Raw genomic sequence first — 70,728 nt, 5'->3', positions numbered from 1 at the left:
AAGGTATAATCACAAACATTCAATACTAAATAATAGCACACATAAACACAAGGCCTTCAGTATCCCCTATTTCAGGAAATATGTTTTTGGTCCTTGTGAGGAGCCTGCTAAAAGCACTTGTAAATGTGAAGGAAAGAAATCAAAAGAACACTTGGTGTTAAGACATATAAATCATTTCAGTCAGAAATTGTCCCCAGTACAGAAGTAGGGACTATTGTGCAAAGCATTGGCCAGAACACCTGACCCTAACTGCACAAACTTCACTGGCGTTAGGCAGATGCCTCAAAAGTCTCCTTAGAGAAAGTCTTGGTGGCTCATTACTATGTTTCATCAAATGCCATGTATCTGTACTTTTAAGTAAGTGGTCCCTGAATGAATAAACTGTTGTCAAAATATGTAAAATATATTGATTCTCACTGATGTGATAATCACGATGGTGATTCAACTCTGGTATGTGATTTAAAACAAAACAAAGCTTGCAAGGTAACTATACAGAGGACTAAGTATAAAGTTTGTAAGATGTGATGATTAAAATGGTTCACTGTTTGATTATGTAGTGTAAAATATTGTTATTATTACTTTATTTAGTTATATACTTAACCAATGTTCAAATTCTGACTCGCTTTCTCAGTTAACAAAGGAATCAAATGAACACGTCACGCACCATTTCTTTGAATGCCACTGTTTTGTAACTTGCTAAAGGGCAACTTCCAGTTCTTTTCAAATATAAAGGGAATACTGAAATAAACATTCTGTACATAGATTTCAATTTCAATAGCAACCGCTACATTGTATAAAGTGAAGCTATACAGTAAAGGTTTTCCATTCATTCAATTTGAAATCAGACACAACAGGATAATACAAGCTTGAGTAATTTTCTTCTTAAATCCTGTGTGTGTGGTATGTTTTCACATTTATGATTGAGCTTGCCACCTATTGCTACAGTCTACGTTTTTCCATAGTAAAAAAAAAAAAAACACTGGAATAACTCATTACTAGACCCTTCAAGCCAAGGTAACCCCAGGTATACATTACTCAATGATTTTAAACAGTGTTTGCCAGTGACCATTTTTGACCTTTAAATATTTTTTGGGGCAAAACAACATGGTCTTTTCTCTTTGGGATGGACTGCTCCGATGCTCCAATAAGTCTAAATCCTAAAAGCGTTAAAGGCAAATACCAGTTATATGCATTCCTCTAATGTACAGATGTACAATAAAAGTAATTCTGTGCAGAAAAAAAACTGTCATCAAGGTTCATCACGAATATAAGTTTGACAACAAACTAAATGTATGTTTCCTAGACCCAATAAAATTATCAAATCAAGTTTAGGACATGTCTGCACATTCACATTGACATTTCTGAATATAAGCCAAAATCAACAATGCACATCCACATTCTGAGCAATAAAATAACAAAAGCATTGGTTTCCCTTTAATTAACTTTAAGTAACTTTGGTGAAGCAAAAGAATCAACAAAACATCATCTGTAAACCTGAAAATCAAAGATTTGATAATAGCAAGGGTTACATCAGATAACTCAGACATAACAAGGCTGTGATAAGAAGGCAAAGGCAAGAATGCGGGTTAAGGTGTATGAACTGTTGGAAAAGATGGTAAAGAGTAAACTAAAAGGTCTCTTGTGAAAGCACTGTGTACACATTACACTGGTGCAATGGTGGGCCTTCTGGCTGTGGTAAATTTGGATTTGTTTTCAAAAAAACGAAATGATTGGGAAAAACTCAGATAATTAATAATTTGATCTATGACGTATATCTGTTCATGTGGGCAGTGGCATGGAGAGGGAACACAGGAAGTTGGAGATGCAAGACATGAAGAGGGAGAAGAAGTCATGAAGAAGGAGAAGAAAGAGGCGTTTGATTTGTGGGAGAAGGAATAGTGGAGGCAAGGTTGTAGGTCGAGTTGGATGAAGTTGGCTGTGTTGGGGACTGCCGACTAGGAATTGTTGATCTGTTAGTGGGAGAATGGAGACTGGTGTCAGCTGTGGTGGGTGAGTCCAAGCTGACTTCATCCCCTTCCTCAGAGTCCCATACCTCACTTTGAAGGTAATCAGCAAAAAGAGCTTTAGCACGTTGCAGCACCCTTCCGAGATTGTGTCTCCGAACAAGCCGGTCAAAATGCATGGCCAGTTCGTTATAATCTAGGCTGTTCTTAATAATGTGGTCACGGTGCTCTAGCAGAATAGACAGGCACAGAAACAGCATGAAGGGATTGCCTTTGCCAAACTCTTGTGGAGGTGGCAAAGAACAGGGTTTGATGGGTGCACTGTTAGTATTTGGGGAGTTAACCGTGGCTGTGGAGGTTTTGGAGCAAGGGGAAGGAAGATTGCTGGAAAAAGGCTTGGGCAGAGAGGGAGATTTCACAAAAGACAACACAGGAGAGTACAGTAATGAGCGATTTTGAGGGAAGGTCAAAGTCGGGGAGGAAAGAGTAGACTTTCCAAGGGGTGTGGAAGGAGAGTTAGCACCCGTTCCATTAGAGGTTGGAGGAGGTGATGCAAGTCTTCCAGACGTTTCATCTGGAGATGTTGGTCTTCCATTCATTAAAGAAGATGCACTGTAATGGGATGGTGGGCTGTCTGGGGAGGTTCCTCTCCAGTTGGATAGGGAGGGGGAAGTGGTGAGAGACTGGTTGGATCCAGTGTTCCTCGTAGGCAGGTGTGAAGGCAATGGTAACACTGGAGAAGCTTGCCCGTTGGGTGAGCTCCTCTGCTCCATGTCTGGAATTGATGACTCGCGGCTTCTTATCAGAGGCGCCCTCTCTCCAGGGTCATCCTCACTGTCCTCCGTTGACTGGCGAACTGGCAAAGGTGATGAAGGGCTACAGGAATGAAACTCAGGGGTAGCAATAGCGGATTCCTTCTGCGACTCAAAGCTGTCCTCATTCCTGGCACTGTAGTATTTAAATTCACCAAAACTGGGTTGTTTCTCAAATGGAGGAACTGAAGCACTGTTCATCTTGGCTTTATATGCTGAGCAGTAGTCTCCTTCACCATCAGGTCTCGGACCTTCGTCAACCGTTGGCTCATCTTCTAAGGTCATCTTCCTTTCCCCGTCCGCCTCTTCTCGCGAGGGCCGTAACATATGGCGTCTCCGTTGCCTTTCCTTTTGCTGTCCCTCCATCACCTCACCCTCTGCCATTCCGTACCCCTCCTCCAAGGTGCCGTTTTTTTCAGACTCCTGAGTTGAAGCAATTAACTCCACTTCTGTTTCCGGAGGATCAGGTGGAAGGGAACTCCAGGTTACCTCCAGCATCCTAAGAGCATCATCAAATGCAAACTCGCGCTTCAGCTCCAGAAGTAGCCAACGGTAACAGAAGAATAGGTCATCAGCTCCCATAGAAACCAAATAGGCATAGAATTCCGGGTCAGAATACTGGAGCAGCAGCTTCAGGTGCTGGAATTTGACTGACATGAGCTGTCCGTCAGGGCGGAAGTTGCCTTCCAGCCTTTTCATGATTCCACAGAAGCAGATAAATGCATGTGCCTCATTGTCCATCACTGCAAGAATTGGTGATGCAATATCACTCATACCCTGGCAGTAAGACACCTATGAGCAAAGACAGAAACAGATATGATATTTTAAGATAATATTTGTTTACACTCTGTTAATTGTTGAAATTCAAAAACTCCCACTGAAAGATCTTGTAATGTGTGAGACCCCCCCCCCCCCCCCCCCTTTCTTGATCAGTCATTTAGTATGTAAATCATGACTTCAAGATTCAAGAGAGCAAGTTGTGTAGTGTATACAGTACAGCGATCTGACCACTCTGAAAGCCATGTAGTGTCTAACTAGCTGTGCCAATGTAATATGTCTTTGTCAGTAGTAATAACAGCATCACCAAAGATTATTATCATGTAGTTACTGCCCTTCATGAGCTGAGGTTTCTACCTGTGGATGTGTGATGGCATAGGTTGTCAGGAGGTCAGTCAGGGCCGTGAGATGGGGGCTGTCCTCTGAGCCAGCGTAGTAAGGGTGTGCTCTGTCAGTTCTTAACACATCCTTCATCACATTTCCTCTGATGAACTCCAGATCTTCTGAGCTGACCCTGCCAGACCATTCCCTTTTGAGTTGGTCATACTCTCGGGTCTTTCTCTTCATGTAGTCCATCCTCTCTAAACCAGCCAAGCCATCTGGATACACGTTAAGGAGATATCGCCACACAACCTAGAAGACAGATATTGATAATGACAGATAGGAAAAAAAGAATTCAGGGATCTCATGATTGCATTTTCAAATTAGGAATAAACTATATTCTAAAAGAAAATGTAATACAACACATGAAATGATACCCTTTGTGTTTTCAGAGCATTTGGTTACATCCTGAACCATGCCTTTTTACACTACATCACATTCCAAAATCGAAAAAAAGATAGCACAACAACAAATGGCAAAAAATGGAAATGTAATACAACATAGTATCTGTGGTATATACAGACATGCAAGTAGAAAATATAACTGCTACTGCAGTATCATCCCTGATCTGACATCTAGGGTATTTCTCTGATTCATGATGACAGCATTCTCTTCCCCTCACATACTTTGCGCAATGATGGCTCCACCCCTCCGTGGTAGATGCGCAGTCTGAGGTCCTCCGGCCGCGTCAGCTGCCCCAGGCTGTTGAGATAGCTGTGGAACTCAGTGTCACTCAGGGGGGGCTTGAAGGGCTTCACCTCTTCCCCATAAGACCAGCTCAAGGCCTGCTGCACTTTGGACAGTGTTTTACCCATCTGAGGAGAGTGGCAAGAGCGAGAGAGAGAGAGAGAGAGACAGAGAGGTAGATTGACAGATGTTGATTGATCACGACATCACATCAGGGTGGGAGAGCAAGTTTCTGAGAGCCGTGCACTTTTGACCTCGACATGATTGCATTAGGAGTTGAACCTGACTGAAAGCAGAAGAGACTGGCTGGGAAAAGAGCTGGCTGACGGGCTCAGTAACCTGGGACAGGAGGGACTGGGTGAAAGGGAGGGCAGCGGCCGCAAGGGATCGCTTCTCGCCCACTTCAGAGCCGATCACGTCTTTAGGGCTGATGATGTCCCAGTCTTCCAGAACAGGACCTGTAGACCGAGAGCAACACCATTATCCTGACTGTCCCAGACATTTTATACACAGAGGTTGTTTATTATGAACAAGGTGTGCTCACTGTCTTCAGACGGTTTGATGTCCATCTTGAGCTGCAGGAATGGTTTAGCTGCAGAGACAAACGCAGCATCTAAATCCCAATCAGAGAGGAGAGAAAGGTACACTTCCACACCCGAGCGATCTCGGGATAAATAACTTATTCCAAAATTCCTCTTCCTGTGAACAGAACACACAATAGTCACAATAGTGTCCCAATAGTGTTTTAATCCAACATTTTAAGTTTCGTTTGTTAGATGCAACCTGCCTCTTACTGCCAAAACCAACAAAGCAGGGGGATACACAAACACCCAATACATTTTCATTTTACAAATTCAAGACATTCATTAATCATCATCATCATTCTTCCTCTCCTGTACTAACCCGTTGAGTTCAAAGGCCCGGATGAGAATGTGCTGTAGGACTTCCAGTGAGGTTATCTGAGGATCGACAGCAAATGAACGGAACTCCACTGGCAGCATCCCCTCAAACTTCTGCAAGGAAAAGAACAACAGAGAAAAACATGACAAGCTGACATATGCTCACATTAATGGAGGGGACAGGCTTGACTGAATCTACAATAACCAAGAACACGTCACTGATGTGTCCGCTATTTTAACATTAATTCAGCAATTCATATAAGCAGTGCTTTACTAAAAGAAACAACAAGCGCACAAGAGAATATTCATTTCATCAGAGCCAACACTTCCAAATTCTACATGTCAAATTCTACAATTCTAGATGTTTTAAGAATGAGATAATTTTTTCTAAGTGAACAATTAAACCATCCATGTTACAGCTAAACTATCCATTTTAAAGTCAGTCGATCATTATGATAAAACCAGCAACCACAAAATGGCTGTACAATATAATCCCACAAGGCAATGGTTTACAATCAGAATTCTGATTTGATACAATTGCATGCCCCCATTTTGCAGTTGCCAGTTATAGCCTTCTAACTCAGTACTAGACCAATTTCAATTGTTAATTGCACTTAGTAAAGGTTTGGACCCAAAAAGGTTTAAAAATAGGGCCCATGTTGAAAATGTTTCCCTTCCCCAGATGCTTCCTTTAAACCTTTTGTAGGGCCTACACGCTTAACACAAGATTCTTCAATGTAAGCTAGAGTAAAGGTATTATAACATTATACCATTTTGGACTTCAACATATAAGTCCTCTTCACCCACTGATAACTGTTTGATCTGTACTTTAAAAAGTTGCACAAGGTCTGCTTGCGACCCGAGAAAGGACAATTAACGATCAAAATCGGTCCAGTATTGAGTTAGAATGCTATAACCGCAAACCGCAAAACGGCTTTACAATGTAATCCGGTGGGGCAAGTATCTGCATCAAAGTAAACCAGTTTACCGTTATTAAGGTAAATAGACATAGGTCTATCTATGTAGGGATCCTTTCCATGTAGTCAGAGACAATAAACATGAGCGTATAGCCTACTTGGCGCGTACACCACTTTTTAATAGATTTTTTAAATGAAATTAGTGTGTGTGTATTTGTGGAGGGTGGGGGTAATATGTCTTTAGTAGCACGTTTAAGTATTGTTGTTTGACCAGTGGCATCTGAGTTTGCACGTCGATATGGAAATCGAAAGTTCCAAGGACAATGAGACATCATGTAATATGGTGCTAGCACTTGATGAATAACTACTTTTTGAGAAGGAACTGGATGAGTAAGTTTTAATATTTTTAACTATCACACTTGGAGATTTGTGTGTTGTAGTGACTAACATGTTCAGTGTAGGCTAATATATTTGCCAGTGGAGTTATAGTATATAGTAATATGCAGTGGCGGTCCGTGCATTTCACGACTAGGCCTTCAGCGATGTCCTACACGATGTTAAACTGAGTGAATCCACCTCCTAATACCATCATTATGACGCCATGGCCCTCGAACCAGTATATTTTATACAGAAAGGCAGTATAAGTGAGCATTGCATCACCTTAACATAGTCGAGTACAACAGACTTTATTAATATTTCCGGAGCATTTCTAAATCAATACACCCGTATTAACAATACATTAAGAGTAGTAAACTCTAAGTTATATGATCGCTTGGATATTACTGTCACAACTTAAAAATAAAAGGCAATTTTCAGGGATTAGTCTACAAAGTTTTATTAAGTCCACCAAAAGTAGCCTTTGTGACTCAATGTGAGGTTTAACAAGTTTAACAAGTAACATCGCATTGTCCCACCTGCAAAGCAGTTTCATTAAACTTCCCATCCTCACGATATCCAGTTTTTCTTGAAAGTTCCGTCTTGAAAATGGCGTTGTAATTGTATCAAAAACTGGAATTATCAAGTTTGTGTAAACTAATTTATTTGAGTTGGTTAATGTAATTATATTTAGTCTTACCAATTGAAACAACTAGAAGAATAAGCATTGAAACCGATGTACGTCGTTTTAGCCAGCTAAACTGAGCACTGAAGCACTGCACCGGTCTGCCTCAGTATCCAATCAAAGGACGTTTACGTGTCACGTTCAACGCGAGGAAAGACATCTTCCGGGCCTTCTAGAAGGCCCAGTGTCGCCAACTCGAAATCTGATTGGTTGTCACAACTGTCTGTTTCAGTTCATTCAACTTAAATGAACTGAAACAGCAAGTTGTGATAGCCAATCAGATGTACACGGGCCTTCAATGTGAATTCTGAAGGCCTCAGGGAAGATTTCTGTTCTCGGGGAAGATTTCAAGGAGCGTGTGGCAACACATGATAGCGGAAATATGATTGGATGAAAGCTCTAACATAAATGAACAACGCTGGAAGCATGAAATGAAGATAATGGACTATGGGGAATCATTTAATACATATTTATGAAAAGAAAATATTAAAATTAAATTTATTTTATTACATTTATTTTCTGATGATGTTTAGGCCAGCAGAGAAGGCCTTGAAGGCCCTGACGGACCGCCACTGGTAATATGCCACATAGACTACGGCAGGGGTTTTCAACTGGTTTTGTCCCAGGGACCACCATTTGACTAGTAATTTGCGGCCTACTGATGTACCTGCCCACGCATGCGTGTTTGTAACCGAGGCCGCCGTGCCTCCTCTGCCCATAACACTTAAATATGTGAAATTATCACTAACCCTCCCCACCGTTCACATATTCCGCCTTGTTAAAGTCATTTCTTCGCTGAATATGGGGCTGCATCAGTATATTTTAGGCATTGCGACTTGGCTATTCAGATTATTTAGATTAACGTATTGTTCTTAATTTAGTTATTTTTCAAGATATTAAATGTGTTGAAATATCAATGCGAATTATTAAAATAAAAAAATGAAATGGTGAACTGATCAACATAGGCACATGTCGCGGACCCCCTGCTATGCCGTCGCGGACCCCTCGTTGAAAACCCCTGGACTACGGAATAGTTTACTAGTGTAGCCCACCTTGTCTATTGGTTAATACAAAATCTGTCAGTAACATATCATTTTGCAGCCAGCTGATTTGAACACAGTTACAGTATTGTCATTACAGTATTGTATGGCTATTAAACTATCATAACATGTTTGCTTTTGCTATTATCTTACAGAGACATCCAGAATTTAGGCTTTATCAACATTGCTGTCAGCACAGTAAATCAGCAGGCTATCAGTATGATATTGTAAAAACTGGATCATTAAAGTTAGCCTAGCTGTTCATAGCAGTCAGCTAAATACACGCAATCTAATTGAGGATGACTTTTGCAATGAGTGTTTCAAACAAATGCTCTGGTGCATAGTGAATTATGTGGGTGATGTCAGCTCCTCAATAAGCTACGTGGTCCACAACTCAAGTAGCCTACCTAAGATAAAAAAAAATGATAAAATTAGATAAAATGTTTCTCTGAAGTGATATATTTAGAGCATATTTAGAGTAGTCTGCTTTTAGTTCTGCTCTGTTGGTACAGCATTTCATAAAACTTGAGGTACTACTCTAGCCAATAGCCAGGGACCATCAAAATCAGACCAGGCATCAATTTTTAAAAGAGCTAACTTCTTTTTTATTGTAATAAATCCCATTTTATGGACTGACAACTTGTATTGTTCATTTCATATTTGTTCCGAATTCGTTCGTAATATATTTGTTCCAAAAATTCTTCCAGGAATGCAATGTGATTGCATGTATATACAGTATAGATTGATTCACTGCGTGTTTGGCTTTGCACTAGGCTATATCAATTTCAATAAACTGTAAAAAGGTCCCCATTCCCTTTTCTTAACTTATCACACAGTGACATTGAGGGGTCAGAGAGGGCCAGTGGGGAGGGGGGATTTACCTGTGACCAACACCTATCTCATCCATATGCAGGATATAGACCACTGACTTTCCAAAAGAAAAAGTGTTACTGTGTGTAAGTTGAGTAACCAAACTACATGAAACTGATGAATGCTTTAATTACCTCTATGTAGCTAACACTTGTACAACGTTCAGACCTCAGAGGTCTTGGCCACAACCCTAAGTGTGCGCTCAAAGATTATTGTTGCTGAGTTTGTGCCATATAAAGCGCTTTGGTATCAATATTTTTACATGGGGGGTGGGTGGTATGAAAATGTCAAGCCATGTCATACTACCTTAAAGGTGCCTGGCAGGCCTCAGAATCCATCGGGGTTAGGCTAAATGCTTTATGATACTTCTTAAATAAAGGCTACCATAGCGGCCACTTGATCAGATAGCACAAGGTAAATCTTTCCACTAATGAAAAGTCTTGATTTCCATCTCTTGCTGTGGAAAGAAGGTCAAGACAACAGAGGTTCTTTGGAGGAACGAAGTGGTCAGTTTCTCCTAGATCTCACAAAGGTCCATTGCATACAATAAATGGAGACCATACACTAATTTTGAACACTGACTGATTCATATTTTAATAACGCTAATAACGCTATGCTGTCTGCCAGATTGTCAATGAATCATTGCTGGAGAATCTCTGCCCTGTGCCTTCTTAGATGATGCTTATTGTTGTGGTGAAAAAGTCAAGCCTCCCTTTTATAAGGCGAAGTGTTGACATCCACCTTATTGCATAGCTGAATGCTGTGGCGGCGAAATTACATTGTTGTTGATGGTAACATCTGCTACAATGCCAAAACTCGTTAGCTAGAATACTTGAAGTAATCATAGGCTATTTAGTTGTGAGAGAAAACAAGTTCGTTTGCACCTGCTTACCAACTATCTTATTCTTATCTTGAATAACCTCGGACACGACTATAGATTTGACACTTCCCAGTGACGTCAGCGCTGTTTCAATAAATGACTCAAGAAACCCGTGTGCATTCAACACTCTCCCACTGTTGGTTTTCATAATCCTACACTGATGAATTCCTTGGCCATCTATTGTTGACACGAGACGTTTCAAGTGACAGCTGTCAACATCCAAATTTGTCCACAAAAATGCACTTTTACTCTCAGTTTCTAAGTCTAAGGAACACGTTTGTAGATATACATAGCTAGCCGTGTCAACTCGAATACGAATGCAACGATTTCGTCATGATACATTAGCTAAACGTTAATGTTCAGAAACAAATATACTGTAATTTACGATTGTTGCCAATTGGGATAACGTTAGCTAGCCATTTAAAAGGGAAAACACCTGCGACTAGCATCTAATCATCCCGATTAAGTCAACAACATATTATCAACCGTTAACAAGCTTCTGATAACGAAATCATTATTTTTTTTTAATATGTAATATATATAGCTGGTATAATATATAACAGCTGGTAGCACTGTCCAATTCCTGACGCCAGCAGGACACATCACAAGGAAAGGTATCCTGCCAGCTCGCTATCCATATCGCTGGTGGTTTCATAAAATTTCTCACCTTGACTTTGACACGAACAACCCCCCTCTCCTCCTCAGCTGCCATGATGGGGAGTCCACTCGATAATCCAAAGAAATGTGTTATTTCACTAACTGTACAGTATCATGAAAATGACCATGAAAACAAACACCAGCTGTAGACTAGCCGTTTTTCTCTCCACGCAACGCTTTGTCTCATACAGTGAAAACATCGCTATCACAGAGGGTTACTTCCTGTATCACGACAGACTGCTTTCAAAATACAAGCATTTTTCGGTACATTTTATAAGCCTGGGCTAAATCCTCGGCATGATATTTTGTAGCAGGCTTATTCTATGCCTGTAATGTATAGACCCGAAGCATGTTCAAATATATAACCCTTCAAAATGAAGGCTTTTTATTCCAGATGAAATTCCAACGCCACAACAAAATACAGAGCAAGAGCAAAAGCTAAGGGAAATACTGAATAGGGTAAATTTCACGTCAAACTTATACCATTATTGTCACCGGCATGCGCTGACTTTTAATCGTTTTTTGTTGCCGTTGCTATTTCGCTCCTGGTTTTCCATTTCCATTTTGCTTCCCACCCTTTTAGGCAGGATGTGACATCAAATATACATTACATCACTCATAAACTGAGAGTGCAGAATGAAAACACTAAAGGGAGCAGCCACAGGCAGTGGGCAGCAACACACACAAGCAGGACACACTACAAGCTTCAGCTTGTGCATCTATCCACTATCCACTAGCTCTGCTACATTGGTGAAGTTTAAACTCGTGTCGTAATTATTTGAATTGATAGAAATTGATATAACTTTGTCAATATTAGGATATATTTGGAGTTCTCCATATGCACATCTGAACAGTGGGCAGTAAAGTTAAAGAGACGTATCTGCCCGACACTTTGTCTCAAATAAAGACCCAATTAAATCAACAAGGGAAATGCCTTTTTGCTTGAAGGTAATTATAAATGTGGATTAATCTGCCTATTATTATGCTGGTATGATTATTACCATTGCATTAAGGTGATTCGATACCTAACCTTGCTAATAATTGTTGCCAAATAGCTTTTCACAATCACAATAAAATGTTTAAGAACGCGTTCTGCAGTAGATAACGGTACATATAAAGCTTTTGAGGCCTGCAATAAAAACCTCAGCTGACCTGCCGTGACCCGGATTCGAACCGGGGTTGCTGCGGCCACAACGCAGAGTACTAACCACTATACGATCACGGCGAGCTGTCTGTCAGCGATGCCTTCATGCGGAGGACTTTAGATTAAGTACAAAACGTACATTATTGTATCGCCACTATTTGTGTTAATTATAGGCTATAAGCTTTCTGTAAAAGCTATATTTAAGAGGAGACAAACTGAATAGAAGAAAGATTTTAGCAAATTCAAATAATCTCTAGTCGTTCGTGCCAATATAATTTAAGCATAAGAAGCAAGAGCTACGAAGTTGTTATCTAGCCTGCCGAAATGTACATGGAGAATAGTATTTAGGTATATTTGTACATCAATTCGCTTTACCTTTAAGTAGGCAAAACAATACTGTACTTTATCTCTGACAAGAGAGATTTGCCTGGCATGCAATGTAGCAAATATAGAGTTATCGAGTCTTGTGTAGCACACCCAATGTTTCCAAACAGATGATAAGAAAGGGTAGAATAAAGCAAATGAGCACATGAGCAAAACCTTACTAGTAGAGTTGACCTATGGGCACAGATACAGACTGGAGAAAATCACAAGTCAGCTCAGCAGATGACACATTACCAAAGTGTTGATAATAGACTTTAGAGAGAACTGGGTCAGGAGTGATTTTAAAGGTGATTTTAATGAAACTTTACTTGCAACAAAGGGGACAGTTCTGCTTCTGTCTCTTTGTTCTTCTTCCCCATGACAATTCAAGTGTTCCTTTTGTCTTTTATCAAGGATCTGAAAGAGCTTTTTATCTGCCTACTTCTGTATCTGCATTTCGGTTTTTCTTTATCACCAACCTGCATTTTAAGCAGTGGTGAGAGAAGTATTCAGATCCTTTACTCAAACGAAAGTACCAATACAGCGATACTCCAAGTCTTGCACAAAAAAATCCTACTAAAGTTAAAAGGACCTAAATATAAGAAGCAAAATGTAGTTTAAGTAAATAAGTTAAAATACTGGTTTGGTTTCCCTGACTGATTATATATATGACATCATTAGATTATTAATACTGAAACATCAGTGTGTAAGCAGCATGTTACTGTAGTAGCTGTTGGAGGTGGAGCTAGTTTAAACTACTTTATATAGTTTTATATACAGGGACACCAGTTTGATCTGAGGGGTTGTAATGGGAGAATGGGAGAGAAAAAATGGGGGGAAAGTATATTGGATCATTTAAACATTAATTGAAATGAAACCATGCGAGAAGTTTAGTGGGAAAATCACTATTCGCTGGAGCTGTTAACGGCCCATAGACATTGGAAATGTGACACCGACTACACGCTGCTTTTTGGAGACAGGGACACAGACAGAGAGACGCAGAGACGGATACTGAAGTGGGTCAAGCCAGCCTCAAGTTCGAGCATAAAAGGTTATGTTCACAGTTGGCACGCGCAATGACCAATCCGCCAAGCATACTTAACTTAACAGTGTGTTTCAGACCAAGGGTAAATGAAGATGTACAGTATGAGAAAAATAATGTGTTTTTGGAACATTGAAGCAAGTTAATCTATTGTAATAGACCCCCAAAAATTGCATAATAGGTCCTCTCTAAGAAGAGCATATTGTGATGGCTTCTAACCAAGAACTATGAGTTCTTCTAGCACGGTCAAAGCTTGTGCTGCTAATTCAGCTGGATAACCGATAACTTTCTGTGAGCCACAATCTTGGACTTAACTTCAGACAGCAATCATCTAGAATTCAAAACATACAACCCATATCCGCTCGCGGTCATAGATAGGAGGTACAAGCAGGCATATGTGAAAGAAATTATTTAGATGTTTTTCCTGCTAGCTGAGATTATGGAACAATGCAGATAGTAAATGTGGACCCAGCATTATGGTAAGGGTAGCTTTTTCTGGGTTTTGTGCCTGGCCGCCTGATTTTGTAACATTTAAAGGTGCAGTACACGATTCTAATCCAAAACACTTTCAGAAAACAACTCCTCACCATTCTTTAGCCACCCATTCAGTGTAAGCACTCAGAAAAACGCTGGTGTTCCTACATTGTCCTGGCTCTAAAAATTTAAAAATTAAAATAAATCAATCGCTTGGACTGAGCCATTGACAATTCCAGCCCATCAACAATTTGCTTTGGGAGCATGGAAGGAAGAGGTGTAATTTGATTGGCAGTTCAGCCAAAAAAATCAGAATCATGGACTGCATCTGCAGTTTGGATCTAAAATTTTTACTTTGTCTGGACTCACTGTCAAGACATAATATAGACTACCTTATAATGAACCATTTGTGTGATATAACTTTTTCACTCAGATATCCTCAATATGATTGCAACTTTCCACACTATGTAGATGAGTTTCTTTCATCCGTCTTAGGCTTCATAAACTATCAAGTCTTGCATAATATAGTGTGGAAGTGACATGGACAAACATACATTGTACTTTTCCTCAGTCAATGTCACTTCACAGTGACAATGTCCCCTGATACTTTAAACAGTGTATGCACAACACAGTGATACTGAAGCCATTAGCTATTCTAGGGGAACATTTAAAAAATAATATGTTAAATAATAAATGTCAAGATACTATGTAAATATCCTTTTGCAACAGGAGAAGTTCAGTCCGAGACAAAAAGAGTAGTACAAAATATTTTTTTATCATCAGTTTAATCTCCAAAACCACAGGGAAAAACATCAGTGTAAAAATCAGTCATTCAAAAATCATCTTTTAAAGTGTTTTACGTCATGTAACGTTTTTTTGTCTTCATTAAATCTAATGACAATACAATACAATACAATTGGCCATTTAAATGTAACAGTCATATCTAGCAAATAATGCAATAGACTAAGCAGTGGAGACGCTACAAAATTTACAAGAAGAAAACTTGTATCCGGTGGGCTACTATTTGCATGCTCTTGTTCTTTCAAATGCACTATCTCCGTTTGTCCAGAAGATGGCACCACAGTTTGAACAGCCATAACCCACCCAGGCTGCCACGTTTGCACAGCTTTCTTCCTCCTGAAAAACTTTGCACGTGTCCTGTTGCTGCAAACACATTCGGGTTCAGCACTCACCTTGAAACTATTTCAGGTCTTCTACGCCACCAAAGCGATGGAATTAGAAAGGAGTCTATGACTGAAGTCAACGGATGTGGGCCATCTCTTCCAAGAATGGCGTCTTCATGCAGCCAGTGCAGAGTTGGTCCATCCACAGAGGAGCCTCGTGTTGTAGTGGTGTGCGACGTGGGTAGAAGGTGTAGGAGAGATCGTAGTTCAGCAGGCAGCTGATGGAAGCCATGTAGAGGTCAGAGAAGCGACACAGACGCCTGGAGAAATAGGTGGGGTTGTGGCATGTACGGAAAATGCTCCCAAATTGAGGGTTGAACAGATTCTTTGTGACAGCTCTGTTAGGAGGCACACAACAATGGAAAACTCAGATGAGATGACGACAGCAAGCTATTTCTCACCCATTATTCACTACTGGGACATATAAGAGGCATTCAAATAATTCCCTTTTATCCATAAATAAAATGACCCAACACAATCAAAATGAAAAATGTAATCAAAATAATCTTTCCAGCTCCAATTAAACAGCACCTCTTCCAGACCTGTTTGATAGCCTGAAATGGTTTGATGGTGGATTTTAAGACCTAATCTAAGCTGTAAACTAAATCTTTTTTGTCTTTTCATTAGCTGGAAAAAGAGACCAACTCCACTTCTCCAGTCAAGCCTGACTCACCTCAGCTCTTCCCTTTCCTTCAGCCAGTCTTGTAGAACCTTCTTAGACTCCGGCTCTTTGTGCATCTGTGCAAGAGGATTTACAATGGTATTTGATTATTCTCTTTCATCCTTGTTACCTTAACTATGTTACCAGATACATGTGCATTTACTGTGAATAGTTATGTTGAAAAGTGGTAAATGTAGCAGCAAGACACTAGATAATTCACCAAGAAAACATTGCTTGACCAGGCTGTTTGCCTATCATAACAATGACCACAACTGATGAGAAACACATTTGAGGTTTAATTTGTGTAAAGAATCTATGACTAGACAAAAACCTCATGAAAAGTTGAGCATTTTTAATAAGGCTTTGCATTCAGCCTGACAATATTACTGCATCAGGCCAAATTTTGTAAGCGTAGCAGTAAAAAATGAATCTGCCCTGACATGCAACACCTACTGGGAATATCTTTTCTAACCACAACATACGTATGTGCAGCACTGGGGTTAGAAATGTGATTAAGATTTGTCACATTGACATTTTTGTATATGTGAGATGTGTAAGTTACCTTGGTATTTCGTACTGGTATTTTCCATTTTTATATTTTAAGAATGAACCTGCATATTACAGCTTTTCATGAAATTGTTCAAATACTAATCTGTAAAATATGTTGAGCAAACTCTTTAACATGAGTTAAACTATGACTGGACAAAATCATAAAGCAAGTATTTCTGTGAAAAATTATCTGAGCAGGCCAATAGGAACAAGCAGGGTGAGGTCGTCCTGATCAGTTTGTTTTTAATGTAGAGCTTCTTCCATTAGCCTGGCTCTGCTTGCATGTTGTTTCCAGACCAGTTTTCAATGGGATTATAGTTTGGAACCGCTGTTTGCAATGACGTTGAAATGAAGCATCTGTCTGAAATGCAGTTACAACAATAGCGGTTGTGCTAGACCTAGACAAAGAGTTACAAACAGTAGTAGCAATGCTTGCAAACAATCGAAAAATTGAAGCTGGAGTAAGAAGAACGTGAATTTGGGTGTGGTTTTACCAGGCTATGAGCCAGGCAACTAAAACTGGATGTAAATCACAGCTCATGTAAAAACTTGATCCACCCTCCAAGGCTTGCATAGGCTTAACACTGACCTGTAAGCGTTCCAGTAGGCCTGTGAGAGCCTGCAGCCAGGTCAGACTCTGGGCATACTGCTCTGTATTCACCACCCTGGTCTCCACCTCCAGCTCAGGCACGATGGCCCCAGTCCTCCAGCCGTGGCGAAGCATTAGGTCCTGAAAGAAACCATTGAAGAGCATTGGAATGACCAAGCTTACGAGTTGGAATTGCTTTTCATTAGTTCCAGGCCAACAAGGATCTAGTCTGAAGGAGGCAAGTTACTCAGAGTTGGCAGTTTGTTTAATTGGTGGGACACTTCAGACATGCATGAAAACCCACTAGACTTCTCAGTGTTCAGTATTCAGTTATGTTTGTGCATTAATGCTTGAGAACACGATGGCAGTGTTTGGGGATTAAACCTTATTTTTTCAATGTAAGTTTTAAACAGTTAAGAGTGAGAATCTGACAGCTGGGAAACACATGGGGACATGTTGGAAAAACAGGCCCTGGTCACACTCAACGTAAGCAGATATGAGAATGACTCACGGCCAAGTCACTGTAGAGATGGTCTCCAAAATAGAGCACTTTGGAACCCCGCCAACCTGTTAGCTTCAGAAAGTCAACAATGTTTCCCTGAAACAAGAGGCATGCAAAAAAAGCTTTTAGATTAACGGACATACTTTTTCCCCCGTCCTGATAATGGTGAGATTAAAACAGAGGGGAATTCATTTACAGAAACAGTTGTGCAGAAGGTACCATGAAAAGTCTGTTAATCTTGTTATCTAAATGGCATAGCTCACTGACTTGCTTAACAACAATCTCTGTGAATGGAAGCGACAGACTTTTACTGGATTGCCCTGTGACAAATGGACAAATAGTCGATGCCCAGCACAGAGTTTAGAGGAGTGGGAGTGACTGCAAATGCCAAGCTTATGAAGTGAAGAGAAAGAGGGCACAGGCCCCAGAGAGGATGTTGGTTGAAGGTTTTCATTGAACACAGACATTCCTGTAGGTAACTGTGTGAATTATTTGTTTTGGAGGGTAAGATTAATTAGTTTGCATCTGACGATGAAGACGTTTCCATCTCTGGCTACAGTTTTGTTTTTCGAAGGGCATGAACTTAAACAGTCAAGTCTAAGAGCAATAGTTCTCTCCACAGTGCCTGGCACAAATTGGTTTTCTTTTGTCACCGGACTCAATAGAACTAGGCTGACACACATTTATTTTCCACATTAAAAAGAGACCAAAGTCAATGCCTCTTGCTGCTGCTTTTGCCTAGGGGAAATGGTTGGCTGGCCTGTGTTTGTGTTATTTTCACAGCAAATCAATGTTAAAAGAATGAAAACTGGGATAAAGGCTGAGTTGAACTGGATCACTAACACTGAAAGGTTATGACAACATTTGATAGGTAGCAGTATTTCTCATATTGACATGGGCTATGCACTGTTGGAACAATGAGCGTCAGTGTAAAGGCCAAAAAAAAACTGGTGTGTGCTCAACATTAGAAGTACATCAAATAAAAATTGAATTCATGCGTTACCTGTTTATAGATTTGTCCCTTCTCCAAACTGCTGATCTTGTCCCACTGAAGGTCCCCATTACTGTCTAATCTTCTGAATGGTCTGCAAAAAAGTGGTTGATAAATGTATATCTGGCCGTCCAAAAGTGACATGTGAGAGTTGGCAGCAACGAGAAAAACTCAAACATTCTTGGTTGGATGACCGCTACAAATAGAGCAATGTGCAATGTCCTGGTATTGATACATCATGGTGATACTCACTTGACACAGTCATTAAAAAAGTGTGGTTTGTCTGCTTGAACAATGACAACATCAAAGAAGTCCCTCCAGTCCTTCCCAACCATGTACGTCATGCCCTTATCTCTGCAGATTGGGCAATAGAGAACATATCAAACAAAGGAGTTCCTCTCATCTCATACCTCTGAAATCAACGGGTCTAATGTGGATCCTAGATTTCATGCATGTGCAAATTATTCACCACCATAAGATATTGCTGACATTTAATAAATAGTGCACAGGGAGTTTCATTTGACTGGAGTAAAAGAAAGAAGAATGGTCAGTTATACTGTAAAGAGTGAGTTCTGTATATCTTGTCCTTTTTTAGGAGGACAGACTGCATTATGTATTAAAATCATTCGCAAGTTAGTAAGTGTTGTGTGGTGCATTAAAACACTTATTTAAGTACTGAGTACACTCACACAAAGCTGAAAGGGCTGTTGGTGATCAGGAAGAGTTTCTTCCCTTGATTCACCAGACTGTGCAGAACTGCGTAGGTCTCATCTCCGCTGAGGATATACTTCTCTGGGGAGAAACACATCGTTCTCAACTGTCAGCACTATTACATGTCCAGCTGTGTATGTAACCACATAAGACAAAATGTCTCAGACCACACCAATGTGGAAAATGGCCTGCTTGAGTCTCAGGGGTGTGTTTGCCTAACATCATAATTAAAAGATAAAATCAGTTAAATCCCATGGACAGTAAACAGTGGTCTCTGCAAGGAAATGGAAGGCTCTAAGTACGTGATTTCCTGTGAGGCAATGTTGCATAAGGTTCTTCCTCAATTTTGTTTCAGAAACTGACACTTTTGGTCTTGCAAGAAGTCAATATCAGTCACTGCAGCACTTCTAATTCCACAGGTTCTTATTTCTTATGACAACACCATCATGTATTATGACAAGGATATCAAACCCAGCTGGACTGATACTTGATAACTGGTGCTGTAAGGGATGGTTTATTTAACCCTGAATACAGGTCATAAGAAATCACTGTCCTTTGCAAAAGGTAAATTTTTCCTGTTAATGATGAAAGCTAGTAGCTGGGTTCATCTTTCGTGTTCAATGTTAGAAGAACAAAAAATTACATAATATTACATGTATAAACTCCCTATCGCAAAACTGTTATTCCAGATTTCGATCGAATGTACCATTGAAGTGGGTGCAACAAATAGGACTCCGCTCTCACCGAGGTCTTGCATTATCCACTTGTACATGAACCCCTTGATGTACACCATTCCAATAGCCTCCTGCAAATAACAGACATTTCACCCTTCAATGTTTACAACACAGAAATGCACATTAGATCATGACATTCTCGGCCTTCCTTCCGCATACAGGTCAAAATGCTCTCCATCCCTCCCTCTGGCTCGGACTAAAGGAGTACTAACAGGCTTGCAGCTTTGAGCTGCTGCCAGAGGCTCCTCAGAGCAGGCCGCTAGGGACCTATTTGCATAGTTCTGCGAGCCCACTGTATGCTATGTGTCTCTGCACCCCAAAGCCTTTCACAGAGAGAGAAAGAGAAAGAGAGAGAGAGAGAGAGAGAGAGAGAGAGAGAGAGAGAGAAAGAAAGAGAAAGAGAATAAAAGGAAACATTCACCTATTTTTTAACCAAAACAAATCTCATTTGAAACCAGGATGATAATATGGAAAGTGAGAAATGTGACTAACTTTCCTCTCTAGCACTTGCAATTCACTACAATCTCACAAACGCTGAAGCAGCTTGGCAGTGTGTAAGAACCGAGGAAGGGTGCTGCCAGATCCTGCGGTTAAATTGGGTTCTCAACAGCGCTGCCATTTGGAGTTAGTCATTGACAGAGTGAGCTACTCCTTTTCACAGCGCTGTGGTGTGTGGTGCGGGGTGATCGGAATCAAAAGGAAGGACCTCCCCTTGGCACACAGACCAAAAAGTTTGCAAACAAAGTTCCACCACAAGGGCCTTAGCAGTCAACAACTTAAGACCTCAAGGGAAACAAATTACATTGGATCACTGTCCATGAAAATAAACAAGGTCAATTACAATGTTATTATTATGTGTCATAGATAAACCACACCTTCAAAGCTTATGTAAATGGTACAACAGCTGTTATAAATAAGTTATTGTATTATACATTGCACCATTCCTGTAAACTACTGTTTGTACAATATGTTGAGGTTGCACAGAGTACTCAAGCACTTAAATCAATTTGAGTTTCTAAATTAACATTGAGAACTCATTAGCCATGGGATGTTAAGAACTAAAAATAGGTAAGAACTTAAAATAGGTATTGTTCTACATATCATTCATTGTTAGTGTTGACTACATTTCCCATAATGCTTTTTTTGGAGTCGGGGGTGAAGCAGGTTTTGGAGGGAGTTGAGATCAGAGAAGAAGAGTTGATTAGTGTAAGTGTGTTTTGGATGGCACTGGAAAATTAAAGCACAGCATCTCAGCATCTGTAGATCTAGGGGTCTTTTCAAATGAAACAATACACCCATCTGAACGCAAACCCCACCAGGTACTCAAGCACTTAGGAAATTAGTATTCAATTTGCAAAATGATGCACTTTTTCAACTCTTAGCTACATGGGCTGCTTCTTCTAATTCCACAGAACTTTGACATGAGGGTCAAAGATACAAGGCACAGTAGGCACAGATTGCACTCACCGACACGTCCCTGTATAGGTGTACAGGGTCATACTCAATGTCATTGGAGATGAAGAAGTCATTGGCAGCAGCTAGCAGAGTCATTTCTGGGATGGAGAACACATCCATGTATTGTTTCATTTTGGGCCCCTGCCAGATTGGGAGAGAAAGCACACAACAGAGCTGAAGAGTCTCAATTACAGGTTGAGGACACGAGTCTGAAAACAAACTGGCTGTGGATTCACCAAACCAGCTGACAAACCTTTTATACTGCAAGTCACAATGTGATCTACAGCACATTAAAAAAAAATATTCAGATCTTTCACTTTTTTCACATTTTGTATTTTTGCAGCCTTTCACGAAAGTCGTTTAAATTAGTTTTTTTCTGTCATCAATTAACATTCAATACCCCATAATGGCAATATTTTAGACAAATTTTGAAAATGTAACCCAAGGAAAAACTGAAATATCACATTGACGTAAGTATGCAGAACGTTTACTCAATAATTAATCGAAGCACCATTGGCAGCCTGATGCTGCTGACACCACCATGCGTCACGGTTGGAATGGCATTATGCAGGTGATGAGCAATGCCTGGTTTCCTAGACGTGACGCTTAGAATTGAGGACAAAATGTTCCATCCTGGTTTCATCAGAGTTTCTCAATGTGAGAGTCTGACTTTTTATTTTTGCAACTCTGAGAGGATCACTGAGGATAGGCTTCCGTCTTGCCACTCTGCATAAAGCCCACACCAGTGGATTGTTAAGGTGATGGAAGTCTCTCCCATTTCCACACAGGATCTGAGCTAGAGTTACCACCGGGTTCTTGGTCACCTCTCTTAAAAATGCCCTTCAATTGCTCCGATTGGCCAGGCAGCCAGCTCTAGGAAGAGTCCTGGTTGTTCCAAACTTCTAACACTTAATAATTATGGAGGCCACGGTGCTCTTGGGAACCCTGAATGAAGCATATCATTTTCTGTAGCCTTCCCTAGGTCAGTGCCTCAACACAATCGTGTCTCTGAGCTCTGCAGGTAGTTCCTTTGACCTCAAGGCTTGGTTTTTGCAGCTGTGAGACCTTACATAGACATGTATGCCTTCCCAAATCATATTCACCACAGGTGGATTTCAATCAAGGTGTAGACACATTTCAAAGATACATTTCCCAATGTCATAGCAAAGGGTCTTTTGGGGGTTTATAGTGTCAATGTGATTGAGTTAAAAACTGTGTCATTTTCTGTCATTTAAACAATTTTAGCAAAAGGCTGGAACAGAAGAAAATGTAAAAAAAAAAGTTAAGGGTTTTACTTTACTTTTAAAAACAATGTATTATTGCAGAACGGGTATCCTTTCTATGTAAGGGCATCATTACCCACAACAAACCTCCGCTCAAAGCCAACATGCATCAATTCAGCCTTTAACTTGTGTTCAAACACAGACTTCACTGGGTTGCAGTATTTGCATTGGAGTCTGGACCCTTGGCTGTGGCATTATTTCACGGGTTATTAGATAAGGTACAAAGAGAACAGAAGATATTCACGAGCATCTCTGCATCTCTTGTAGATTTGAAAAAAGAAAAACAGACGCAGACTACAGGGGTCTCAACTGCACTATAAAACATGGACCTACCTGACTGCATCCCTGACTCAGAGTACACAAGGGGCTTCTGACTGGAATAAATAGGCATCCTCCACTCACCTTCCCATAAAACCCGCTGTCTTGGTGAAGAGGGACATGATTGGTGCCTCCGTAAAGCTGCATGACCTCTTCATCAGGGACAGGCTTCAGACCCCTGAGGATATTAATAATGTTTAAGTCCATGATATACAGCGGAAGAGGAGTCCACACATCTTGCTTCCGTTTAGTTACAGATGCAAACAGTCAGATTACCTTTATATACATACACTTAACTAAAAAAAAATCCTATGTGGCAATATCCTTCAAAAACACTGCCAAAAAAACAGACTTTGATTATCCAAACAATCCAAGAAGTGTGTCTTAGTTGTTGAGCAAAATGTTGCACATAAACCAATGCACCTGAAACTTGTGCAGGGGTATCTGAGAATAAAAAAACTCACCTATACACGGTCCCCAACTCTATATAATGGAAGGCATCTATTTTCATCAGAAGTCCCTATAAAATGAATCAAAATACAATATTACATATGAAGTAATTGGATATTTGATTGGCTCATCTGCAATATTGTTTGTTTAATTGTGTCAGAGTAAACCACTCTATTCTCTATTTTTTTTTTAACAATGCAAAATACAAATTTGATTCAAACTCAAGTTTTCATGTAATTTTATTATAATGTGAAGTTGCCATGGTGATTGTTGTCAGCAGGGAGAAAAGTGCCCTTCTGCAGCCCTTTACCTTGTGGATGTCATAGTGCAGCCCCCGAGCTGCAAAATTGGGTATGTAGTCATACTTGTTCATTCCTTCTGGATACTGCGGGAGACGAAAACAATAAAGTCAAACAAATAGTTTGAAAGTAATTACACTATGCTAAAGCAGATATCAAATAACAAACAAAACATACATCCAGTGAATTTCACAGATGAACTGCATTCCATTTTCATGCAAGAACATTTTAAGTCAACTCCCTTGCTGGGAAACTCTTGTACTGAGAACTTTGCCACAGTTTTCCCATCTTTTCCAGAGCAAACAAGTTACAAAAACATTCAAAATCGGCCCGTATTGAGTTACACTATAATAGACAACTGCAAAACAGCTATACAGTGTAATCCTGTGGAGCAAGCATGTGCGGTTAAGTAGCTGCTAACACTAGTGAATGACCAATATCAGAAGGTACAGAGTAAATGCTTTGTACTCAGGTTGCTAATTTTTCCATTCCTTCCCTTAGCATTCATGTATCTGTGAAGATTACAATGTCAATAAAAAAAAAATCAACATGTCGCTCTTTATCTAACACCTGTTGGGATATGTCTCTTAAAGTTAACATGAAATAAATAGCCTACATTAACAGGTCAGTTCCAAAGTGGCTCTGTAAACTCAAATTAATATCACCCTCACTGACAAACTGCATCAATTTACTTGTGGTGTTTTGGTAGTGATTTCTGTGGACATTTGCACTACAATGTGTCTAGAGGAAATCCAACAATGGCAACAGCCTGTGATATTAAGGATGTTACACTGATAAATGTGATAAATGATGAATAAACTTGTGCTCTTAAAAATGAAGTGTTCATTTTGTTGTTTGTTTACGCCGTGTTGGGACACAACTCTTACACACAACACAACTCTTAACAAGGTCTGTTGAACGAATTATTTCACGTTGTTGAACCCATGCAAAACCGTTTAATAATGCTCTTCTCCAGTTAGAACAGGTTTGCTTTGTAACACTCACAGTGTCACATTCACATTTCACATTTATCACTGTGATAAGAGAAATAAGTAGTCTGGGAAGTCCCGCCCCACTTCTTCCGGCCAAATTGATTTTGCCTCAGAATGGAATGCAGTGAAGGGGCAGGGAATTCCCAGACAAAGAAATAAGATAAGAAGACCACAAACAGACCTTATAGTGTTCGATGAGGAAGTCCCGTGCTTTGTTGTATATCATGGCATCAAGGGCATTGGAGTACAGTGCCAGCGTGTAATCATAATCAAACCCATAGATATCAACTTTATCTAGATGAACTTCATTATTGGCATAAATTGTGGCTGGGTTAAGCTGATTGCAAACCCCTGGAGGAATTATATCTGTGGATGAAAGGTATAACATGTTTTAATGTCATATTTGAATTACATTTTCATATTCTCAATGTATGCCATACGTGTATTTGTTTGTTTGTTCTTTCTAGACAACAAAACTGAAAATATGGTGTTTGTTTCTGAGCTGCTCTTGGTTTCCCAGACAATGCATTTTGCGTTAGATCGTAATACTTTTGCATTCCCTCGTAATACTTTTGCAATACCTCAAGAACACAAACGTTTTGTGAAGTAAGGCAGAAGTATTGCGAGATAGAACAAAAATATTGCGAAATAATGAAAAAGTATTGCGACGAAAGGCAAACATATTGCAAGAGAATGCAAGAAAAACACCACCATGATCGTTCGGGCGCTCCGTACTCTGTAGGCCTTCAGAGTAAAACCAGAATATTTCTGGTAAGGCTGTTTGATACAAAGTTTTCGCATCGGACAATGGGTTTGTCTATGATAACGGCGTCTGTCTATCATTATGCAACAGTTTTACAAGTGAAAATCATTGCATAATGTGGATATAATGGCGCTTCATGCGTCCATTGTTTGCTTGATGATAACGAAGGAAAGTACAGTACCGTGAACAAGTCGTTTCATTTCATTGTATCTTGCCCAAAGATAAGTCTTGGAATCAACTTTAGGGGCTGTGGAGGAAAAAGCCCTTCCAGATCTTGAAAGCAAATCCTCGCCTCTCTTCTTTCCAGCTTGATGTCTATGGGAAGCAGGCGCTGACTGGCAGCCCGTTGAACCATTCACTTCTGTGTCACAACTTGTATTACTTTTGCAGTCTTTCTGGCCATTAAGGGTCAGGCCACTTGATGCTAAACTGGCACATGCAAATGCAGGAATTTTCGATGAAGCGTTCAACGTTGCTGTCCTGCGACCTTTCCTGCACAATGCACGGCCGAGCGTTCCGATTTTCTGGCAGGACATGACTGTCAACGAAACTGTTTAAACGTGCATTTTATGAACTCCTGCAAAGATAAACTTTTGCCAAAAGATGCCCCCGGGTTTTCCTCAAGCTGGAGCTCTGACCCGTCCAAACAATATAGTGACAAGGAGTGAGGCTCTGAACAGGGAGCGAGGATTAACCAATCGTAGTTGGAAGTGATGTAGTTGCGTTTGCCTGTGACCAATGAGCGATGCGTAGCCCCATGCACCGCTTCCATGTGCTACGTGACAAACGCTAAAGACAAAGTATTTGCTGGAGGGGGGGAATAAGACAAAAGACAAAATATTTGCTGGAGGGGGGGAATGGATGGATTTCGTAAATCACACCGAGACCCATAGGATGTTTTGGTAGTCTATGCATGTTCATTTACACAAACCGTTCAATTAAATTGATACAAACACTGTGCTAAATTCAGGGGCACTGATCAATCGTTCCAAGTACGCTCCAGTGCACAGCATTATTAGAAATGAAAAATAGAAATGAAGCTCAAACAGACAGGCCATTCTGTCTACCCATTGTAACCAACTTCACATTAATGAGATTCTTAATTCCCAAAAATGTGTTTTTTGGTTTTCAGCTATGCTGAAGATCCTCCTGCGGAAGAGTAGCTTCAAGTGACCCTCCTATTAAACTGTTTCACTTTAACCCAACTATGACATTCACAATTCGATTTTTACAGACTAACAATTTCACATATGATTGTATTTCAGTTGATTGCTACATTTCAATTCGTTTCATATGTATGTTTGAAAAATTGCAGAGGCAATCAGCCTTCGGAATTGTGTTTAAAAGTAGATATTAAACAACTCGCCTCAGTCCTACTTTTCCTTCAACCCTTAGCCTATCAAATAGGCTTTTCTAGGAAAACTATTGTCTGCTAATAGATTGCATCAATGTGTTGAACTGAAAATCCTTCAAATCTACCTGTATATCGACATCAATCAGTAAATGTTGTGCAGTTACAAACTGATTGAACCTATCAAAAATTACATTTGCATACCTCAAACAGCTGTGATATATTAATCATATAGAAACAAACTGTCTCGCAAGGAGAAAATATACATCACTGAGCCTCCTGGTGCTTGGGCCACTGTTTAATTATCAGATGGACACATGGAGATGACAAGCAAATGTGTATTTTATGGGCTTTCTGGTATTAAACAGTGAAACAGAGTTCTAGAATTATCTTCCATTTTCACAATTTTGGAAGTGCCTACACTAAGTGGATCTTGGCACAGTCTCGACCTGAATGTTCTTCCCATTGGTAGTCGGCCCTTGAACTGAAGGAGACAGAGTCGATCAACATGAAGGTTACAAAACAAGAATAATAAGCTTTCCCAGTCATTCAAACTCTAGTCTATTCTGCATTTGACCAGTTCCGAGTACAAAGACTGCGTAGAATTAATTGCACCATGAGTCCTCACATTGTACCTTTCCAGTCTGAGGAATTGAGAACTGTCAGCAGACTGTGTGGCAGTTGAGAGCTCTGCGTGTTGACAGTTAAAATGCTAATTACTCAAAAACATATAGATTCAACCAGTACCTACAAAAGGCCCCCATGAAGATTTTTTTAATTTAATTTTTTGCAATCAAGCTAAATCATTATTAATTTGATCAAACTCTGCTGATATTGTTTTATAGCATCTCTTATGTTTTAGTTCTTTATTTTTCCATTCTTGCTGTTAATGAGCCGATTTGATATATTGGGGGGAATCAATGGTCGTAACATATCTTGACAATCAAATGATTACCGTGTGATGTAAAAGCGTTCGTTCTTTATGTATGTAAAAGCGGTCAGGTCTTTCACTCAATGTCATAAACAACTCATTCAAATCGCCAGGATCAAGTTTGTGCCCTTAAAAAAAAAAAAATAACAAAAAAACAAGAACAGTTCTTTCAGTACAAAAAAAATCTCCTTCATGCACAAACTGTGGCCAAAAGCACAGTATGTACAGTATGTGCTTGGACAGGAGAAGCAATGAGGTTGATGAGGGGTGGCTGGTTAAGTGCAGATAGTGAATGCTTCTCTTCTCCTCTCCGCTCCTCTCGAGGCGGTGTCCCCCCGCGGCACACGCCCTCGCAGCGGTCTCACTACTTCGTTTGGCAGCCTTCTCAAAGGGCACTGTGGTGGGTCTCCAAGGAGATCAGGCCTCCTTTATTTTGGCTGCAAGAGTGGAGTTCTCTTGCCGAATGGCCTTGTAGTCTTCCAGAATCTTCTCCAGGTTGGTGATGGTCTTCTTGCTGTTCTCCGTCTCAATCTGCGATGGGGTAGACACATAGATGATGTTAAAACATAAGCTAGGCTGAAATCAGGTCAGTTTACGGATAAAGTCACAGAAAAAAGGCCTGTTCTCAGCTGGTGACACAGAAAAAAGTGCACTGGAGACAAAACCACCCCTCTTGCAGGTGTCTTCATTTTCATTCAAATTCAAATGGAACAGAAATGGATCAATGAACCTATCTGCATAGGTTGCTGTGGTAACGATTTTTTAGCTGTCCAGATTTTCAAAAATCAATCTGGATATGCCAAAAGCAAGGCATTAGACATCTGGGATCAGTTTTAACTTTTGGCATTCACAGCTCACTGGCAGTGAGATCAACTCCAATTCCAAGCAATGCTGCCCCCTGTGGGCTGTCTAAGTCCAATGCATAAAAAAATGTTATTTAATGGTATTCTTCCCTTCCAGTACTTGATTGTTAATGAACTTCTACTGAAAATGAATACGAACTGAAGAGCCTTTACAGAAACCAGCGCCTACATCCCCAGGCACATGCCCATGGCTGACCCCAGAAGTAGATACATGTGAAAGGCACAAGGATGGCCACTAGTATGGCCAGACGAGTGTAGTCCATCACATTTTAGGCAGTGCCTACCTGTTCCTCCAGATCTCTGATCTCTCTCATGATGGTGCCTGTGTCCTCAATCGTCTGGATGAGTTGTGTACAGTTCTGACATTAAAAAAGGACAGTGTGTCAGACACAAGCAAGAGCTTCAACAGTTCTCTTTGGGTGTTCATTTTCAACAGGAAAGGGGAGGCTCTTACCTCATGTAAGGCTGCCAAATATTTGTAAGACTTGCGGACAGATTCATCTTTCTTAGCATCCTTGGGAAAAAACAAAAATATGTAAAGTATAAAAATATAGTGACGTGACACTATGCAATGCAATACACTCAAGGAAAGTGGATATCTACCTTAAAGACCAACTCATCAGTCACAGCAAATGTGCGGTCCAGCTTCCCGGTCAGACTGTTAATCTCTTTCTGCAACTCCTTAGTGTCTGACAAAATCTATAACGACAAACCAAAGGTACCAATCAATTTCCTGTAACAAACAGGGGTACCACTTTACAATAAGACTCCATTGTAAATCGTCTATAAATGGTTTATAAATAGGTTATTAATTAGGTTGTAAACCCTTTGTAAGTCATTAATAAACCATTGTAAATGAGTTATAAACACAGTTTTTATACATCGATGCGGGCTCACTATTTGGGAAGATCCCCATCTTGGCAACCCACTGTCTATCCCTTCACTTGCTCTACTAGCCCAATTGCACACTCCCTACCAAACAGGACTTTTTCATCTATTTCATTAGAAAACATAATGGCCATTTGGTAACCATCACCATGAATAATTCACAGAGTGTACCTTAGTGATCTCCTCTTTTTGTTTCTTAATGTTGCCGACAATCTCCAGAATTCTCATAGTGTATGCGGACCTCGAGACATCTTTTGGCAATTTTTCAAACTCTGTTAACTGAAAGTAGAAGTAACATTTAAACATGATTTATGTGTAGAGAGTCTACCTTCGTTTGTAATAACATTTTATAAGTTTAACTTGATGTAAAAATAAAAAATGTATTCCTCACCAACTGTTTGTAAAGTGCCTCCTTCTTCTTTGCCTCCTCTGCAGACTGACGAATTTTGTCATGAAGCTCCTTGATTTCATCCAACATTCTAGAAGTTTCAACCTGACAGATGAAAAGTTGACATAAGTTGGGTCATGTGAAGCAAAGATGAACACATCTGTGCACATGCAGCTACCATTTGCCTCAAAATCAAAACGCTGTAGGCAAGATTGGGGAATGCTGCTTTTTACAATATATGTTTATATACATATATAGCTGGAGCTGGAATCTTTTGACTAATTAAGCACCCAAATATGTTTCACCGAATCTGTTACCTGCTTGACTTTACCAATGCAGCTGAGGGTTCACTTACTTTTGCGAATACACTAATTCCATGTTTCATGTATTTTTTTGGCTACTGAAACAATTCCCTCTAAACAAGTACATGCGAATGATAAACATAAACCTGACATTTCATCTATGGAAAATTGGTGATGAAAAAAATGAAAAATCATGGTAAAACAACAGAAAACTCTAAAGTGCTCAAGGGGTTTACATACTTTCAAGTGGCACTGTATATTAAAAAAAAAACTTCAATAGATGCCCTATAAATCACAACTACAATTTCAACACATTCCAACTTTATTAAAAAGTCAGGAGACTGGTAAAAGACTGGTATTCCAGCCAGTCAATTATTTTTCCAATCATACAAAGAGGGAGGGCAGGACTACAGTCACGGACACTGGCAAAGGTAAGCAAGCATTGCTTACATTGCTAATAGAAGTTATCATAGTCAAATATGAACACTCATTCCTCATATTTGTGGAAGCAATCAGCTACTCAATGCATAGATGGAGAACAAACATGCCGGAGGTTCCATTTTGAAGACCAGGGCCCATATTTACAAATGTTTAAATAAGGTCAACCAACCTACTCAGTGCTGAAATGTAATGGACTAACATGTGATTGTAAAATGAAACTTCGTTCTGTGTACACAAACGTTACAGTACAGATGCATTTTCAAAACTGCAAAAATACTTTGTGTTTGAGTAGTCTGTTATTATTTCATGTCACTCATCAACCAATCAAGGAGGTCTTTGAAATAAAGCTTGTATGAGCCATAGCAATGGAGCTTTCTCCTAACTTAGGAGTTAAGTTAAAGTTGGTCTCAACAGTTTAGCGAATCGGATTTAGGTGTCTAACTTTTAGTGTGATATAATATGCTTTGAGAGTACGGGCCCAGAACTCGATAATTCCAAAATCTGGGTGGTGTGGGTGTTGGCGGTACCTCTTGATTGCTGCAGAGCTCCTTCAGCCTGTGCTGTTCCTCGAGGAGGGGGGCTTTGTGCTTTTCCCACTGGGCCTTGAGACTGTCCAGCCTCTTAACACTAGCCTCCACAAGGTTCTGGCAGAAATAAACACATACACATGGTCAAGAAATAACAGGTCATGTATGTTCTGTACATATTTGAAGACAAACAAAATCACCTAATTCCATTCCATTAGTATTATGGTGAGAATCCAGAGAGCACCAACCTGCAACTTGTCTAGATTGCACTGACCCTCTGGCAAGAGATCAATCGACTGTTTCTTCACTTTGATTGATTCTTCCTTCTCAGCTTTGCTCTTCTCTAGTTCTTTCAGCTCTTCTGACACCTGAAACACACACACACACACACACACACACACACACACACACACACACACACACACACACACACACACACACACACACACACACACACACACGTTATCTAGTCAGTTAGTGAGGAACACCATCTTGTATGGTAATCTAAAGCCGTTTTGCGTGCATGGATCAGTTGAATGACAATCCAAATCCACGCTTCTGCGATCACACACTCAAGGCACCTGATTGATGGACGTGGTTAACTGCCTCATGTCACCGCCCACTTCCTCCATCTGGACGGAGAGCTGGTGCAGCTGCTGCTGTAGGGTGGAGATCTCCTCCTGCTGCTGCACCCGCAGGTCCTCCTCCGACTGGTGCGAGCTGGGCAAGGAGCTGACCGCTGCTGCCATCTGCTGGGCACTCTTCTCTGGCTCCTGGAAGGGTGGAAGGGGGCATTATTACAACAGCAATGACGTGAGATTACTGTTGGCATCTTCAAATACATCACTGAAGCCAAGTTACAGTACAGTGAGGCTACATTTCTTGTCAGTACTTGTTGTGCTCTCCTTGCAGAGGTATCTATTCTGGGCTATCCTTGAACAGCATACTAACTAAAGGCCTACAGTCATTCTGCATTCTTGGTAAAGTTTGCATTGGAAAATTGAGTCTTTGTAAATTCAAAGTCGGAGCAATAGGCAAAAAAACACATCATAATGTCCTAAATGGAACACAATCATTCCATGAAGTTTACAGAGTTCAACCCGTTTCATCAAAGACTTGACCAGATTAATTCTAGCGAGCACCCTAGAAAGCAATTGCTTATACTTCCCCTGATAGCCACATCAGGGATATCAACATAAAGATCCGGTCATAATTCAGTAATACAGCTGAACCGATCGTATGTGTGTGTGTGAGAATCATGGCAGAGTGTCACTTCCACTTTGACTTCAGCTTTGCTATGGCTATTATGGCTATCCCTTCGACATGCTGAGAATGCTATGGAAACTCATTTAAACAGGACTGGAACTAAACTGTATAGGGATGTGTTGCCTTTTTTTAACTCAAACAGTAGAACAAGACAATGTGACTGATACAGAGAAAAAAAAAATCATCCTTCCTGCCTTTATATCCTTGACAATTTTCCAAACTGACAATGTAGTCTTTGTCTGCATTTACAGAAAGACTCTTGGGCCTCTCTTGGTCTATCTGACAACAAACAAACAAAGGTTGTGCATTGTGCAAGGGCCTCTTCTTCCCCTAGACCTAATGAGGGTACTATTCACAATTAGAAGGATACCTCTCCTTTTTGAAGCAGTCTGGTTGATGTTTACTGTTTGTGAGAGTGGAATAATTGTAGTCTAGTGGAGAACATGAAAGACTGCTTCTGTAAGGAATGACCACCGAGTGACATTCTTTAGGTAGATGGAAACAGTAGTGTGGTGGTTTGTCATTGAATTGATGGAAATGAATGAACTGACATCTGCATGTAGAACGCATTAATCCTCAGATGGAGGTGTAGTCTAACACATACAGTTTGCCATTAAATAAAGGCAGCTAAGAAGTGGAGCAGATGTTCAATCGAAATGTGTGGACCTTGCTCAAAGCTGAATAATGTGTTGCACATGTATTAGCTCTTCAGATGTCTGCTTTTCAGCTTTTGCCTGCTCCCAGAGAGAGAGAGAAAGTGAGTGAGTGAGAGTGTGTGTGCGTGCATAAGCTCTAGGTTCGTGGGAAACACAGAGGCAGAAGTGCAAAAGTTTCTGTCCTAAAATACATCCGCAAGAAGGTCAATTTGTCATTTCTTTCAGCCCTGCCATTGCCAAAACCACATTAACTCTGACCATAGTGGTCTTGCAATGTTATTTTGGTTGGTCCAAGTGATATGGAAAAAGACTGGATCAGCTAGAAGATCAGACCACAAACATGGAGATCACAGCAGGGCAAAGTGAGGGGGGAGTTGACATTGGTAGGATATGCTTGGATGAAAAGTTTGATAGCCACAGTACTGGCCTTCCGATGAGGCACAAATGAATTACTGCCCTCCAATTAACTCCATCGCTACCACGATCCATGTAGGATGCACTTGTTCTACTATTATGAAATGAAACCAATACTTGGACTTTCATTGAGAAACAGACTCCAGTCTGAACTGTTGTGTTTCATGCGTACCTGTGTGAAGGTGAATTTCTCCGTGTGGGTGAAGCGCGTGCCCTTATTGAGAACGTCTCCTCCCGCTGCTGCCCCGCCAAACGACTGCAGCAGCTCAGCGAGGTCAGAGGTCGACCGCTGAGCACCCTGGGAGTCGGGTCGCGGATGTGCGGCCGCTTGGAGCTGCTCCTCAATCCGCCGCTGCAGACGGGATCGCTTCCTAGAGCGATATTCCTACAGATGGAAGGAGAGAAGACATCAAAGCCTGTATGACACACTGCAAAGAAGGAGATTGGACCGGACTGACCTGAAATCCTGAAAGCCTGCTTTTAAGCATTATCATTTTAGCTGCTTTCTTAACACAGGGAGTTTGAGAATTGTCCGAAACTATTAGGATTTCCTTGCAGATTGTATTTAAGCATTCATATTCCATTGAGGGAGAGCTGTTTTGGGAATGCTTCACAAGCGCACTCTTACTATAAGATATGATTTGGAGAGAAATGGAACATTACTTCATCTGAGCTTTCACTGGAAAACTGTTGCTCCAAAAACAAAGGTTCATGTGATTTTTTTGGCAACTACGCAATATGTAATGATTTGCAACTTCTGTCACTGCAGCCCCATAATACAAAACTGAATTAACTTCCCAACCACTCAGCGTGATTTTCATGTTTAAATTTTTTATTTATTTTTTAAAAGAGGCTAGCCCACTCCTCTGCTTTTTGACTGTGAATTGATGGTCCATCAGAAAAGGACAACAAAGAGACATTCAGGTCATGGTGTCAGTCTAACTCTCCCCTGGGTCTGACACAGGAGCTTCTGTGAAAGGTCAGGGGACAGCATGACATGAGACTTTTGAGGAAGCACGCTACATTTCACATGCTATCGCAGTTCTTTTCACAAACCATTTTTCTACTTGTTAGGCTATGTGTTTGTTAACAGCACAAACAAAGGTGATTGAGCAAATGTGAATGAGCCCCATAAAGTCTGCAATGTACAAGTACACTTATGACACTTCCTAAAGGAGACAATTCAAATGATAGATTTTTTTTGACTATTTTGAGCCAAATACTAAAATAGCTTACAAAACTTTCTTTAGTTTTAGATTAGACCATCACATTTTTAGCAGCTCTAAATACATGTCATACCGTCTGTCACTACCCTGAAACAGCCCCATATGTATGTGTGCATAGGCATGCCAATCTGCCCACAATGTATTGCAAGGGAGGGTCCTGTCAACAAAATATTCCCTGACATGAACTTTTTGAAAAGCTTTTCACCTCTGAGCACCTCACGTCCCATGTTGAATTTCACACCAAACTTGCGATTGCTCACTTCCCAGCTTCTCACTCTGTATGTGTGTATGCTGATTGTGTGAGAATATAAACAGACCAAGCTAAACAGTATGCAGTAGTAGAAAGTAAAAATGAAAATGACAAGTCTCCATCACACCAGACTGAGGTAATGCCAGTATGGTCGAATGCCATATTTCACTTTCCAGCTGACCTGAAATTCCTCTCATTTACCTTCGAGGTCAAACTGACCCATGCAGTGAATGTCAGCCCTGTTTCAGAGAGCCAAAGCACACTGGTGCCAACACTCAACCATCCAGGTTCCAAGCTTTATTTAGCCATTGGCTTAGACAATTGTCACCACCAAGATATGCAGAGGTTCCTGGAATACTATATCAAGATATCAAGTAGTCCAACAAGCACGATCATGTTCTCCTGTGTATTTTATGACATTTCTACAATCACCAAATAATTTATGTCAATCTGCTGGGAATGTGCTGAAAGTACAGTCCTAAATCCTGGCAAAAGGTTTGTTGATACTTGAGCTCTACACTAGAGGCTTTTTTCCTCATGAGTGCACACATTAGGCTGACAGCTAGAGGAACGTGAGGAAAATGTAGCTGAATTTGACAAAAAGTGTAATGGATTATAATTAAAGACTGTAAATTTAAATCTTCAACCATTACAAACCCATCACCACAATATTATGTCCCACAAATAATGTGTCAGATACCAGAGATTCAATTTTTTTCCCCTTAAAAGAAAAGAGTACAACCAGTTCAGACTCATTGGCAGCAACACTGCTGACAAAAGTCACTTTCACCTCGCTATACCCTAGGGCTCTGCGATTTGGCAGAAAATCGTTATGAACCATTCTCTTTTTTTCTGTCTACATGAACATGATTCAATAATAGTTTTCTTTATTAAAACTATACGACGTTCCCCAGTAACTAGGGCAATGTGGGGCCTTTCACCAAGGTCAGTAGGTAGCAATGGCACTATCTGACCATAAATACTGTGCCATCACATGTCAAAGAATACAATCTCCATTGTGAACAGTCATAAAGATGGTTTCAGTATTGATTTTGACTGCACTGCCAAACCTTAACATAGCCTTCAAGATGTTACAATCATCGCTTTTCTAAATTATATGTCATAATGGTAATGGGAAACATTATTTAATCACGTAAATCAATAGCTCACAACATTGAAATCAGGCAACTGCTCTAACATGTCCTATGAAGAATCCATTCAACGACAGACCCATGTGATTGACGTAACAGGAAGAAACTTTGTCTACCGTTATTGTCGTAACTCTGTTGTCACTCCAGATAAGTGCTGCCACCGGTGTTTGAGCGACAGCAGAGGAAACACTCATCTTGCGACTATTGCGATGTTGCGGCATTTTTCACATTGTTGAAAAACTAAAACTTGAATAAACTGAATTAATTCGATATACTGCCCAGCCCTACCAGACCCCAAACTACCTTCAGGGAAGGGCACTAACCTTGGGTGTGAGTCGGGACAAGAGGCCTTGGCTGTTCCACTCCGACTCCCACTCCTGGGCGGCACTGAGCTCGGAGGCATGGTGCTCCAACAGGGAGGCAGGCACTGAGATACGCTTGGAAGGCTGGGCAGTCACCACTGGCAAAAAGTCCCTGTAGTACTCCTTGACCTCTGGCAGGTGGTCATGCAGATGTGTATGTGTATGCGCACACAGACACACACACAGACACACAGACACACACACACAATCACACCCAAACACAAACATCTCTGAATTCTGAGGACAAGATCAAACTTGTGATATTAATTGCATAACATGCAACACCTGAGGCAAAACTGCAAATGAGTGCTGTCGCACTCAGGAACAAAATGCAACGCACCTTTGGGCTGCTTGTTCTGTGGTACTTTGAGAGAATAAGGTACACTCAGAGGCTGTGAGGAAAACCTGTGACATGGACCCCGGCTCTGAAATCACAGCAAAGCCAAAAACACGTCAGACACAGAGAAGTGATGGCACTGGCGGGTGAGCGACAGCAGACAAAGATATATATACTAACCATTACTAAAACTACCATAACTTTTTAATGTTTGTCACTGGTGGACAAATATCACTGATAATCAAAGTAATTAATATGCATTAAATGTTAAACCGTAACAAACAAGACATTATGAGGCAAAAAGACCCCTAAAAATACCTGAATGTGTAGAAGAATGAACACAGTTTAAGAAAGAAGATGGTGGGAAACGTAAAGAGGTATTGTGTTGTGCATTGTCTGATCTTTCCTAGTAGTGACTAGCGTACCTGTGTTTTGCGCTGGAGAGGCAGTCGACAGGTAGGGGGGAGCCATGGCACAGCCAGCTGCGCTTTGATCTGATCAGCAATGGCCTTCTGCAAGAGCACTGACTTACCTACACAGTTCAAAGACAAGGAGAGGCAAAGAAAGGTGACGTCATCCATGACTAAGCACATATACAACAACAAAAATCACTTTATGTATTCATGCAGGATTTAGGAAACACATTTCCTGAGGTTGTGAAATACCATAGAGAGGAAAGGTCTGTCCATTCTGTATTTTACCTGCAGGCTGATCGGAGGCCTCTGCACTTTCTCTAGGAAGCTTCTCCACAAGGAACATAAGCAAGGACCGGATCTCTGGTTCATTGCTGTAGAGGAACGTCTGGTAGCCAATCTCCCCCTTATAGCCCAGGTCCTGGACAAGACACAAACCAATATGATGTTTAAAGTGTACCAGCAGCAATTCTGTTAAAGGACTGTGTGGTTTGAAGTATTCTCCTTACATACCCCTTTCAATCTAGTAGTTACTATTGGCTTCCATGGTTGTGCTGCTCAACTCCCATTCAAAAGATTGTAAAAACACTATGCATTATAAGATACAGTGCTACTTGAAAGTATGTGAACCCCTTGAGCACTTAAGCGTTTTCTGTTGTTTTACCATGATTTTTCATTTTTTTATCACCAATTTTCCATAGATGAAATGTCAGGTTTATGTTTATCATTTGCATGTACTTGTTAAGAGGAAATTGTTTGAGTAGCCGAAAAACTACATGAAACATGGAATTAGTCCATTTCAAAAGTAAGTGAACCCCCAGCTGAATTGATAAAGTCAAGCAGGTAACAGATTCAGTGAAACTTATTTGGGTCAATTGAGCAAACCGATCATCTGAGACATCCTTAAGGAAAGGTTTGGGCAACACAGATTAAAAGAGAGAGGAAACCAACCAAACTACTGTAGTGCCAAGGTGTACCCACACAGATCAACAATGCAGAAAGGAAACAAGATATCCGAGAACATCAGGAAGAAGGTTCTGACAGCCCATCAGTCTTGGGAAAGCTATAAGACCATCTCCAAAAGATTCCAGCTCCATCCATCCATCCAAGACAAATAATTTTGAAATGGAGGGCATTCAACATGACCGTATCTCTGCCTAGAAGTGGACGCCCATCAAGACCATCACCAAGAAGCACCAGAAGAAGAATAAATCAGGTAAAAGTCAACCCACACATAACCTCTAAAGAGTTTCGGACCTCTCTGGCAGCATCTGGGGTAAATGTACATGGGTCTACAATCAGACGAAAATTGTTGGTTTTGATCGTGACAAAATAATTCTATCTCGGACTCATCTGTCCAAAGAAGGGACTTCCAGAAGGCCTTTGGTTTATCCAAGTGCTCTCGGGCAAAGTTGAAACTGGCAGTTTTGTTCTTTCTTGAGAGCAGAGGCTTCCTTCTGGCAACCCGATCATGAAAGTCATGTCTATTCAATTTTCGTCTGATTGTAGACCCATGTACATTTACTCCAGATGCTGCCAGAGAGGTCTGAAACTCTTTAGAGGTGATGTGTGGGTTGACTTTTACCTGATTTATTCTTCTTCTGATGCTTCTTGGTGATGGTTTTGATGGGCGTCCACTTCTAGACAGAGATGCGGTCATGTTGAATGCCCTCCATTTCTAAATTATTTGTCTTGGATGGATGGATGGAGCTGGAATCTTTTGGAGATGGTCTTATAGCTTTCCCAAGACTGATGGGCTGTCAGAACCTTCTTCCTGATGTTCTCGGATATCTCATTTCCTTTCGGCATTGTTGATCTGTGTAGGTACACCTTGGCACTACAGTAGTTTGGTTGGTTTCCTCTCTCTTTTAATCTGTGTTGCCCAAACCTTTCCCTAAGGATGTCTCAGATGATCGGTTTGCTTAATTGACTAATTAAGCACCCAAATAAGTTTCACTGAATCTGTTACCTGCTTGACTTTACCAATTCAGCTGGGGGTTCACTTACTTTTGAAATGGACTAATTCCATGTTTCATGTAGTCTTTTGGCTACTCAAACAATTCCCTCTAAAAAAAGTACATGCAAATGATAAACATAAACCTGACATTCCTTCTATGGAAAATTGGTGATGAAAAAAATGAAAAATCATGGTAAAACAACAGAAAACTCCTAAGTGGTCAAGGGGTTCACATACTTTAAAGTGGCACTGTAACTATAAATAACCCATTCAGTATATACTGTATTGGGAGGCTAACTGCTTTAAAACAAACACTGAACTGCTTTTCCTTAGTGTAGGCAATTAGCTGCTTTTTCCCAGTTGAAAGGTAGTTAAACCAAAGAGCAAAAAATGCTTAATGTTACACAATCTGACTACACTTTGAGGACTTCTAAATTGCAACCCGTAAGACACAACTCTTTATGAACATACCAGCAGCAAAGCAAACTGCAAAACCAATGCAGTTGTGAACTGTCTCTGAATTAAGTTTGATGTATCTACCAAGCACTGCTTTTAGTATAGCTAAATCCCCCTTGCAAATTATCTGTTTTGTATGGCCTCATGCTTCACATTCACACAAGTTTGTTAGAGCCACAGTTCAACTGACAAGTATAAAAACAGTGTAATAATTGATTCACACATGCATATTATAACCCCATGCAAATGGTTCCTGCTTCACAGTATTGCCTTACTGTAGGTGAACAAAGCTGTGCATAGATATGTATTTAGGGCAAAAATGCAATGATTATTCCCATGTCCCAGTAGCAGTTCATGCTGGTTCTATTTTAACTACAGTCTGTTTTTGAAAAGCACTTCAAGCAGGTGACCAAAGACAAATGCGAGTACCAATTCACATTCATGAAACAACATGAATGCACATAACTCATGCTGCCATCGATCACACCCCACAGACCAACCCACCCCAGCTCTGTGGGATACCTGACAGGCCTGGGCTAGACTCATGCCCAGACGGAAGCGGGCAGACATCCCAGGGGGCAGCAGATGGGAGAGGCCGCTGCCCAGCGCAGCGTCGATGACACGCAAGCATCGCACCACAGCTTCCACGATCAGCTCGCTGGTGAACTGCTTTACACTCTCCACATCCTCTCCCACATCCCTATGAAGAGAGTTACAGACTACTTTTAAAAGTGACATTTCAAGAGAAAGATATTAACAACATACAAGTTTATGCATTTGCTACCAGTCAGGAGTCTCTTAGGGCAAACTTTATGTTGGCCTACATTATTGCCACTACAGGCAATGCTGACCCTGTAGACAATGTTTTATTTCAAAGGATAAGGCTGACAGCATGCACACCAAGCAGTAGGACAGACAACTGAAGCATGAAAAACCTACAACTGTGTATATGCCAGGTCTCATGGCATGCAAATGGGCAATTTAATGCACAACACATCTCTGAGGTCGAATTTCCCTGCAATATAGAAACGTATTGCTTGAAATGACCCAATCATTCACAACAACTTCATAAGCTAAGTTACACTTAGATCGGAGTGACATTTTGCTACCTAGGTTAGGCCAGCACTGTAAAATGTTGAACACCTGTAAAACAATCAGCCAGTAAAAAGTGCAGTGCCATAGGTGGTAGAAAGGCTGTGCAAGTTTTTCGAGGGTTGTCCCGTGAAAAAAACTGTCAGAAGGTGGTTTTGCTCACAAGAAAGAGCACAGCCAGCCTTAAAAAACAATCTCAGTTAACATCAAGTTACTTACGTGCCAACCTGCCTGAGCGAATGAATCAAAATTCTGTCAACTTCCTCCATCGCTCCAAGAAATGGCCAGCTTCGTGATAACTCTCTTCTGAAACGATAAGCTCCACCACCACTCCCGAAATGGAATTCATATGGTTCTTCTACAAAATCACTTTTAAAGCATCAACTGCACTTCAAATTAGCTTACGCGCTAGCTAGCTACTGCAGGGTGGCTAGCTTCTAGCGACCAGGGGTCTCCAAACGCCAGGGTAACCGAGGAAATTAGCTAAAGGATGCTAGCGATTGAAAATACTCTTTCGTCCCATTTTGTAAGCATGAAGACTCCGTTTATTTTTTATCAGCGCTATACTTTTCATCACACCGCCTGTTTCCAGTAAACTACTCTGCTCCTATGTTTGACAATCGAAGAATGTCTAAAATTCTGCATCTCAAAGTAGACAGGAAGTCATATGCGAGCAGTAGTGTTTCGCATTGCCTTGTGGGACTTTTGGTTTTGATTAATCTACAATCGGAGGGAGCTTGAGGAAGCAATATCGGTAACAAAACTACATTTTCCTAAGTGCATTTCGCATAAGGGTCGCATGACCACGGATGACGCTCAGGCACGTGCGCAACATCGAGTGAATGAGGGTTGTAGAATCTTTTTTGATCATTGGAAATGATACACAGTTGGCTAAAAACTAACTAGTAAAAGGCTAGTAAGACAAAATCTTGTACGAACCAATGATATATTAAATATAAACCACATGGTCGTTTACGTGCCACCATTTTTTCCAGGTTATATCAACCCCCTTCAGGGTAGTTTGAACATGAACCAGGTCGGAAAAATTGGAAAAATTACAAATGACAAATTATAAAAAATAAAAAAAAGTATAGCCTATATATCACAAATATGCAATTTTACATTGTGAATAAAAAATGACAGCACAGATGTAATAGTTTGGATGAAGTTGTCCACATGCAAAAATGTAAACAGAATCACACTGTTTATTTAAAGCTGTGCTTTTTTAGATAACCTAGTCTACTATGACCTGCGTCTACATTCTGATAGATAGATCACAAATAGGCTGCTGAAATGTAAATGCAACCTAGCTGCAATAAGCAATTAGGAAACCTCAAAAGAGATGGACATTTATGCCTGCCAACTATTTTATGAGTGCTGCACACCCAGGGCAAGGGTGAAGTCCTAGAGTAGCCTAGTAGGATCAGGCAAGAACATAACTTTCAGCATATTTCATGTTTCTTGGCAGAAGATGTAATGAGTGATGCAATTTTATTCGAGAAACTGCCTGAGAAAAACAAACGTGATACCTAAATGTAATTTCAAGATGGTAGTTTGCCCATCTGTCAGCACTGTGGCATTCTGTGTTTACGCCAAAACTACTGGACCCTGTAGGTTCCTTCCCCATGAATCTCTGTACATTCCAAATTTGCAGTCATTTAGGCATGCATCCAGAAAGCCCTCTATCCTGGTTTCAGCTGGGACTAGGAGTGACTTATTTGTGTGACATCACAAGAAATTTGAGACAGCCTCCCTTTTAGTGCCTTTCCTCCACATGTTCACCCCCTTCTCCCTTCTCTCACTCCCTCTCTCTCTCCCTCCTTCTCTCTTTCTCTAGATCTATAGTGTCTTCTCTGTTGGCTCTAATTCTAATCTTACTTACAACACTGAGAAAGACTTTACCTTAACCAACTGACTTCAAGACTACAGCAACTGGTTTTGGAAAAGAGACTTCCATTTGCAGCAAAGGTGAGTACTCTGCATTTCTTTTCAGAGCTCCCATACTAGCCACATGGGCCATAAAAAGACGCAACTCTTTTAGACAGGAAGGGTATAGCTGAGGAAACGTCCACCTTCAGGGTGAGAATGGAACCTTTCCTGTTGGCAAAAATCAGTGTACATTCTTTTCTGCACTTTTTTTGGTCTTTCCTTCACATTAATTCTGGTATGTGACAGTCGTGCTGGCCTTCTTTTTTTGCAAAGCTGGGTGTGAATCAAGTATGTGCAGAGTAGCTCTCCATACCATAGCAACAACAGTTGTGGCAAACAAAGAAATACTATGTTAAAAAGGGTTGTTTTTCAATAACAGTAACAATTGCATTGCATTATCCAGTTAACATATTTGTGTTACAAATGCTTTACACTACAGTATTGTGCATTATCATAATGCCTGTGTTCTAGCTGGCATTTGTGAGTTGGAAATGTTGTGATCAAAATGTAACTCACTTCAAAAATATAATAGACTTCTTAAAATATTTGTTAGAATTCTCTGTACCTCTAAGTGAATAAAACCCGATGACTTAAAAATTCATTTCATTTGCCATTGCTCCCTCTTACTCTTTTAAATGCTGAGCTACTTCGAAAAGTATGTAGGATCCCCAGAGGGGAAAGCTCAGCTAACCAAGTGAAGTTTACAGTACAGTATGTTATTCAGCAGCCAGTGTTTAGTTGAGTATGGTAGGTGAATATATGTTGGCTCTAAGCAAAAACATATGTTAACCTCTATAGCTCACTGCAGTTTTATTTGTCTTGTGAATATGGTGAGTACATTGTTAAAGTGTAGGATTACATTTAGTCCAACCCTCTGGATGAAACACCACTTTTTATGTGTTATGTAACATGCAAGCTATACCCTCATAGATGGAGAGAAAATAGGTCAAGAGCAATTGTAGTGTTTTTATTTTAGTTTCATTTGGGAATAATACCAACTTTGTTTGCCGTTTGCCGGCATACCAGCTAGATTGCTGGCAATGAAAGAAAACCTCTTGCAGCATGCTGAAACTAGAATAGTTTATTAAATTAACTTCTACCACTACAATTGACTGCAATTTAAACTTTTATGCAATTTCATCATTAATGTTGTCCTTAGAAGTTGTGAGTATTAAATGAATATTTTGGTCCGTTGTGTTGAATCGTGACTGAAATGGTAAAATGGGTCAAAAGAATCAACAAAGTGAAATTGAGAAATCTGACTCCCCCTCCCCATGTTGGTGACTCCCATGCGGCATTCTGCGTCATGCAGTTGGACTATTCTCATGGAAATTTTTTAAACTCTCTTCCTTTTCTCAAATACCCTCAGTTATGAGAAAACCGTCTGGAGTAGCAACAGCAGAAAGTTATGGGCTACAAATTAATTTGATACATCTAAAACATCCATGCCTCTCCTTACAATCCACCAATGGGCTTTTGCGTTGTGCGCCAAGCATGCATGCTCATGCGTATCCTGCCATTATTTTGGCCTGCAGAGCATGACTGCAAATGTGCCCAGTACATTATATACAATGACTTGTGGAAATAGCCATTATTTCTGAGGCATTGCCATCACAATTGCATACGAATGAGACTGCTGTCATTAGTTTGACCAGCGGATATTTCCTAGCTAAGTCTGCAAAAAAACATGTAACTGAAACAAATACAAAATGTGTAGAATTTGTAAACATACCTTCTTTACAAAGATGTAATGAACTCAAAGACATTGAAACAGTTGGGTGAGGGTGTCAAGTCCCCTGAGAAATTCTGAGATGCAAGTGTAGGCATGTCTCTGTAGTATCTCTATGTGTCTGTCATAAAAAAAGCATTTGTATTCTCCTCCTGGCCCAGTCGTGAATCATGTAGGTGTCAACACCATGAACATCCTTTTTTCACCCTGATTAAAAATCTTAGTAAGCGTTAGTAAGAGTTTGAACTGAGGATAAAGTCACATATAGGTTCTGCCGAGATAAGAGAAGGTGAACAGACAGATAATGGACAGTCGGAATGGATAAGAAAGTTACCACGCTGTTTATTTGATGGAAGCCAACAGATGACCATTGGCTGAGAAATGGACCGTAACAGTAAGCTTGGTTTCAGTTAGAGAAGTATTTCTGTAAGAGAGTTAAATCATAAATATACATTCATAGTTCTGTTGGCTTTGGGCTCAATATTCTGGCACCAGGGAGATGTAATACATTTTTTTTTTTAAAACAACAACACCACTAAAGTCAAACGTTATTCAGACAGGAAAGAGTTAAGAATGGGTGTTACTAGACACTCTTCCCCGCCCCTCTCGTCCAAATGTTTTAACAGAGTGCTAAGAGGGTTAAGCAAATAGCTCATTGACTGGCTGCATATGTACCCACAACGTTCAAAGGGTTCATCTGGGATAGTAAACACTGAAGAATCACAGGGGAGAAGGAGTAGTGTTGCAGGGATCAGTGTTGAGAAGTGATCAGCATACTGTATGCCATTGTGGGTAAGTTTCCTTGGGAAATTGCACCAGTGAGGTAAAATGGCTTGCTATAACATTATGTGTGACTAGTTGACACTCTTGCATCATACTACTAAGAGACTTAATAATATGTCTCTTTCACTTCACGCGCGCATGTGTGTGTGTGTGTGTGTGTGTGTGTGTGTGTGTGTGTGTGTGTGTGTGTGTGTTTGTGTGTGTGTGGGTGGGTGGGTGGGTGGGTGTCTGTCTGTCAAATGTCCTGTGAGGTTAAATAATTTCACGGGTGGGGGGGAGGGCATTTTGCATCTGTCATATAGCTGTCAAGCAAGTTTGTGTCATTTCTCGGGAGAATGTAACAAACCATACTAGATGTTAACACGTTTACTAGATGTTTTAACATTTGAGTTTAGGTTTACATTAAATATTGTACACTTTCTGTTTTTATAACTTACTCATCAGTATTGAGTTCTTGTTTTATGTCTTATATATCAATCGTGAATACTGAAACTGCACAATGTAGAAACAAACAGTAGTCAATGTATGTAATTGTAATCAGAAAACGCATGACATTTCAAAGTGGTGGAATCTTCACTAATGGAAATACATATACTTTTTCAATGCGTGTTTTCAGAACAGTGCATTGGGTAGACGTGCAGTGGTGTTTAAATGACATGAAATATTGCTCTCTTGGTTTTGCATTCCCAGACTTGCTGATGATATGTTATGAGAAAACAAGTATCCTGCCCCTAACAATTATGCTTGACAAAGAATATCTTCTACACAAATCTCTGATTTTATTGACCTCTGGGATCTGTATTTGCTTAAAACAAAGTATGACATTCTCCATTTTGCTTGTCTTTCCTTTCAAACTGGTCTTTCCTTCCAAAAATGACTTTATTTCAAATATAAATCAATGCTAAAGATCGTGAGTGATGTTGTGAGTGAGAAAATAATCTTATCGGTGCCTGGTTATATCATGTAATACAACAAGGCTGCACCAAGTGGTGGGGAGTTGCTTGTAATGTGTGGACTGCATCCAAACTCTTTCGAGCCACGTATCCATCCCCCAAGATACTGGAAAAATACTGGACAGCTAGAGATGCATGGATAGTTCACATCCAGGGCAGTCTCCTTTGTTGGAGTCAGAGTATTATATGCAGGGAGCCTACCACTTCCCTACCTGTTTGAGTATAGTAACACATTTTATGCTTAGAGGTGAGTCCTCTGTATCATTTCACTTCAGTACAATATTCAGTGGACGTTTAGTAAATACTAAATAGTTTTTAACATCACAACATCAGCCCTACAATATTGACTTACTGCTCTTATACTTTTATACTAATTCATGTGTTAGTTTTTTTGTGATGTCATTTATGCTCATTGTGTCATAATTCAATTGAATACGTTTTAAAGGTGTCATTCGAAGGGGATACCAAAGTTTAGGGGTCCAGAGAGATCTCTATAGACTCCTTCTTTCTGATTAAAATAAAGCGTAATCTCCTAAAGGGTCTTCACATTTGAAAAGAAGGGTAGGAAAGGAAGGGAAGGCTGAGTGGAAGTGGAAATCAATCTCCTTTTTCCACATATCAGAAGGCTGTGGGAAGCAGACACATGGTGTGACCCTGTAATCCTATGGGCGACATCTTGACTGGTCTCATGGTTACTCTTTAAACACGGCCTTGCGACCATACGATTTCTTTTGCCACCCTGTTGAAATTGTGTTCCCCAAACATTGGGGGAAGTATACATCGCTCAATGAATCTTTTCTTTTTTCATTGAGATAATATGAATTTGTGTTTGAAATCCTGAGGAATTATTGTTTTATTTTACAGAATTTACCTGAGAGAGCTCAAGAACCGCAACACTCCTATCGTCATCGTAAACTTGTGCCTCTCTATTAAGAAGTATGGAACTGCATAAGATATCAAATGGTCACCACGACTATGTCCCTGTGGAAGACGGGTATGTTTCCTCTTTGACTGAAGTAACTGCTTCCCAACATTACAATATAATATATACAATATATTGATTTGAGTTCAGTTGTGAGAGCACAGTAGAGTTATTCATTTCTGGAGCCTTTTTTGACAATTTGATTACATGCTTTCTCAACATTTTTCTTCTAAATGTGTACTGCATTCACTTGCTCTGTTAGGTTCAATCGTAATATACAAGACATGACTTGTTATATTCACAATCAGTGAACAGAAGGTTTTGTGGCACAGTATTGTTAAGAATATTAGCTTTACCTGTCCACTTTCTCACATCAAAGGTTTGAACCTGAACAAGAGGAGTTTCTGCCCCACAAGGATGATGGCCTAAATAAATCACAGTTTAAAGATGTGAGTATCTTTGGCTGAATGAGGTTGAATGCCACCGTTGCCTTGTGATGTTGTACTCAGGCCATGTTGATTTAGTCAGGTCTAGTCATCTCTCTTGTATTTCTTTCAGTTTGAAGGCAAGACCTCTTTTGGGATGTCTGTTTTCAACCTCAGCAATGCCATCATGGGTAGCGGAATTCTGGGACTGTCATACGCCATGTCCAACACCGGCATCATCGTCTTTGTGTGAGTAGCATTATAAGCAGAAGAAAAGAAAAATAATTACAAAATATATATATAGATGAATATACAACACACACACAGTATTCAATATTCTCTGCATAAATGACCTAATGCACCTAGAAAGAAAGATAAACCATGAATCATTTTTTCTCACGGGTTCGATTGTTCATTGTCCACAGGACTTTGTGGCGCTCTTGGCACACAAAATGGGCACTGCCCACAGAATTCAGTAAAAAGTCACAGTTGATTGTGAGGGTCTTGACCGATCATTGTGGCTGTGTGTGTGTGTGTGTGTGTGTGGGGGGGGGGGGGGGGGGGAGTCCATGAGGTCCCCAAATCGTATTACAGGACTTAAATATAGCCCTGGGCTGACAGATGAAGTATGGCCTTGCCTGTGAAACAAACTGGTGCATGTGGGGTGACTGGAGGGGGAGGAACTCAAACACACGTGAGATGCATTGCTTGCACAGGGACCTGCGCTGCATGTGTCAAGGTGGCAGGAAGATTAAATGTTTGTTAACACTCTGTTGTGCTGGACACTGGGAGGCAGGTCTGAACACGTGCAAGATAGCGTGTCCAGTCTCAGTGTCATTGCCTGATGGGAACTGTCCAAATTGCAATAAAAAAAAAGCAAGCAAGCAAGCAATGGAACTGATTTATGGTACGAACATAGATGTATACCACTCTCAAATCAATAGGCACACTATAATGTGATGCAATAAGGTGAAACTGCTTAGTATTTATTCTGTTTGACTTATTAGTTCAAGTAATAACTGGCTTTTGACACACCACAATGACTAGGAATAAAGAATAATTAAGCTTTGTCTTTGTAACTGTCACATACATTTTTGTGTGAAATTCATGCATCCAAAATGTACAATTGTTTGTGCCCAATGTCTACTGCCTGGTATACATGTGTATCTTTCTGTATTATTTCTAAGGAGGTTAGAAACCATGTGGGTTTGAAATAAAAAATCAGGCTTAATTGGGATTGGGCAACTTATTTTTAGACCAATGTCGTAGAAACATTGCAGCTGTGTGGTGTGATGCGGGCGGCAACCCACATGATTTATGATTGGAAAAGTATGACTTTGGTTAGCTTGTTTACCCAGTTGTCTTGAAATTGCTGTTTTTCTCATCACCAGGATCCTTTTGACTTGCATTGCTGTTCTGTCCTCATACTCTGTCCACCTGCTTCTCAAAAGTGCTGGAGTTGTGGGTAAGGAGTTAACAGTCTCAGTCTCAAAAGCACACTACATTTGTGGCTTTTAACTTGGATTTGAAGAGAAAAGGAGTTTGTTGCAGGTCAATTTATAATGAAACTGAACAAACCATGTCCCTTGGAATTAAAATGTCTAAAATAATGGTTTGTTAAATAAGGAATTACACTTCCTGTCCAATACCTCTTAAATTACATTTCTCAGATCTTTAATATGAACTACTAACTTCAGCATGAAGAGACATGAAGTAAAGTTAAGTTCCGAAGTTCACTCACATTAAGTACATCATTTAGATGATGTAAGTTAAATGATTCATTACCTTTATATGAAACAAGAATGAAAGAAAATAAAAACCTTTGATCATTTCCAGGTATCCGTGCTTACGAGCAGCTTGGCAAGCGTGCGTTTGGCCAACCCGGGAAGATTTTAGCTGCCGTTGTAATCACCATGCACAACATCGGGGGTAAGTCTTGGCTTGGTATCACATCAGTTATTTGTTTCAATTTCTCATTCATCACACATCAAGTATGCCAAATGAGTATGCCAAAGGTCTAGCACTCAATTCAGACCTGTCATACTCATTACCATTATGTCAAACATTCGCTAAATGGTGTTAGCAGGTATTGCATGTTGACATTAGCTCACATAGGTGGGAGAAAACAAGAAAAATGAGGCCACATCTTGTTATACCAGGAACATGTTATTCCACTGTGGTAGGGGCTAATGTTGGATCGGGCACAAGCCAAAAACTGCATGGACACTCTCTGTCATAATCACGTGGAACATTGCTACTGTTACACAACATACCCCTTGTGGCCTATAAAACAAATATTGAATTGTTTGGCACCAGGGTTTTTTGAACATTGCTGCAATGTTTTCCGCCTCTGCTGAACACAGAAGGCCCAGTGCAGCCACTCGTGACTTTGTGTGTTTGTGTGGCGACTGCCTGAGAGAATCTTTTGTGTCTCTCCTCAGCCATGTCCAGCTACCTATTTATTGTGAAGTATGAGCTGCCCCTGGTCATCCAAACATTTTTGGGAAAGCATTCCAACACTGGGTAAGTGACATTCCCATTTTAGTACAGTCTGGTGCTGTCCAAGTCCAGCCTTCTCCCTTACCACATATTCAATGTCAGTTTATGCAAAGGTCCAGGATTAGATCAAACTTCTATCATTCATAGTGGCCACGTTGTAAATAGATCTGCTGCTCTAAATCTGTAACACACTAGTCAAGGGTAAAGAGGAATCTGTATTTATATTTGACACTACAAATTAAACCTGCCATATGGAGAATAAAAGCCTGATCTTGATAGCAATTTAAATATCTTCAAACCCCTCCATAGGGAATGGTTCCTGAATGGCAATTACCTCATCATCGTCGTCACTATCTGCATCATCTTCCCTCTTGCCCTCATGAAACAGCTCGGTATGTCTGCTTTCTCCATTAGGACGCTAAACTGATTGACTAAATTGTCAGCTTGTAAATGCTCTGTACATTGTTGAGACACAAAGGGCGCAACTTGTAATTACTCTATAAATGAATCGTTCATTTATCTGCAGGGTATCTTGGCTACACCAGTGGTTTCTCTCTGACCTGCATGGTGTTCTTCCTAGGTTCGGTAGGTGGACTTTATCAGAACAAATCAATTTAAAACTGAAATGTATTGGTGGTGTGGAAACATTTCATTTCACAAAATAAAGTCCTTACCTCTTCCAAAGGTAAAGGATATGAACAAAACGAATTAAACTGACTTGATCTGTTCTGCTTCTTGATTCACTAATAGATGTCACACAATATAATGCTTACAAAAATAAGGCAATACTAAGAGTTGGCAAATATAACTTATAGCTTACATTTTGAAAAAGGAAATCACTAAAGAATAATTCCAGAATAATAACATAATATAATTATAGCATTTTCAAATGTTCTTTACTCTCTTTACTATCTAAACAATTTGTAGAATGGTTAGCATCCATGAGTGATTGTTCAGTACATTACAACCTCTTTTGCCATAAACACCAGAGGAAGTTTAATATTTGACTATACATGGCCCTGAGCCATGACTTCCTCCAATCAGACACGTATGCAGCAGAGCTCAGAAAGCTGAATGAGTTACCTCACATGGGTTGGATTTCACACCAGTGCTTCTTCTCCACACCCTGTTGTAGTGCCTGTCTGCCTCATTGTCATAATGCCACTTTGCAGGTCATATACAAGAAATTCAACATCCCCTGTCCTTTTGAGGAGTTCGGCAATAGCTCCATAAATGCCACGCTTGAAGCTGATTGTGAGGGGAAGTTCATCACCATTAACCAACAGGTTAGGGCAATTCATTATTTTCCTTCCTGGCTAAAGGTGAAAAAGAAGTGTCTAAAAGTGGCCAAGATTCAAGTGCATATGAATTATATAATGACTATTACTTTTGGGGAGCCCTCGGTGAGGAGCCATCACCACATAAGGTTAGAGGCTATTTATAAAAAAATTGCAGAGGCTATTTATTATGCCATAAGATCGGTGCATCTAAACTGCAGGCTTGTTACCAGGCAGGAACCACGTGCTTGTTATGATATCATAACATCTCAACTTAATCTTTTCTGCAGACATTTGGAATCAGGCCATTTGTGCCTAGTTACCTAGTTAATCTTGTTTTAGAGTTACTACACCATATACATTTTGTATGTGCTAGTTTTGTGATATTAGTAATACTAATATTAAATATGATATGTATAATTTATTAGAATGATTTATAATCTCTGCCATTGTTTTTAGACTGCCTACACAGTTCCCATCCTGGCGTTTGCCTTTGTGTGTCACCCCGAGGTGCTGCCAATCTACACTGAGCTACGCAAGTATGTCGTCTTTAAATGCTAGCTCACAACATAAATAGTACTCAACTGTATGCCAAACATTAAGTTAGACTGTTATTTATGTACACAAGTAGTGCATGTCTGCAGCACGTAGAAAAGTATACCCTTCTAAGAACATCAGCGCTTCCTAGATTAGTTCTGTTGCCCCCAGTCTGCACTCTTGTAGTGAAGCTATCTGCTTAATACGTAGAGATATTAAGGAAGCAATGGCTGTTCTTCTCTTCTGTTAAATAAAAATGATTTATAACTGAGATGTCCATGTTTGTGATAATGTTTTTTTTTTCTTTTTCTTTTTCTTTCTCCGTCAGTCCCACCAAAAGACGCATGCAGTCTGTTGCAAATACATCCATATTGGGCATGTTTGTCATGTACCTCCTTACTGCAATCTTTGGCTACCTCACCTTCTATGGTAAGAGAAGACCCCTGATTTGGTCAAATTCTGCCGCCATTGGACTTTTGATTGGCTGGGTCCCAGAAGGTCTGAACTTAAATTTGATTGGCTGGGTCCCAGAAGGTCTGAAATGACATTTGTAATGAAATAACAATCATGTCTTTGTACTCTGCGTCTTGCCCTGGAATACTTGGAAGTTGTACTTTGGCAGTTTATTGTACATTTGTACTTGAAGTGACATCAATTGCTTTGAACTGACAGGAAATGTGGAGTCTGAGCTGCTTCACACATACAGCAAGGTGGACCCCATGGACACGCTTATCCTGTGCGTGCGATTGGCTGTCCTGGTGGCTGTCACACTCACTGTGCCTGTTGTACTCTTTCCGGTGAGAGCATATCAGAAAAGAAACCTCATACTCATACTCTGAAAAGTACCTAAGCTTGCCTACTCATTCACTGAAGAGTACTCAACTTGCATACATACTGTATTCTCATACTCTTATTAGCACTCAGCTTAAATACTTCAAATACTCTGAAAGGAACTCAACTTGCATACTCATATTCATACTCTGAAAGGTACTCAACTTGCATACTCATACTCATACTCTGATTAGTACTCAGCTTGCATACTTATACTCTGAAAAGCAATCAACTTGCATAGACTTATATATACATCAAGCAAAACCTCAGGTGAGTCACTATGTGATCTTGTGGGGACTCATGTTGAAATGCCTGTGTTCAGATCCGCAGGGCTTTGCTGCAGCTGCTCTTCCCAGAGAAGCCATTCCATTGGGCCCGTCACATCACCATCGCTGTCTGCTTGCTCATCGTGGTCAACATACTGGTCATCTCTGTGCCCAACATCAGAGACATCTTCGGCATCATCGGTAAGATGGGAGAACCGCAGGGCTTGGTATCAACCTGCAGCTCAACCAACTTTAAAAGCACACCTTACCAGCCACATTTCCAGTTTTACTCATAGGGCAATTATGAAATCTCTCGGTATTTTCTAATTCTCATGAGGTGTCCTCACCACATATTTTCTGTATTTTATTCACGATCAACAGGAGCAACATCGGCACCCAGTCTGATCTTCATTCTGCCTGGCTTGTTTTACATCCGTATCGTCCCCACAGAGGATGAGCCTATGAATTCCAGACCAAAGATCCAGGTCGGCCCTACCATACATTTCACAGGAGCTTCTGTCGCACATACAACATAAGAAATTATTAACATGAGCTAAACTCAGGTGTGGTAGTAATGACTACTTTCAGCATAAAAAAGAAGACTGGGCATATACATGAAACAAGGCATATACATGAAATCCATAAAATTAGCCGACAAATATCGCCATGAATAAATGGTCATAAATCCTCCTTGTTTCCTCCTCCCCTTTCTCCCCCAGGCTGCCTGCTTCACTGCTGTGGGTTTCATCTTCATGATCATGAGTCTGACCTTCATTGCCCTTGACTGGATCAATGGAGAGAACAGGAGTGGCGGTGGACACTAGTGCCACCCCCTGTCCAAAAGAGGTCGCGGCGCCTGTCCAGGGACCACCCTGTGGCCATCCCTGGCCACAGACTCAGGTCGGCTCAGTCAGATAAGCGGAGTCAGTCACAACGGACAGGCCGGACCCCTCCCTCTGATCACGGTTTTACCTCCCTGTGTTGTGGTAAAACCATGTTTCCCGCCACCACCTTTGAAAAACAACAAATAATAATATCTGTTAACTACGAACTGTCATGGTAGCCATGATAGTCGCAGAGGAAGTGGAAGTGAGGTCACGTCCCCGTGTCAGCAGTTTGGGGAGACGTCACAATTGTTTCAGAGAAGATGACCATTTTGTTGCAAATCAAAAACTAATAATTAAAAAAATTGAATACAAAAATAACCAGAATATGTCTTAGGCAGGCCCATCAAAATGGTCCAAAACAAAGAGGATGCCAGAATAGGAGAAGAAAAGAAAAAAAAAGAAAAAAGAGAGCTAAAGATAAATGTGGAAAGCTAAATTTATCCGTTGAAACAGGACCTGGAATTTCCAAATGCTGTGCTCCTTTTCTCACATCAGTGCTGCCAAAACTGCTTTTTTTCTGCTTGTTTGCTTTGCTCTTACCATGGAACCCTGGGTTTGGCACAACAGTGCAACAAGATGTGGGCGTAGAGAAGTAAACATCTTAAATAACTTGTATTTTTCTTGTCAAAAAAACAAAATGATGCTAGACCTGTAATAATGAGTTACGTCCGAATGGACATGGGAATGATAATGTACTCTGGTTCAATCCTTCATCTTGTTTCAGGTGTTACCATTCATAGATTAGATCTGTCAGGGTCTGAAAAAATATAAGTGATTTGACTAAAATACCTGTTGTAAGTCTTGCAGCATTTTTGTTTTTGACAACAAATAGTGTGTACTGCACCTTTTCCCAAAATCCCTCAAAAATATGATAATTTCAGTCAGCTGTGGAGATTTGTCAGATAAACTGACGCTACTGTGAAAAAAAAGTGCTGAAGAATAATTAAGCAAATGTAACCCAAAGACACCTTTGATATAATTATCAGTAATTTATTTATGTCCATTCGACCAGTCAAAACTGAGGAAATGTTTCGTGCTTTTATGTGAAATGTTTTGGGAGTGGAGGTACCAGAGTATCTATTGTTTCATTTCTAAAGAGGATTCATTTCGTTATACAGCTATACACTACATTTTCTTTGCCCAATCATATGCTGCTTTTTTACTTTATCTGGACCTTGAGGGTTGCGAAACGCTTTGTTCTGTTTTTTTTAGCAATGGGTTGAAATGGGAGTTTCAAATACTTGCTGGTGCTGTCAAGGGCTTTGTAAGAGCAATATTTTTAGTTACACTTTACTTGGAACTCTCTGCCATGAGAGTAACATACCCTTGCCATAAACATGTCAGGGTAGATGCTGTATCCGGCCATTAGTCATATCGACAGATGATATCCAGTGACAGGACAATGTGATGTTACCATTATCAGTAATCAGCCTGGGTGCTCTCTGAATCTTAGAAGTCTCAAAAGCTGATACTAATAATATAACACTGTTACATCATTGGACACAGACTCTCTTGACTCTAATGACAGGATATGACATGTGCTAGACATGTTTATGTCACGCTTATGTCAGTATTATGATTAAGGGTTCAAGGAAATTATTGAAATATTTTACACCATCTGGCTTTTACAATACATGCATTGGAAATTGCTTTGCATGTTTACCTCAAGTATTATATGTGTACTATGCCAAGCGGTGACAATCACCAATACAGAGATGAGACAGAAAAGGGAGAGGAGGGTTATGAAACTGTTTTGATATATTAGACTTACATAGACTATATAACTGATGTGAGTATTTAAACAAGCATTGCAATTCAGAGGAAAGAGGTACCACACATCATCTGAATTTTCATTACTCAGTAATGGAGTGAATCTAATAGGCATTTCGAGAACATGTGTCCTTGAGTTTGTCCACAAGTTTTCATATGTGATGACTGGCCATGAATCAACCATGGAAAGAGCTGATCTACCCATCAACTGTTCCAATCTGAAGGTCAATGCTGTAATTCACTGAGACTGTGGGACTCAATTTGTATCAATGTGTTTCAGTAAAGGTGATTGGTCATCTGATTTTGTGTATGAGTGTTCTTTTCACCTTCTGGGGGGAATAGGTATGATGGAGGGATATCTTGTCACTGATGTTGTTATTTAAACGTTATGGAATGATCCTTTCCATACACAGCTGATTGTATGTGTGTAACTATAGGCCCATCTTCTCAAAATGAATAGAGTAAGCTATAGATTAATAGATTCAATTACAGCCATGGACCACGCACCATTGGAAAAGTACACATTTATGCTGGATACCCAGACATGTCAGAGTGTACAACAACAACTTTATCAACAACAACAACATGTTTTTACAAAATCATGAGAAAAGAGAAGGCACATAGGCTGCACATAAAGCTCTTCAGCAAACCTCAAGCAGTGCTAACTACAGGAGCTAACTACTCACACAACTTGTGCATGCAGCAGCAGGGGTGTGTGCATGTAGTGTGGTTACCAGACATCCACTTCCTCTTAAGCTCTAACATCAACACACGTTAAAACACGGAAGTCCTGGCAGCACTCTGTGTCTCTCAAGAGGCTTTACGCTAACAGGGAGGGTGGGGGTTGGTTCTGAACGGTTCTGGGTCTCCCAGGTGATCCACGACGGATGAGAGATGAGTCGAGGAGGGAAATCAAAAGCTCAGGACCACGTCCACAGTGTGCTCCTGAGCATCCAGGAGAATGAGCGAGTGGAGGACATGCTGGGGAGGAGATGTGTGGTAGGCGAAACACCCTCTAAAGCTTTGCTATTTTCAAATAATAAGGCACCTATCAAGGTATCTCCTGTGTGCATGGACAAGATTAACCTGGTTTATAATGACCAGGTTATTTTAGGCAAAGGGATGACTATAGCCCCATCTCTTGCAGCTCATGTCTCGTCAAAAAACTGTTTTCATACTAATGACATGTCACATATAAAATTAGCGAATGATGAAAAAATGCTACAATCTAGGTTTCATGAGAGCATCCTTAGCTGTTACAGTCACAAAGTTTTGCATATTGTGCTACTGAGGGGTGCATCATGACTTCAGAGTAAGGTGACAGGAAACTGCATTTGAGGCCATTTCCTGAGGTGCCACAGCATGTTGACAGACTCTGATATACATGATCTACGACCCCTTTTCATTCTTGAAATTAAATCTCCTAATCTCTAAATACAGAGTTGCCAAATTTCAAGGTTGACTTGATAATGGATTTTTTTTCCCATGCTGGCTTGAAAACGTAACAGAAAAGAATGTGTCTCACACCAAAAGCGTGGGAGTTTGGCAACCCTGCCAAACATGATGTCTATTGCAATAGATTTCTCAAATTTAAATAAATCGAAAGTGAAAACACTACTTTTTGTTGTAATCAGTCCCAACAAGGGTAGGAGTTTTAGGGAAATTATGTTTTTGTTTTACACCGTAAAGCCCGACTTCTCAGTTACTTCCTGAAGTTTCCCAAGAGTTGACCAAACCTTCTTCAGAAGATATGTGTGACATATAAGGAGTCTAAAGAGAGGAAATAGTGCCAGCTAGATGAATATATATAGAGAGAAGTTGAGCAGATACTTCCTCATTTCTTTCTGTGTAAGGCTTTACTCACTGTGCAAAGCATACATACATTCATCATGCATGCTAACATACCCGCATTGCTTTCCATTTGGGTCATTGTGTCTTTTAACACTTCCAACACCAAGGCCTTTTACTCTGCTAGGTAGTCTGCAATGCCTGATATTTTTGTATATTTCACATAACTTAAAACCTTGAGGCAAAAGTGGCATTTATGATTATATTCCTAGAACACGTGAGCCTTCTCACAGCATTGCATGCGCAGGTTAAGGGCCCAAGCAGAACAATAATCTTAGAGACCAACTCGCATACATTCCTTTGGTTTTCAGACGTCTTTTGCTTTCAGTCCAACACTGCTCCTGAACAGCAGTCACAAATGTGAAAGCCCCTTTTCTCCCCTCTGGTTTGTTTACTTGGCCAGACGCTGGCGACTGCAGTGGTTCAGCTGTACATGGCCGTGCCTCACTCTCCCAACCAGTGGAGCATCCAGCACACAGCCGTCGTTTGCTTCGTCAAGGACAGCCCCAGACGCTCCTACTTCATCCGTCTCTTTGACATCAAGGTTACTGCGGTTACTCCTCCTCTCTCTCTTATGAGCATGAGTGCATTTGATCAAAGTATTTTCGTGTCACTGGTCACATAAAGACAAGCATTATTAAAGCCTGTTAATATTGTGTTTGAGAACATTTGTTGACCTGACCCTTTTCATGCAATTATTTTAAATTATTGTAGGGTTTTTTCTATTCTATGTGAAAATAAGCATGTTTATGCTGATATACTGTACCTTATATTGGGTAACTATTCACATCACACAGCACAACACTGTCTTTTGACAACTCTGTCTAAACTGGTTTTCATAAGCTCTGGTGCCTTGAGTGTTTGTCTGTCGAATGTCAGTGTGGAGTATGCGGACTCAGTGGGCATGTTTTTATCAGGAGGGAAAGCAGATATGGGAGCAGGAGCTGTATGAGGAGATGACATACTCCAGCCCTCTAGCCTACTTCCACACCTTCTCAGCAGATGTGAGTACCCACAGTCCTCTGGGGCCCTACTGCCAAACATGCAGCTTAAGGGTCAAAGTTCAAGAACAAAATGTGCTGTATTGTGATTTTTTTGTGGGCTGGAAGATTGATTTTCCACCGTGGTGGCTGAACTATTTTGATGTGGTGCAATAATACAACCATTATCAAAGTCATTGGGAGCCCTACCACAAAATAGAAAGAGTTCTTGAATAATCCAATGGGAACCTATTGTACTGTGCTGGACAATCAGAGAAGATGTTTTCTAGCCTTGTGATCCAGCAGTGGTTGTTTTTCTGTGCAGGACTGCCAGGTGGGTCTGAACTTTTCAAGCGATCAAGAATCGGAGGCCTTCAGGGGAGCCGTGGAGGACAAGATTGCCCAGAGGGCTCAGCGCCAAGGTCAGTTTTGTCCTCAGATACAGAGCATTTCAAAAACACTACTACACCCACAGTGTCATCCACTATCTTATTTCTATAATTGCAGAGAAGAGACAGCATCATGCAAGTAAAGGTATGTATTCATGCCTCTTTCATATACATCTGAAACATGTTCTGATCATTTTGTCATGTCGACTTCTCATGGGAAGTGTGACTGTCCATATGGGCTTGCTGCTGTGTGACATTTCTTCTTGTTTTAGAGAAACGTGGCCTGCCGCCACTGCCCCCTCCTAATGGTGAGTCATTTTTCCATGTGTCACACTCAGTTTGCCTTCTGCTCTGACTAAGTGTGAAAAGAATAGAAAACGGTGTAGTGTATTTATATGGGTAGATCTACGTAGATCTAGTTTCATAACAGGAATAGGAAAACAGTTTTCTGACCCATATTGCAGAGATGATATCAATGGTGTCAAAATTACTCACACTTCATTTATTTACATGTCAGTACACTATTCAAATGAGGTATATGGCCAGCTTATTCCTGCTGTGTGTATACGTGTGTGTTTATGTGTGGAAATGTGTGTGTGGGTTCTGTGTGTGTGTGTGTCTAAGTGTGTGTGTGTATGATGTGTGTGCGTTTGTGTGTATGTGTGTGTGTCTGTGAGTGTGTGTGTGTGTGTGTGTGTGTGTGTGTGTGTGTATGTGTGTGTGTGTGTGTGTGTGTGTGTTTGTGTGTTTGTGTGTGTGTGTGTGTGTGTGTGTGTGTGTGTGTGTGTGTGTGTGTGTGTGGCATTAGGATCTGGTCCAGGATCACCAGCAGCATCTCTGGCCACTGTCGACATCTCAACCCCTGACATATCGCCATCACGCTATCGAGCCCCTGTCCCAACTCCTGCTGGTCTCTCCAGCCTAGGGAAAGGAAAGAAGGAGAAAAAGAGCAAGAAGAAAGCAGGCAAACTCACCAAGGCCGACATCGGTGCTCCTAGTGGATTCATGTAAGCCTGTTGTGCAGGAAATGACAGCTCCTGCAAACATCCAGAGATGCCCGTTTCACTCATTCATTTATCATTACGTCATTTACATTAAGTTTTCTTTGCCCATTTGCAGGCATGTGACCCATGTTGGATGGGATCCAAACAAAGGCTTTGATGTAAGTTGTCTTGCAATACTAATATAGTATGGAGCTAAAATTATGAAAACATTCCACCATTTCTTGAGTTTAATGAGGACATAAAAAAAAAACATTATGAAGAGAAAGTATCCTAATGCCAGAAAGATTTCTGTCAGAGATGGGGCGAATTATAACCTAGGCTACTTATTAAAGCATGTAGTAAGCATAGATCCCTTGCTGTGTTCTGCAGTATGGAGCCAATAATAACCTCCACTGCTGATGAGAAGTGGTCTTATGATACACCAGATGACTATTTGGGCCAACGCAGGTCACAGAGGAACATTGGCTCACGTTGCAAAGCTAATGTCATTGTCACTGCTGTTTGTGCCTCTGTATACTCTTCCCTAATGACAGACCCAGAACTTGGACCCAGACCTGCACAAACTCTTCGCTAAGGCAGGAATCAGTGAAGATCAGCTGATGGACCCGGCGGCCTCTAAACTCATTTATGACTTCATAGAGCAGAACGGGGGTTTGGATGGGGTCCGCATGGAGATGAGGAAAGATGGTGGGTGTTTTCCAGAGGTGTCACCTCTCTTTTTGAAGGTGGAATTAAGGGTGGTTATAATCTAATTCACTTTTTGTAAAATTCACCACATTTCTCCTGGTCCTCTATGGTGTTCTTACATAGTTCTGGCTCTGTGAATGCAACAAACAAAGGTCCACTGACCAAGCAAAACACTGTGCCAGTGAATCCACCATGACACAAAGAATCCACCGGAGCTCTGCAGTGATCTTTTACCAAGATTGAGGACTCACATTTGAGAAATGCTATTTATGATGTGTTTAATTCTTCAGTGTTTGCAAAAGCAGTGGACTGGAATGGTCAGTGTTTAAGATGTGTTTGTGTTTTTCACATGCAGAATCCCGTAGTGGCCATTCCGCTCCTGCACCCCCTCCCCCGCGCTGTGACCATGGCCTGCCCCCTATCCCAGGTCATCCCCCTCGAGGGCCCCCATCCCGAAGCCCAGGGCCTTCCTCCAATCGTGGTCCTTTACCCCCTCCTCCACCTGTGGGCAGACCAGGGCCCCCGGCACGTCCTCCGCTCCCCTCTGGGCATGCGCCTCCCCCACCTCCTGCTCATGGTGGTTACTCAGCAGCACCTCCACCACCTCCGCCAGTGGGTGGAGGAGGACCCCCGCCTCCCCCTCCCCCTCCACCCCCGCCGCCTCCCTCTGGTCCGGTGTCCTGCCCCTCCAGCAGTCCTCGGAGCCCATCTACTTCCAAACCTTCTCCTCCTCCTACTCCAGCTGGAGGGGGTAGAGGTGACCTGTTGGACCAGATTCGGTCGGGGAAGAAGCTAAAGATGGTAAGATGTACCACTATCCACTTTGTTGCCCTCAAATACCCACTCAGTTGCAGTAGAGACCAGTGTCCCAAAGCGAGCGCATGAGCAGGACTGTTTTCTTTAGTAACTCATACAGCTGATAACAGCCTACAGTGGCTCCAACAAAAATCCCATTCTAAATAGAAATGAACCTTTACTGGTTATTCGGTTGCGTCTTCCTTTTGAATTAGCCCAAAACCACCAAGGCATATGTCCCTGAACTGCTTTTTTGTTCATGTCCACACATGAACAGATCTAATCTAACTGTGAAACTGTGTGAGACGTGGTTGTTACTGTTCCCTGTAAATCTGGATGTGTGCCACAAATAATGCATTCTTTCTCTGAATGCTGCATGTTGCACTGTGAAATTACGTTCTTCAAACCTGTGTCACCAGGTGACAGATTCAGACTCAGGCCCGCCCCCGGCTCAGCCCGAGGAGGGAATTGTGGGAGCACTCATGATGGTTATGCAGAAGAGGAGTAAAGCCATCCACTCCTCAGGTAACACCCTCATGCCTGGAGCTTGCATGTATAGCGTGTGTATGTGTGTCGGTGTTTCTGTGGGATTATTTCATTTAGTGCATGGCTTTGACACAAAGAAACTCACTTTTCACTGTTTTAAGGATGCCTGTGCCTTGATACTGGCGGCAAGTTCCAATGTTATGTAACTGCAGCATTAAGGTGGTGTCAGAAAAGGGATGTTACCCAAGACAGGAGGCTCTCGGATTGTGACATCAAAAGATTCTTCTTTAAGATGGATTATATTTACCAATTCTATTCTTGTTCTATTTGATCTCATCCTATTTTGTGTTAGGAGACGAAGAGGATGATGGTGGTGATGATGAAGACGACGAAGAATGGGATGATTAAGTTCTGTCTCTCCGATACTCTCATGTTTTCTTTGGTTTGTGAAAACCAATGTAATATCACAGCACTGACCCTTTTAGTAAATATATAATTCCTTGTCAAATATCTAAGATCACATAAATGTCCTACAAATAATCTGCAATCTACTTAAGGATGGAAATAGTTTACACTGTTCCTTGTCCTGTCCATGAAGTAATATTGAGAGAGGCTTCAGTGTTTTGGGTACACTTCAGACTTTAATGCCATTGACTTCATGTTTTTGAATAAGACTCCAATATAGATTCATAACGCACAGAGAATGATACAAAAGTAATGTCCAACTTTCTGTGTTGCTGGTGTTTAACACCCTAACTGTAGATTTCCAGGGAGATTTTTTGTCATTATTCACCCGGGCCGACAGGATGTTTTCATGGTCTTCTGTGTGGTAAGTCCAAAACATTTGAAGTCACCAGAACATACAATAAAACTGAGGGGCTGGGACTGAGACTATAGCACCCCCCTCTGCAGGACTGGCTGAGTACAGCAAAAATGTTGGCAAAAGTTGCGTGAAAAAAACTGTCTATGTGGCAGTGCACTGCCTAACCATGACTGGTAACTGGTAAATCATTAAGTGCTCATATTGTTTGACAATTGTTAAGGACTCACACACTCACACACACACACACACACACACACACACACAATATGGTTATCCAGAAATGAAGTGTGAGTGAAAGTCAAATAAAAACAAAAACACAGAGCGACTGCTTCCCCAAGTTTATAAAACAGTTATATATCTATTGAAATTCCAAAAACGCAAGAAATATAACAACAATAATAAAATAATATTTATTACAAACAACCACGTTCACTTAGTCTGGCAAAACAAACAAAAAAATTAAACACATCTACAAATACAAAGAACAATTAAGATGTAGCTTGATTTAGTTCAATGACAAAACACCCAACCCAAAGCACAGCAAGACAAATAGGAGCCAAGCACTAGCCTCTAGTCACGAGCCTCCTCTGTGTGCTTGTGGTTTGTCAGTGGGAGGACACCAGCCTGGCATGGATGTTGGCTTCAGTGATGGAGTGACTACAGAGGGAAACATGTACCCTCTGCCTGTGCAAGATTATTGTCTTTTTTTGTGTTTTTATACTGTCTGTATTGATATAAATCTTTCGGACTGATCAGGAACGGGCTTAAAATGGATGTGGTTCCTTTTGTCTTGCTTATGTGATTTGGTACAAGTGATATTCCATAGAAAGTGCTAGAAGAGGTAGACTTTTCTTTTTTTAAATAAATCCTGGAGCTAAAATGTCCCTGTTACATACAGTACGTCTTCCCTAGCAGTTCCTCCTGTATTATCTCACATACCTATTCACTGAACACACATCTCATTGAACAGGATTGTTGTATTAGTTCAAATAGCATGAGCACTGTGGGCCAAAACTCAGCCTAAATATCCTTGCAGTGCTAGTATCAAGGTTTGTTTACAGTGCTGTGGCTTCACTTCCATCAGCATTCACCCAAAAAGTCTACCTCTTTTCTCTTTCCATGAATACTGGTCCTGTTAATGAACAACACACAATATTAGCGGGCTCAACGAACCCAGTCCCTCACCCCACCACCAAAGTGCACAACTTACAGAAATATGTACAGTCTCAAAATAAATATTTGCCATGGCGAGGGTGGAAGAGAACAGAGGAGTAATGAATAAGAGCAGTACCTCAGTTTGACCAATAGATGGCACTGTGGTAGTGTTTCTATACGCATGTGGAATCCGAAATCCATTTTTTTTAGTAACAAACATGAGACAGAAACTATCACAGGTCATCATAAAGTCTGAAGTCCTGTGTCATACTGACATGAAATTGAAACATTTAGCATCAGGGAAAATTGCAAACTGGTTGCTAATAGTTAGATTTCACACTGCTGAAAGGGGTTTTTCCCAGTGTTTGGGGTGGGGAGGAAATTATGCACAAAATGATATTCACTGTTATCTAAGCTACTTTTCCAGCACAGATGATACATGCACTAGTAAAAATGAAAACATCTTACTTGCATTTTTTTCTGGCGTGAGTGTTTTACGATAAGTACACAGGTTGACTGCCTCGTTGTAGGCTATTGTACATATATGCTCTTTAGTTTTTTGTGGACTACAAATGCAACAGTGATAAGGTCTCAGTATATCTTTGTAGGACACGCAGGACACATAGAAAAAAGACTACTGAACTAGCAGAGGACTTCACCTCTAATAGTATCACTCGCATAGATTCAATTCATAGCTATATAAAAACATGACGGCTAATTCAATGACAATATTTGCATGACACTGGCTCTCTTCCAGTCCAATAGCCTTAAGTGCAGATTTTGCTGCTTGAGAAATGAAACACTGTGTCTTAGCAGTAGTAGTAGTTTTGGTCCATAATTTAGACTTGTGTTTAAACTTGGTGACACATTGCCTTGAAACTGACAAATTTAAATCATGTTTTTTTTTTTCTCTTCTTGTTCTGGCTATTATGATGCAGATTTTAAGTATATGCACTTTTTCTACAGTGGGTTTGAAATACATTGGATATGCAAGAGGAAGAACAGATATTATTAACTCTTTTTACATTTTAAACATATGATAACATTTAATATTTACTTGCTGCTGGCATTTTAGGTACTGAAACAAATTATGTCTTTGTAAGCCTTAAGCGGACATTTCACTTAATTGAATTTGAGCCAAATGAGAACTAGTGGTCCTATCCCTGGACAGTTCAGGAGTCCTTCAAAGGTGCTGATTTGAAGGGGGTGAATACTTTAAAGTTGCTGACTACAAGCACCTTACTTGCTTTCCAAATGAATAATACTTACGACTTAAATACAATTGAAAATATTACTGCTTGAATCTTGAAAAACACACTGAAGGCAGCATAATGATACAGAGGGTAAAAGGGGGCTATTTACGCAAATTGCTGGGGCTCTTTGTGGTATATAACAGCCAATTCATCATTCCCACGAGGTTCAGGCTTGTATGCTTCATCCTTATATTGTCAATAGCTTGGTCTGATCATGTTACCTGTTGTATTTTAGGTTGCTGTCTTCCAAAGGTCTGAAGATCATCATGTACAAGCTTAACGCCCCTTGTGGCTCTGTGCAGCATTGTATTCCCATTCTAATCCTTCTGTTAATTCACTTTAACAAACTACTAAAATGAGCAGTATGAATGTAACAAGTATTTAAATACGGTTTTTGATTCAACTGAGTCACCAATAGTGAAAGCTTTGAAAATTATCACTTTGTGAGATGGCTGCAGGTGTGCTAGGACTATATGAGCTTTCTGTGTTATGCAATTACATGCAAAAGACAGGGCATGGCCAATGTATATCAAAAGGTGAGCAAAACAGTACCTCCAGCCATATGAACCACAACACTACAGCTGATGTGCTGAGCTAACACATTTACACAATGCAGGACCTGGTTCCCCAGAAGCATCATAGTGCTAGGGCCCGCTATGAATGAAGTGGGGGAAAGGATGAGGACACACTCTCTGTTACGACCACCTTAGCATTACACTAATGTTGTGAACGGAACCCTGGTGTTGCTAACTCATTATATGAAGTGACAGTGTGGTCAGTGGTGTGATATGGAGTTATATCAGGGAGGTTCCAGCCCTTCGCCTGATGAACTAAAGCCACAGTCCAGGACGTCTGAACTTGTACCTTTCCTTATCTCAGTCAGCACAGCGATCGCCATGGCAGCAGATCCCAGCAGCTCACAGGGACTCTCTGTGATGTAAGCAAAATTAATCTAGAGCATCTCTTGTCTTGGAGTGAAGGTGTCTGGAATGAGGGAGGGTGTTAGTATTTTAAGGATGTATGTGTGTGTTGGGAGAGGTGTGTTGTGCGTGTGCGTGTGTGTGTGTGGGGGGGGGGTTGGTGGTGTTGAGATGATGGTGATGCAGTGTCTGTGACGTAGGACAGCGGGGCTGGAGAGTGTGGGGCGGGGGCCGGGCTGGGCTAGGAGTGTTAGTGGTCTTGGGGTTCCGGCTCCTCGGCTTCATCTGTGTGCCTCCGGCTGGTGCGCTTGGGCTTCTGTGGACGGGCGGCGCCACCAGCGGCCGCAATAGCGCCACTCTGCTGCCAGTAAGACTGGCAGTACTGGTTTATGAGGCGCACCTCTGGCTGCGAGGGGAGTTTGGGAGGGTACGTCTGGGGCGGGGGAGGTGGAGGTAGGGGCTTCTGCTCCTGCTGTTGCTGGTGGTGGCGGTGGTGGGGGTTGTGGCCGTGGTCTGGCCGGGACTCGGCAGGGATGTCGGGGGCGGTCAGGGCCTCTACGATCTCGCGGTCCAGGATGCGGAGGGAGATGCGAGCCAATGTGTGCTTGAAGTTGTTCTCGGTGGCCAGGCAGTGATAGATGCCGGCGTCCGACTGAGACAGGGACTTCAGCAAGATGCCCTGGCCAGTCTTCAGCACCTCTTTGTCACGATTCAGCTACACAGGTGAGAACAAGGTTTGTCAATGCTATACTTGAGAACATGGACATTTTATGCTTTCACCATTCACTGAATTAACCTTTAAGAGAGAAAAAGTACTAGGACAGAGAATACGATGTGTGTGTATGTAAGTCAGACATTTGATATTTCACTTAATGACTTTAAGATTTATCATCTTACTGCTTTCCTTCTCCCATCCTTCTGGCAGAGCCATTTGACTGAGGCTTGAGGAGACCTGGGCTGACACTCCAGGAAGGTGCTGCTCCCCTCAACACCAAACTGCACAGTTTCCCTGAGCCTCTTCTCTACTGGGAGGACCACACACACACACACACACATGGGGACAATGCAGACGTGTGGGAGGAAAGAGTTCACTTACTCCAGTCCAGTACAAATAGGCGAAGCGAACACAATGGCTGTTTGATACTACTAGAAGACAAATCCAAGGCCGTGAGAGAATTTCTTGACATCTAAAACCAATGTAACCTCCACAGTAAAGAAGGGGATTGGACAAAAAAACTAGTGTGCAATTACAACTACAATTTCTACATTGTGCTTGATTTGGTTAATCCATTGTTACTTTTCCCCACAGTACTTAACATAGTTATTTAACTGGTAGTGCACATAATAAAGAAATGCTTCAACTCCACCATAAATACAGGGATGACTTGTGACTACATGAGTGTCGTACTTTATTTGTGACAATTTGCATTCTATATAAACTCCACACCTCTCCTTCTGAGTACGTGAGCGCTGTAGCCATGACATACCTTTGGCATTAAAGCCTCGACACTGCCGCAGGGGGTCTCCATGTTTGATGTCCTGTCTCCTGCTCCTCCTAAAGCAGGCAGAGGAGAGGCCGGGTCAGCTATGTGCCTTTGTGACTGTGTGTCTGGGTGACTGTGTGACTGTCTGTCTGTGTGACTGGGTTACATGGGGGGCGCCTGGGGCACCTCGTGAGAGGGCTTTTAGTGGGAATGGCACGCACCTTTTGGTCGACGGTGTGAAGGGGGCACAGTTCTCGCCGTCCCAGGCGCAGTAGGGGTCCCGTGCCAGGCAGCAGTCCGAGCACGCCTTCCCGTAGACGCCGCATCTATGCAGGGACACCTGGGTCAGGCCCCGCTCAGATGACACGTACAGCTGTTGCTGTAGGTCAAAAAGCACAGGGGACAACACAGTAGTCAGAGATACAGTACACTATAGCTACTGCTACTACTACTACAGTCACAACTGGTCTCAAGGACTGTGCTCAATCTGAACTAATTCACCTGTACATGTTCACTGTAGTGAACCTGTGTGAGGTTTTTTCTGATTCACTCGTGTCTGAAAGCAAAGGCCTTTGTTTTCATTTTGTTGTGGATACCGGTGGTCTGATATAGAAGTCAACTGCTGACAATAATTCTTCCCACATAAGCAGGTGCTGCTAAAGCTGTGTGCTGTGTGCAGAGTGTTTACATAAGCTGCTGCAGTATGCTGAGCAGCTGAATACATAGTTTTCGAACATAGGTTTGACATTGGGCATGGACATGCAAAATGGCAATGGATATTATCTTTACTATTTGTGTAGGCTCCAAACTCATACTTTCTGTTGTGTTTTTCACAAACAAAAACTCAAACATGTATAAAGATAGGTGTGAATACATTAAAACTTCATACTAAGACTACGGGGTCCTGGTTATAGTGCAGACATTCTTTATATGGTACATAGAAAACATATTCTATATATGATACATGGTATATATTGATGGTGATTATGGTAATTGAACTTACCCTTTTTGAAGAAATCCTCATTGTCTTGACTGGAGCGGAAGTCTAGAAAAAATAAGTGTAAGGCCACAATTATAGTTTATAAACATAGCATTAACTCAGACTCATAACCTAATCCCCAGCATAATATAATATCACAGGTATGATGACAGAGAGGAGTGGTTACCCTAAAAACTTCCACCTCCTCCAGAACGAGCTCCTCCGTAGAACTGAGGTCTTTAGGAAGGACTATCACTTTCTGGACAGTTCCAATATCTAGAAGTTATGGGGAGCATATTTTGAGTCAAACTTGTTGGAGTAGATTATTTCAGTCTTGCAGGTGCTCTAATTCATCTATGGGAAGGGAAACTAAAGGCATACCTGTCCCAAGGAAGAGAACTTCGTAGCGCCCGTCGGAGGCGTCCACCAAATCCACAGCGATGGTGGTGAAGCGGTAGTCGACGCCAGTGCGCACCACCAGAGGGCTCTTGTGGAGAGGGTAGATGGGGTGGTACATGAGGGGATGCGCACGGACAAAGTTCACCGCCTCATCCGAGAACTCTTTCGTCGTGCGAAGGCCAGGCGTGAAGGTTCCCCCGGGGCACTGAAGGGTTAATATGGCAGATTACACAATCAAATCCAACCCTACAGCTAATTCAAGGCATTAGTCTTTAAACAAAAGAGGCAGCTTAAAGTTTACATGTCTACACATACTGCTATGTATAGAACTGCTATATTAAGGACCTGCTGTGTCACAAAGCAGTATTCATTCACTGTTTTTCAACAAATACGCTTGACATAAGCTCTAAACAAACAAATGCATTGATGTGGAGCCTATGACACGGTGGGTTGTGTACCGTTCCAGGGCGAGGGTATGGGATCTTGCCCGTGTAGGGCGTCCATTGGTAGTTGTGCCCGTGCTTGTGGGAGAAGGGTCCGTTGAAGACGTTGCGGATGTCGGCCATGGAGTAGACACACACTGCTGAGCCTTTGAACACAGAGCTGGGGGAGAAATGAGAGAAGACCGAATGAGCCACGCAAACACACGCCAGCAGCTCTCAAACAAGGGTGCTGCAAAAGATTACTGGAGGACAGAAAGGTTTTGGCCTTCTTGCTAAATTATTATGTTATGGGGGCCCCTGCCCAACTGTGGAATGCCTAAATCTTTCCATTCTGACTTGTAAGACAACACTTCATTGCATGCCCGTAGAATTTGACTAACAAAATCATTGCTTAAGTGAACCGCAATATAATTTACTAACAGACAGCTAAATGATAGATTCATGTGTGGTTTGCTCAGCGATCGTCAGAGGATGGAAAGGAAATCCAATCTGAGTTTTGAACAGTAAACTGTAGGGATGTAACCAATCGGACACAAACTTGGAGAGGGATTTTGCCAGTAAGGCAAGACGTATACAACACATACCCGGCAGTGGAGAAGACAGCATACACTATGGGGTTTCGCTCATCTTGAGTGGACAGTATGAAGACATCCCCTGAGAAAGACATGACATGATTGACATATGATTACTGGATGAGAATGCTGACAAAGCTACCAGTAGAAGAGGCTGTGGGTCGTAGGAAGTTGCCTTACGTAGTTCATCAAAGTAGGTCTCCACCCCGTCGCTGCCGATCACCGAACACACCAGGCGAGCCTTCAAGAAGGTTGTCCACCTGTTCACTAATGATCTTTGTCCTCCGTCATCATTCTACACCAGAGAGGGGGACAAAGTTATCTTATTTCACTTTTTTTTACGTATCCTAACATCAGACAACAAACAAACTCTTCAACAGCTCATTTCAGTACTATTTTGCAAGTTCTCAAAGGAATTGATATCCATGGACAATAATGACATTTTAATGCTGTATATGTATATCACAAAAGGAGCTGCCTCAACATTGTCAATCAAAAGAAGTTGATATGCAGTTTCAGAGGTTCTCTGCGGAGTTTTATGGGAAACTAAAAGAGGGTGCATGGGTCTGTTGGTTGAAACGCATACCAGGCAGACGCGTCCAACCCGGGACAGGACACCCGGGCTGCCCCCTCCAGCAGCATCCAGGCTTTTCTCCCGGAAGAAGAAATAGAGCTTGTCGTCATTCCTCTCTGCACTATCCGGAATCTTCTGGATCCGGACAAAGACCGGGTCTAGGAACAGGTAAAGCAAGACAAAAGGTGAAGCCTGAGATTGTTGACTAAGAAGAAGAGAAACACCAGTAGGGATAAAACAAACAAACAAACAAACAAACAAACAGGCAAACTTCTTTGTGGAAGTGGGGCAGTCATTAGTGTTTCATCATGCGTTCGTCCTCTGCTCTGGCCACAGGTCAGACTCACCATTGAGCCACCTGGAGTCGTACTGCTCGGTCCTGACAGCTGGCCGGTCTCCCAGAGTGCGGA

The 70,728-nt window shown here is 41.1% G+C and overlaps 6 protein-coding genes across 8 annotated transcripts in view; 2 read left to right on the top strand and 4 right to left on the bottom strand.

The window, feature by feature from the left end:
* Positions 1-1,312: 1,312 nt before the first annotated feature.
* On the bottom strand, positions 1,313-10,999 carry tbc1d25 (TBC1 domain family, member 25; the record flags this gene model as incomplete). The annotated part of the gene is made up of 7 exons (XM_080853327.1): positions 1,313-3,568; positions 3,911-4,186; positions 4,561-4,749; positions 4,961-5,079; positions 5,166-5,320; positions 5,525-5,634; positions 10,955-10,999. The coding sequence occupies 7 exons, from the start codon at positions 10,997-10,999 to the stop codon at positions 1,850-1,852; spliced, it is 2,613 nt and encodes an 870-aa protein (XP_080709453.1). The 3' UTR covers positions 1,313-1,849.
* Positions 11,000-15,227: 4,228 nt separating this feature from the next.
* Positions 15,228-25,984, bottom strand: nt5dc2 (5'-nucleotidase domain containing 2; the record flags this gene model as incomplete). The annotated part of the gene is made up of 14 exons (XM_080853392.1): positions 15,228-15,489; positions 15,825-15,889; positions 16,951-17,091; positions 17,462-17,548; positions 18,456-18,537; positions 18,696-18,797; positions 19,133-19,235; positions 19,899-19,959; positions 21,356-21,484; positions 23,029-23,122; positions 23,409-23,464; positions 23,705-23,779; positions 24,867-25,051; positions 25,630-25,984. The coding sequence occupies 14 exons, from the start codon at positions 25,982-25,984 to the stop codon at positions 15,228-15,230; spliced, it is 1,797 nt and encodes a 598-aa protein (XP_080709518.1).
* A 1,097-nt stretch (positions 25,985-27,081) lies between these two features.
* Positions 27,082-41,321, bottom strand: ccdc22 (CCC complex scaffolding subunit CCDC22). Its single transcript, XM_080854530.1, has 16 exons — positions 40,939-41,321; positions 40,150-40,327; positions 37,503-37,635; positions 37,227-37,333; positions 36,805-36,889; positions 36,426-36,595; positions 33,648-33,860; positions 31,721-31,912; positions 31,388-31,507; positions 31,140-31,256; positions 29,873-29,974; positions 29,653-29,760; positions 29,197-29,292; positions 29,048-29,107; positions 28,878-28,952; positions 27,082-28,261 (listed from the first exon to the last, which is right to left on the bottom strand). Exons 1-16 carry the CDS (start codon positions 40,986-40,988, stop codon positions 28,148-28,150), a joined length of 1,920 nt encoding a protein of 639 aa, XP_080710656.1. The 5' UTR covers positions 40,989-41,321; the 3' UTR covers positions 27,082-28,147.
* Positions 41,322-42,511: 1,190 nt separating this feature from the next.
* Positions 42,512-55,828, top strand: slc38a5b (solute carrier family 38 member 5b). Of its 3 annotated transcripts, XM_080853345.1 has the most exons (17): positions 42,512-42,687; positions 45,068-45,169; positions 46,978-47,107; positions 47,415-47,484; positions 47,594-47,709; positions 48,852-48,925; positions 49,297-49,389; positions 49,902-49,983; positions 50,269-50,351; positions 50,486-50,544; positions 51,132-51,245; positions 51,696-51,775; positions 52,102-52,202; positions 52,446-52,570; positions 52,927-53,071; positions 53,252-53,355; positions 53,590-55,828. In XM_080853345.1, exons 3-17 carry the CDS (start codon positions 47,052-47,054, stop codon positions 53,692-53,694), a joined length of 1,407 nt encoding a protein of 468 aa, XP_080709471.1. In that variant the 5' UTR covers positions 42,512-42,687; positions 45,068-45,169; positions 46,978-47,051; the 3' UTR covers positions 53,695-55,828. The 3 variants fall into 3 exon arrangements, with proteins under 3 accessions (XP_080709471.1, XP_080709472.1, XP_080709470.1); XM_080853346.1 differs by lacking the exon at positions 45,068-45,169; XM_080853344.1 differs by lacking the exon at positions 42,512-42,687 and having other exon boundaries at positions 45,038-45,169.
* A 593-nt stretch (positions 55,829-56,421) lies between these two features.
* Positions 56,422-62,726, top strand: wasb (WASP actin nucleation promoting factor b; the record flags this gene model as incomplete). Its single annotated transcript, XM_080853342.1, has 12 exons — positions 56,422-56,526; positions 57,779-57,919; positions 58,293-58,379; positions 58,681-58,777; positions 58,863-58,889; positions 59,017-59,052; positions 59,553-59,751; positions 59,864-59,906; positions 60,282-60,435; positions 60,791-61,236; positions 61,650-61,755; positions 62,069-62,726. 12 exons carry the CDS (start codon positions 56,422-56,424, stop codon positions 62,122-62,124), a joined length of 1,497 nt encoding a protein of 498 aa, XP_080709468.1. The 3' UTR covers positions 62,125-62,726.
* A 3,391-nt stretch (positions 62,727-66,117) lies between these two features.
* The window catches only part of sema3gb (sema domain, immunoglobulin domain (Ig), short basic domain, secreted, (semaphorin) 3Gb), a gene marked incomplete at its 3' end in the record, with an annotated part of 15,517 nt that continues 10,906 nt past the window's right edge, over positions 66,118-70,728 (bottom strand). The window contains exons 6-17 of the mRNA XM_080853368.1: positions 70,666-70,728; positions 70,331-70,476; positions 69,925-70,039; positions 69,757-69,826; positions 69,188-69,332; positions 68,712-68,934; positions 68,518-68,606; positions 68,355-68,396; positions 67,573-67,730; positions 67,355-67,422; positions 66,765-66,892; positions 66,118-66,582 (exon numbers count right to left, since the gene is read on the bottom strand). The exon at positions 70,666-70,728 is cut by the window's right edge and continues 57 nt beyond it. Of these exons, the coding sequence (XP_080709494.1) occupies positions 66,118-66,582; positions 66,765-66,892; positions 67,355-67,422; positions 67,573-67,730; positions 68,355-68,396; positions 68,518-68,606; positions 68,712-68,934; positions 69,188-69,332; positions 69,757-69,826; positions 69,925-70,039; positions 70,331-70,476; positions 70,666-70,728 (1,712 nt within the window). The remainder of the gene's footprint in view (positions 66,583-66,764; positions 66,893-67,354; positions 67,423-67,572; positions 67,731-68,354; positions 68,397-68,517; positions 68,607-68,711; positions 68,935-69,187; positions 69,333-69,756; positions 69,827-69,924; positions 70,040-70,330; positions 70,477-70,665) is intronic.

Source organism: Sprattus sprattus (genome assembly GCF_963457725.1).
Source record: "Sprattus sprattus genome assembly, chromosome: 16".
NCBI lineage: Eukaryota > Metazoa > Chordata > Actinopteri > Clupeiformes > Clupeidae > Sprattus > Sprattus sprattus.
This window is presented reverse-complemented; position numbering and strand designations above follow the sequence as displayed.

What these genes read in the sequence shown, in the direction of transcription:
- ccdc22 (XM_080854530.1), bottom strand. Translation starts at nt 40,988, where the DNA reads ATGGAGGAAGTTGACAGAATTTTGATTCATTCGCTCAGGCAGGTTGGC. An exon ending in AGCTCTGCAGCAATCAAGAG is followed by an intron (nt 29,975 to 31,139) that starts GTACCGCCAACA and finishes TTCATCTGTCAG; the next exon opens with GTTGAAACTTCTAGAATGTT. An exon ending in TCAGAGATCTGGAGGAACAG is followed by an intron (nt 28,262 to 28,877) that starts GTAGGCACTGCC and finishes ACCCCATCGCAG; the next exon opens with ATTGAGACGGAGAACAGCAA.
- slc38a5b (XM_080853346.1), top strand. Translation starts at nt 47,052, where the DNA reads ATGGAACTGCATAAGATATCAAATGGTCACCACGACTATGTCCCTGTG. An exon ending in TGCCTGTTGTACTCTTTCCG is followed by an intron (nt 52,571 to 52,926) that starts GTGAGAGCATAT and finishes GCCTGTGTTCAG; the next exon opens with ATCCGCAGGGCTTTGCTGCA. An exon ending in AGACATCTTCGGCATCATCG is followed by an intron (nt 53,072 to 53,251) that starts GTAAGATGGGAG and finishes CACGATCAACAG; the next exon opens with GAGCAACATCGGCACCCAGT.